Genomic DNA, 71306 nt, shown 5'->3' with positions numbered 1-71306 from the left:
TCCCAGAGGGCTGGTCAGTGTTCACAGCCTTGTCAGTGTTTTAAGATGCATTTGGACAACGACCTTAATAATATGCTTTTACTTTTGACCAGCCCTGAAGCTGTCAGGCAGTTGACTAGGTGACTGCTCTAAGGTCCCGTCCAACTGAACTAATCTATTCATATTTCTAGAATTAGATCGTACCCTGCTTTTTCCCCCTTTCCACATTCCCTCTCTGCATCTTTTTCTGGAAGTCAAGCACAGTTTGGAAAGGCATTACTTTAAGTACCAGTTAAATAGATAGATAAATAGGTAGATGATAGATAGATAGATAGATAGATAGATAGATAGATAGATAGATAGATAGATAAAGCTGTCTCTCCCTTGATGTTTCTCATGCATCATTTTAAACTGGTAAAGAGTTTGTACCAAACCACCCCTGTACATATTCACAGGTTGTGGATGCATGCATGCACTTACAGGCATATGCACATTGCTGTACTATACACCTAAAAGCAGTGCCTCAAGCTAAATGGAAGAACTTGCTTTTGTTTGCTTCCTCAGTCAAATAGCAAATTACACCTAGGAAAAAATAACAGGGTGTAGCAATAGGCAGCTGTGAAAATGCCTACATGGAAGTTTTAGCTCAGTTTCTCAAGCGCTGCTCTTTAAATGATCTTTGAAAGGCTTGGATAGGCTGAACAGCCTTTCTCTGATCACAAGGGATGAAGCTCAGTCTATTTTGCACAAAGCTTAAGTAGCAGAAATTCTTTGATGTACCAAAAGGAGGTATGGGACACTCGGGATAAAGGGGAGAAGACCTTCACAGAGCTAGTTGCTATCACGCTAAGATGCATACTATTGCCCTTTATATAGGTACTGTTTGTTCTCTAATAACCACAGGATAAATTGGTGCTCAAACTGAAAGTGGGCAACAGCAACTACAGAGTATCTATTCATTAGTGCAGTCATACCCCAAGATATGTGCTATATAGCTGATCTCATAGTGACAAAATAAAGTTGCCTTACACAAGCTTCAAGGTATAATCTTAACAGCTTGTCTGTGTGCCTACACTTACAAAACAGTGCTCCTTCTCTGTTTTCAGAGACACTCAGCCCTCCTGTGGCCTATTGCACTGCCTGTGCAGCCTTAATTAGGTACTCTTGGGAGCTTTTTACATCCATTAACTCAAATTGATCTACAAAAGTAAACAGTGGGCAAAATCCTGTTTGTACTACTCAAATACTTGCTACTGAATGAGTGGTGAGGCTGTATTTTACACATCCTTTTGCCCTGATGCACATCAGTCCCATCCAAAGATGAGTTGATATTGGCCCCAGTAGCAGCATTATAGCTTGGTGATCAAGATGCAGCAGCTCATGCATTTAGCTCTGAAAAGCCTTTTATCAATTCCTGTCTGTTGGCCCAGAGATGTTCAAACAAAGCAAGCAGGATTTGGCCCACAGTGTGCTCCATTTTGAAAGTACACACAGCTGGGACCACCAGCACAAGCAAATGTTGGCAATGTTTAACTCTGACAGGGATGCTCAGTTACATATGCTACGGGACTGTCCAAATCCCTGGCAGAAAATAAAGCGCCAGTGTTTATGCAAAGATTTAGAAATTCCATATTGTTTATTTTAGAATCTCCAACTGTATTCCCAAGGAGAGCTACAGCACTACAAGAAGATTATTCTGAGGATTATTCATTGTCAAAAGAGAAATTCTTATCAAATAGAAATCAACAAGACAGAATTTTCCAGATTCACTGCAAGAATTAGCTGTGAACTAAACCAGTTTTTAAAGGAAATCTCCTTCCACCCAGAGTCCTGGGTCAGTTTTATTAAAGACTGAACCTTCCTCACTTTATCACCTAAGTATCTGCTGGTACTAGCTGTAAATCAGGAACTTGGAAGAGAAGCTGAATCTATATCATGTTTACTGTGGCTTGCTTGTCTCCATTTGTTCAAGTCACCTCCTATAACGCATTTGCTGAAATTGGTCCAGGAACGCAGAAGTGTAGCAAATTTACGTATATTTGACAAAGTGGGCTGCAACTAGATAAAAGTTATGAACAAAACTCCCAACAAATAAAACATCTTCCTTTATACTTATCCTTGACAAGCTCACATGAACACCTGCCCTCTTTTCTGTACCTTATAACACTCTAGAACAGAAAAAAGTTAAGACTGAACTAGCAGACAAACAAAAGCCACCAACTCTAAAAAAAAGACAAAGTTCTAAAGTAAATCATAAAATTCTAAAGCAATATCCGCTCAATTTCATTTACAGTGCTTCTCAATGTAACTCATCCTATCCCTCTATACTAACTACACATAAGTATTTCAAAACCGTTTTTCATCCTTGTTGGTAAAGGACTTTGTGCAGTGTTGGCTTTCAACTATTAATAACAATAACCTGTAGCTAGTGCTTCCCTAAATGCAAGTTCCCATAAGACTGACTTGGAAATGGATGGTCTATTTACTTAACTTCTGATGAGTACAAACATTCACTCTTTAAAACTGATCTATTTCTAAACACGCATTCTTCCCCATTTAATTTTCTGACAGAAGTTACACACAGGTTAATAGAAAAGTAAAGCTGGAGTTGTCAGCTGCAGAATACTGAGCTGCAGGACTTTTACTGTAAATGCAATTTCAAAGACAAGTCTTCTGCACAAGCTCCCGTTCTGTTCTTGCATTTTCTTGAATTCATTTCTGCAATATTTCAATATAATGACTTTTTCTCAATTTATATTCAAGATTTAGTGTCCACAGAAGAACAGTAAATGCAAATAATGAATCTTGTCTAGTCCAGGACTCCTGCTCAGGAATCATAATGTAACATTATGTACAGCTGTAGCATACATCTGTGTCTGCAGTTCATCTTGCATGGGACCAAAGCACCAGATCTTTATAAATAGTACTCTGGTTTTACACTTCTTGGCTGCAGTAGCATAATTGTTCAAATCACATATTTTCTAGCTACATTTCTTTCACACTTTAATGTCCTGATCAATCTATTCATAACAGCAATCCTTATATTTAACTGTTCTTGTGTCTCCCTGTTTCTCTATAGGATGCATAGCATCCTATTTGTTATGAACTACTCTTAGTTATATCCAAAATCTCATTAATTTATCTTCTTACCTCCAAAACCAAAGGAGGCTCAAGCTTGTAATTTCCCACCTCACAAATATACTTCCCACCTGCCATTGTAATCTGAAGCCGAAGTCCCATCACTTCTCTATTAAGTTCCATAAGGTGCCTCCTAACACAAGAGAAACGTGACTTTCCAAAGAGGTTGAAATCTTTGCCAGTGACACTACAAGAACTACATTTTCTCTTCTTAAAACTGAAAACAACTATTCAGTTACTAGAGAAATGGCTTTACCATTCTCTCAATGTTTTGAAGATATGAGCTTTAGCATTGGTCCTGAATCGGAACGAACTTTTTTAAAAATGCAAAACTTTAACTGAAAATCTGAAAGATAATTGTTTCAGGTTGAATAAGATACAATGCTTTGATTAAAAACACTTTAAAAGCCTTCAGGTTTTGAATAAAGTTATTCAAATTCTAAATTTGAAGACCCTCAGTTTCCACACAAACGTCTTTTCTCTTGCTTCTACAGATGAGTCAGTACAGTGCCAAGCCCTTCCGCTGGAGTAACAAAACACTCCCTCTACTATATTGCTAAATAGCTGTGACATATCTCTGTTGGCAAGTCAACTGTAAAACCATATAGGTCAGTTGAGAATTGTCCAAGAACTCGCGAATATTCTTTTTATAGAACATACACTGAACTTTCAAAGCAATTGACCAAACAAATTAAGGTGGTTTTCTCTTGGCCTTATTACAATATCTGCTTTTCCTATATAACTGTTTAGTTCAGGTTTATTCCTAGCTTCACATTCTCCAGACTATAATGTCTGCTCTCATTCAATCTCCAGTGCACACATGAGACATATTTGCAAAGTTATCTTATTAAATAACAAGGCAATTCACACACATTTCTCTTCACAAATCAAATCAACATCTACATTTGGAGATCATAAAGCTGAAGAAGCTAAAATAACAGAGAACAAATTATAAATACATATAAATTAAGTTACACAGTATTTCACCTCTTTTTCTAATCTTCATCAGGTACAACAGCCCGGTAATGACAGCTACAGAAACACTTCTCAAAGGGAACTTGCACGTATGTCTGAGGACACCTAGAACATCTGATGGCAGTAGCATCATCAGCATAATTATCATTTTCCTGGTATGGTAGAAATTTGTGCATGTATGTGTGTGCACACATGCTTATGTATAACTTGGATTTAAAATTATAAAAAACCTATTACAAATGGTGAAATTTTCTTTTTAATCTTATCAGATTATAGTTGTTTCTATAACACATCTCACAACAAGTATTTCTACAACTTTTAGGCAAAGTTGCAAACCTGGCACAAAAAAAGGAGCAAATAAACATCAGGTTCCCTAGTAACTCATTATTCACACAGATCCATGCATTTGCTAACCCAAATGGCGACATGTGAACTCCACTTCTTGCACATTTTAGCTCCAAGAGTGATGTGCACTCTACAGTCATCAATGCAAGTCAATGCCTACTCTGTTCCCAGATGCTGTGAGATTCCCATACCAAAATTAGAGCTTAAAATCAGTATTTTTCAGATATTTCCAATTCCATTCAATCATTTTGGGGTATGTTTAAAAATGCAAGAAACAAGTGTATGCAGTAATTAGTACTTCACACACTTTCTATGATCTGTCAAAAACACTTTCTAATCTTTCCCACTGTGCTAAAATTGCACTGTTCTCATTATATTTTGCAATTACTTCATCTGGATGTTTTAATTCAGTAAAAAAAAAGTTTTCTCCTAAAAAAATCATCACTTTCAGCAAACATCTAAGTTGTGCCTCAGTGCAGCCTCAAAATTTGCAACTTCATTCTCAACATAAAAATATAGCAATATGTGTTGAGTTGATGACAAACTGATGATAAAGCCTCTATTAAACTGTATTCCTAAAAAAGTTATATTGGTAAAGAACTTCAGTGCAGCAATATTTGTCACTGCAATCCCTCCCCCAAACTCTGAATGGAGGAGTGCCTATCTTCCTTGATTTAACTGAGAGTTACTGTCCTGGTTTGAGCAGTAGCAGTCATTTTTCTCCTTCTTGGTAGCTGGTGCAGTGCTGTGTTTTGACTTTCAGGCTGAGAACGGTTGCTGATAGCAAGTATGTTTTGAGTTACTGCTCAATTGTTTGGTTTGTCCAAGGCCTTTTTCTGAGCCTCATGCTCTGCCAGGGGGGAGGGGAGGCCGAGAGGAAGGAGGGACAGGACACCTGACCCAGGCTAGCCAAAGAGGTATTCCATACCATAGCACGCCATACCCAGGATGTAACCGGAAGAAACCCGGAAGGGCTGGGGCTCTGGGGGGGATGGAGGAGGTATCAGTCAGTGCTCGGTCGGGCAGGGTGGGATGAGTTATGGGTCGGTGGCTGGTGAGGTGTTGTATTCTCTTCACTTGTTATTTGCTTTACTATTATTGTTTGTAGTAGTAGTAGCAGTAGTGATTAGTGTTATACCTTAGCTATTAAACTGTTCTTATCTCAACCCGTGGGGGCTACATTCTTTGGATTTTCCTTCCTAACTCTCTGGTAGTCGGGGGAGCAAGGGGGGGAGTGAGTGAACAAGCTGTGCGGACTTGGTTTAAACCATGACAGTTACCTACAGACATTTCTTCATTGGTTGTCTGCTATGTTGCCCATACAACACAAGCAAAATGTTAGATGTCTCAGAATATGATCTCAAATTAGCAGATTAGTAAATTATTTCAAGATAATAAAGAAATCAGAATTTTGGGGTCCTTTCCAGGAATCCCTTGCAGTGCTGCAGAACCCCTTCTTCTCTAGCGAGCTAGACCTTCAGACAAAGGACATGGCAAATACTCTACTTTTGAAAAGGTGTGAGCAAGCTATCAGACAGGACTGTGGCCCTCTGATAAGGTCAGCAGCAGTGTCAACACATGGAATTAACTTTACGTCGGGATCACATTGCATAAAAAACAGTTAGTTTGGAGTTATTTTGTTGTTGTTGTTGTTTGTTTTTTTAAAGCTAATATCCATTTTAATTTATAATTAAAGCTCAGATTTTAATGGAGATTTAGGAAAAATACCAGACATGACAAGAGTTAGAAATGCTGTGTCAGTCCCAAAAAAACCTTCTACCTCCCCTCTTCCCTCTGAGCACATGGGTGGCCTACGGCTGCCTGAAGAGATCAAGGGCTGACCTAGAGCATGTGCTGACACAACTAACCTATTAGGCACTGAAGATAAAAGTATAATCTAGGAATGGATGACAGAATTTGCTCTAATCACTTCCACCTACCTTGATAAAAGAGCAAAGGAAACACCTTTGTCTCGACCATTCCATTTAAGAAAAACTGACTTGTTAAGGGAAAAAAATCTGCAGAGAAGTGCTTTAAAACATCTGTTAAAAGCCTCTTAATGTATCTATGTATGTCTTCAGGTTTTCCACCTGAAGGTCAGAGAGAGAAGTAACCAGTGATTTTTGCTGGTTTGGTACCTAAGCATAAGAAAAGACTGAAAGATAAAAATGGTACTTGAACTCTGTAGTGCAGGTTCACAAATCATTCTGAAAAATAAACTGCTACCCAAACATTTCAGTTTATTCCCACAACTGAAAAAAACAGATGTGTCAGAAGATAGCAGAGTTTGAAGAGCTTTTGGGCGTAATCCTCCTGAGAATACCAACTATTCCCTTTAACTCAGAATTTGTATACTTAGTACTGCTGCATGCAAAGCAATTTTTAAACTAGAGTTTACTTAAAGCAGATAAGAGACCAAAGCCATGTGTTTCAAACTGTTAAGACTCAAAGTGTGATAACTGACTTACCAAACAGAGCTTATCCAAATGACAGTGTGAAATCCTCACTGTTTGCCTGTATTAGTTTTAAGTGCCTTCTAATACAAACTGTCTTCAAAACACGTATTACCAAAAGGATGAAAACAATTTTTTTTCAATATGCAATATGTTTGGGCAAATACATATTACACACTGTGTTTGTGTGCAAACTTGCAGTGGTCTCAGCTGTTTCCCGTCTACAAAACAAGTTACCAGGGGATAAACTGAACTTCATTTGCAAAGTAATAGCTTTCAACTGAAAAGAACTGAAGTCCTTCACCTTATTACTACTGCAATGTGCTTGAGTGCCACACTCTAACAGCACCAGAGAGGATCCCAGACTCAAAAAGACTACAAATTGTGAAGCCATTTCTGAGAGTGTTTCATAACATAGCTCATCACAACTACTCCTGTGTACAAACAAACAAGAACCACCTGCCAGGAAAGAATTGAGACTGATTAATGCCAACAATTCTTTGTATAAATAAGGACCAGGGAAAGTATTTAATTTCCTTACTGTTTAATAAAGTTCAGTAGTCCACTGTATTGCCTTTTTAGCACCTATTTCTAAAGCTACTCTAATGTGGCATGTTTCCTTTGATGTCAATGGGACTACTTCAATTTAAGCCGGATTCTTTTCTACCACAACACCGTTGTAGCTTCATTACCAGTACAGAAACCAGGAACAAGTGGCAAAGTTTAAGACAGAGGAATATATTATATACAGCCTAATTATTTAAATTCTTGGTTTTCATATTTGTAGCATCAAAAAAAGTCAGGGAGCTCAGAGGACATATACTTCAGTTGTCTTTTGTTTGGTTTGGTTTTTAGGCTATTATTCTGAGTTGCTTTCGGTTTATTTCAGGTGTCAGAGGCCTGAGAAGTTGTTTTGATTTTACATGGCAACAAGTGGCCTCTTTGAGGAGAAAACAGTGCTGCCACTGTTGTGGGCAGAGCCGGCTCCAAACCAGACCCATGTCAGTACACAGCTGAGGACATCAGCCAAGCTGTATCCCTCTGCATTGCTTGGGGCATGGAGGGGGTAGAAGGAGAATGAAGTAGCGAAGTTGAGCCTGGCAAGGAGAGAGAGGTGGAAGGCAGGTTTAATTTTGGCTTTGTTTCTCCCCATCCCACTCTACTTTTAGTTGTCATTAAAATAAATTCACTATAGAATCATAGAATAGTTACAGTTGGAAAAGACCTTAAGCTCATCAAGTTCCAACCACCCTGCCATGGGCAGGGACACCTCACACTAAACCATGTCTCCCAAGGCTCCATCCAGCCTGGCCTTGAACACCGCCAGGGATGAAGCATTCACACCTTCCTTGGGCAACCCATTCCAGTGGCTCACCACCCTCACAGTAAAGAACTTTTCTTGTATCTAACCTAAACTTCCTCTGTTTAAGTTTAAACCTCTTGTCATATCACTACCGTCACTAATGAAGAGTCTCTTTCCAGCATCCTTGTAGGCCCCCTTCACACTTTCTCCAAGTCAAGTTTCTTTTGGCTGTGATGGTAAATGGTAAGTGACCTCCCTTGTCTTGATCTCAACCCACAAGCTTTTCCATCTTATTTTCATTCCCTGTCCTGTCAAGATGGTGGAGTGAAAGAGCAGATGGGTGGGCATCTGGCAGTCACCCAAGGTCATCCTGCTGCAGGTCCTCAAGTACTTTTCCAGACCAGGTTTCTTGAGACACTCCACATGGATCCTTCTTTTCCTATTAGCAATAGAGATTAACTCAAAAAAAATGGCACTTTCTGCATATTCCTTAGGCACATTATATTATTCCATTCATCAGATACTTCTATTTGGAACATATCCCGTATTTACTGCATCTACATCATTTGACAAACATTTTCTCCCTGTAACTTTACCTATAACTATACACATGCTACACACAGCTGCATCATCATCGAACATGTTTGCTACATTTACTGCTTAATTTGAGGGACAAAATAGTGAACATCTGAAATTTCATCCAAATCTTTAAATAATTCCTGTAATTGGATACATATGATCTATGGATATATACTATTTTTCTCATCTACATCAAAAAATTTAGGTGTTTTATTTGTTCTAAATCCCCATTCCAAGTGTTTATGACTTGGTTATAACCAAGAAACAAGAAAATCTCATCTTGCATTGTCTATTCAGAACTTACTATATAATAAGATATGTCATTTTTAGTAGTAACTGCTAGAGCTGGAAAAAATTACATTTCTGCTATGCCTATTTTGCTTTCTGAAGAAATCAAATGTTATAGCATATTTAGAATCATACATGTAGATGTTACCAGATCAAAGTGATATTGCTGATTAAACCGTGAAAACAACAGAACAGACCTGTAGTGCCCAACAGCCTTCCTGTCTTCTGGCACTGATTTGTAAAACCAATCTGCCAAAATTCTCATCAGAATCATGTATGTGAACATGAATGAGGAAAGATTTACCTAGTGTCCCACTCAGGAGTGCCTTTTAGAAACCGGCCCAACTCCACCCTAAAAGCAGCTAGTTGCTCTTCTAATTTCCACTTACATTTATGACTGTTCAACTACATCACCACCTATTCTCATCATAACTTTATCTTACATAAATATTTATTTTCTGCTTACCATCGAATATATCCATAGAAAACTACAAAATCCCCCTTTTCAACATTCATTTTGCTAAACTAATCAAGCCAAGTCCTTTCAATGTCTTCTTTTATGTCGCCCATTTTCCTCATAATTCTAATAGCAATTCTTGGCACTTGTTCAATTTTCATTTTCTCTTTATTGAATACAAGTGACCAGTACCTGAAGCACACAGTATTTCAGGTAAGACCTCTTTAGGAACCCAACAGTGGTACCCATTCTTCCCCATCTTTCCTAAATATATCTTGATTGATAGACTGGGAATTCATCTTTTCCTCCCTCCCTTTCTCCCTCCCTCCCTTCCTTCCTCTCACAACACTTTTCAAGTTAACCACTTCCTTCACTAATTCAAGGCATCATTTATTAGGTGTTGCTATATCAAATTCTGTAATGAAATCCAAAGTAGAGATCTGAGATATCACTTTTGTTTAGAAAATCCAGTACCAAATCAAAGAAAGTAGTAATATTAATTTTCTGTAATGTATCTTTCAAAAACCATGGCAGCACTTTAACCCCATTTAAATCCATGTCTTTAAGCTGCATTTCTATCTGAAGGTTTGAAGGCAATTATGGACAGCCTTATTGACCTGCAGTTTTCATGTTGACTTTTGCCTGCTTCTCAAATACTTCATTTTCAACTCTGTTGGCCTCTAGAACACCTCTTTGCTTTGTCTAAAATATTTGCTAATGCAGCTGCAACAGTTCTGAGAATTCTGAGATGGAAATCAGCTCATCAACTCCACTTGAGTGTAATAACAACTTGAATTTCTGGCCTGTTTAACAGGCACTGCAATTTACATGCTTGCTTTCATTATCACTCTCACCCCAATGTCACTGTTTTTATTGAGAAAGCATGAAGTTAGTTCTAGGTTGCTAGACCTATAATACCCTTTACCTTCACCCATATGAGTCTTCATCTTCTTCCCCTTAAATTTCTAAATTCTGTCCAAGGTACTTATTAATCCAATTAAATGTCTACATTTGTTCCTCTTAGTTGGGATAAATTTTCCCAATATATTTAGCAATTTACAAGCAATCTCCATAATCAAGTTCCTGAGCTCCAGGGCTGTTTTAGCCTGGAAGAAAGGAGGCTGAGGGGGCATCTTATCACTCTCTACAACTACATGAAAGGAAGTTGCAACATATTGGGTGTAGATCTCTTCTCCAAGTAACAAGTGATAGGACAAGAGAAAACAGCCTGAAGTTGCACCAGGGGAGGTTTAGATTGGGTATTAGGAAAAATTTCATGGAAAGGTTTATCAGGCATCACAACACACTGCCCAGGGAAGTGGCTGAGTCACCATCCCTGGAGGTTTTTAAGTGTAAATGGGGCACTTACGGAAATAGTTTTGTGGTGGACTTTTCAAAGTTAGGCTTTAAGGTTGGACTCTTATGGATCTTTTACAACCTAAAAGATTCTATGATCCTAAGATTCTACAGCTGAATGTACTACGTATTTTCTGTTTTAATTGAAAAATCCACTATTACTCTTCCACCGAATTTAAACTAAATTGACTAATGCAATGATCATTTAATCCATCATTACTTTCTCTGACCTCCCATTTTATAGTCAGTTGCCCAGGACCACAAAGCCTTCTTACTCAGTGAAGGTAAGCTAAAATAACATAATGTTTTATTGTTTCAGTGCCATCAGGCAGCAAAAAACACCCTGGAATGCAAGTACTAATAAAAGATACTACAAAACTCACTTTTATTAATGTTGTTTACTAGTATTGATCATAGCTAATAATATTTCCAGACCCTGAAGTCTTTAGCCAAACAGCTACTCTACCAACAGCATAGTGAAAGGCATCTGTGCTGCATCTAAACCTCTACCCATATGTTCGGGGCTTTTAAAAGCACAGTCACTGCAAGTCATACCCAAACTAACTTAATTTACTGTCATGGTCAGCAACAGAGGATAGCAGAGTGAGGTGCAAAAGCTGGTAAATACTCAGGCAGTCAACCTGTTACAAGTTGTAGTCACAGCAATAAATCTGATACAGACAAATCCAGGATCAACACAGACAATATAAATTTGATAACCAGCCTCAATATGTATCTACCTGCTGGAGAGAGCAGAACTGACCAAATGGATGACTGCTTCTCAATCCAGTATCATATCTGAAGCAGTAGCTGCTCTTTAAATTCCCTCAAATATACAGGCTTCTTATTGTAAAGCAAGTCATGCAGTCAGAGTTATTTAAGACTGTGTCATATACTGGTTTTTTGACTGCTATAGTAGTCAGAAATCACATGAAAAACAACTTTTCTACATACAACTCCAAAACAACTTTTTTTTCCAAAACAACTTTTGTTTCCAAAGCAACTTTTTTTTTCATGTTGGTGTATTAGTTCTCTAAACCTGAACTTAAAACAAAGTTTTGATTTTTCTATTTGATAAAGATGGCTTGTACATTCACCTACATGTGTGTCTATGTTACACATGCACACACTCTTTCCCTTGCATCATACAGAATACAACAGAAACCAGAATGGAAGAAAAGCAAAACTCTCCTTCACTGCTGTGCTGGCTTTGACAGGGTTAAGTGTGAACTCCTCATATTCTACGTTTGTACTGCTGGCTCAGATAAATGGGTTTCATTTTATTGTTTACTTGTACTTGATAAGGCTCTTGGATTGATTCCGGTGGCTCACAATGCCTTCCAGGCACAGGATGTTATTCTTACTACTGCATGCAATGCCTTCCACAACACAGTGTTTTTTTCTCTAAGAAAGGTAGGCATTGTGAAACTAAAATGTCAGAAAAATCAGTTTCTCCATTTTTGGAAAATGAAGAAAAATCTGCGAAATAAAATCAATTCTATGCCAGAACAATAACCATAACAACCAGAAATATAAAGACAGATAGAAAAAAATTATTATTTTTCCTCTCTTCTATCAGTGTTGGACAATATGAAGGCACTGTGGAATCCATTATTCACCTTGTTAACCCACAGCTAAAAAAGAATCTAAACATGTTTCAAATCACAGGAGCTGCTCTTACAGAGCAGGCAAGTATTCTTTAAAACAATCAATTAGCAGCAGCAGCAGCTTAGGCACCTGTAATTGAAAGAGTGTATCTCTCTCTTCATTCACCTTCATCTCAGATACATTTGATATTAATGTCCAGTGAACTCCAACAGGATTTGCATGAATTTGCACTGGGAAATACAATGAATCTGATTATTTCAACAGAAGGCTAAAATCAAGATTTTTTGGATCATTTCCTTACCTTGTTACTGACTTGCATAGTCTAAAACAACCTGTGTATCTCTGTATACCTTCCTCTTTTGTAAGATGGATACTAATATCTATTTACCTAAGATTCCTCACTAATAATAAACTATTTAAAGAACTTCATTTTATAATTAATTCAAAGAAGCCAAAGAACTGATTTATTATCCTCCCAGTCTGGTGATTGTATTGAACAGCCAAGACTGGGCCTATCTTTCCAGAGCACATGGAAATTTTTACTAGAACAGCAATGCACAGGAGGTGATCCTGCCCCTGTACTCTACTCTTGTGAAACCCCACTTGGAGTTTTGTGTGCAGTTCTGGTGCCCTCAACATAAAAAGGACATGGAACTGTTGGAATAGGTCCAGAGGAGGGCCACGAGGATGATCAGGGGACTAAAGCACTTCCCCTATGAAGACAGGCTGAGAAAGTTGGGGTTGTTCAGCCTGGAGAAGGCTGCGTGGAGACCTCATAGCAGCCTTCCAGTAGCTGAAGGGGGCCTACAAGGATGCTGGAGAGGGACTTTTCATTAGGGACTGTAGTGAAAGGACAAGGCAGAATGGGTTTAAAATTAAATAGCAGAAGGTTAGGTTAGATAGAAGGAAGAAGTTCTTTACTGTGAGGATGGTGAGGAGACACTGGAATGGGTTGCCCAAGGATGTTGTGATTTCTCCATCCCTGTCAGTGTTCAAGGCCAGGCTGGCATGGTTTAGTGTGAGGTGTCCCTGCCCATGGCAGGGGGGTTGGAACTAGATGACCTTAAGGTTCTTTCCAACCAGAACCATTCTACGATTCTATTTCTGCCTATGATCTTACCAAGAAAATGCAGAGGTCATTAAAATATCAAAACCTTTAAATGGTATCTTCTGTGTGAATTTGGAGAATACTTTACCTACATGAGTTTGAAACTACGTTTCAGAACTTGAGAATCATTTCTGTTTTTTATACATATACTCTGGTCAAAATCTGCTAGAACTATTTTAAACTTCTCCTGACATATTCTTGAATCTCATCCAGCTGTTTCCTCCATGTTAGCCTGCTGTAAATTAGAGCTTTGGGACTGGCTGCACAAAAGAACTCCCACATTGCAACAGCAATGTGCTACACCACCTGTCTCACACATCCTGCCTTCCTAGGGAATCCTGCTCCACAGAAACCACCTGAGGCCTCGCTGCAGCAGTGGTCAACACAGACAGCAATATCTGTAAGCAGCAGCCTCTTCATCTGCCACAGCTACCTTTAACAGAGCTTTCCAACCTTCAGCAAATCACATAAGACCCCACCTGCAAGTACTGTGTTCATCTCTGGGGCCCCCAGCATAAGAGGGATGTGGACCTGCTCAAATGAGTCCAGAGGACCACAAAGATGCTCAGAGGGCTGGAGCATCTCTGATATGGATACAGGCTGAGAGAGTTGGGCTTGTTCAGACTGAAGAGGAGAAGGCTCCAGGGAGACCTCAGAGCAGCTTCCAGTCCCTAAAGGGCACCTACAGGAAATCTACAGAGGGACTTTTTACAAAGGCATGTAGTGACAGGAGAAGGGGGAATGGCTTTAAATTCAAAGAGAGGATATTTAGATAAGACGTTAGGAAGAAATTCTTTACTATGAGGGTGCTGAGGCACTGGCACAGGTTGCCAGAGAAGCTGTGGCTGCCCCATCCACAGCAGTGTTCAAGGCCAGGCTGGATGGGGCTTGGAGCAACCTGGTCTAGTGGAAAGTGTACCTTCCCATGGCAGGAGTGTTGGAACTAGGTGATCTTTAAGGTCCCTTCCCAAACCATTCTGTGATTTTATGATGATTCTACATTTAACTTCTTGACTTCCACAACTGAGTAGCCTGCATACTTGCATATGTTAAGGAGGCAGTTTTTAAAGTCACTATTCTCATCTGTGAGCTATGACATGCAGTAACTGCTAGAATAGCACTAGTGTAATCACAGAGATCACAAATCAGAACCTTTCCTAACCTAAAAGTAGTACTTACTATGATTAAACACACTGCCCATGGAGCTCATGACCTGTTGAGTAAGAAATGACAGAGAAGGTGTTTGCAATACTGCCTTTCTTCAGAAATTACATTCTGCCTCCCCCAAGGTCCCTGGAGGCAGCTAGCCATGGTGGATTCACACCTCTGCATACTCTGTATGCATATAGAATGGACAGAAGTAACTGGTGTCTCTCAAATCAATATTAGTTTTTCTAGGCAAACTGTAATAGCATCATATGAAAAAAAAGAAAGCCCTACTCACCACTGCTGTCACTAAGCCTCAAATCCTAGAACCAGGAGATAGAGATTCAAAACCAGACAGAGCAGGGTATTAAACCCTCACTTCTGACATACAGGATGATCACTTAAGTGGTACGATAAAAAGGATGTTTGTGTCAAGGGATTTATGTCACGTGTGCTAGTTTAGAAATACTTTATAAAACTCTTTAGCTTACTGCAGGGTAATATGTTCAGCACCATCTTCCTGCATTCAGGGCCAGGTCCCTTATACTCGTGAGAATTTTCACACCTGTGCCTGAGCTTTCCTTTTAAATTAGCTGCTCATCAACTCTATTACTAAACAAACATGAAGCAGCTGTAGCTCTCAGACTATGATTAAAATTAAACCCTTCAAATCCAGCCTAGCTTAGAGAACCTCTGTACAGTTGTTCTCAATTGATTAACTCCAACTGGCTTACTACTAAAGCTAATCTATAAATTTAACAGTCTGAAAAAAGCTTCAAATAAAGCATTTCACACAAAAGGGAGCCAAATGATATTTCAAGTAAAACACAAAGAGATAATGCCACTAAAATGCTTTAAGAAAAATAAATAATTTATAGTTTTGCCTTAGAGCAGTTAAACCATGGATTATTTTATTGATTCAGCATTCACTGTTGTTGTTTTGCGCAACATTGGAAAAACAGAATAATGCCCTTATTGGTCTTCTAAGGGAGGTAACGGAAAACGCTAGGAACCACAAACCAATCAACCCACTATCAGCTGTATGCACCACCTATGGCAAAATACTGAGTGCTTACCAGAGGGCTGCATTCCAACCAGGCTACAGAATAGGTTTTTGATCTGAACTTTCCAGAATATAAACCCCTGCTGTGCAGTCAATGAAATAAAGTAAAAGACAAATAGGGCTGATTCACAGGGCTGCATTATCCTGTTTAATCATGATGTAATGCATAAAAAATTATAGTGCTAGAAAGTTAGCTATGCAGTAGGTGAATGAGTCTTCTGCATGAACTTTCAAAACATTTCAGGAAACACTTCTTTGCCTTTCCTATTTCTCTTTAAGAGAAAAAACAAATCTACATGAGGACTTGCCTGCTGCTAGCTGAAACTTACAAATATGAGCAATACTAATCCTACACACTGTCATTTTCTTCTTTTCTGTTTTAAATGGAAAGGTTTTGCCTCAAGATCCACATAATTTTTACTGGTATGACTAAAGGGCTGAATCCTTTCTATTCAGTATTCTACTTAAATTACCAGTATTTCACTGGAACCTAAATAGACCCATAAATGAAACTTCATTAGTATTCTCATGGCTCCGTTCTCCACCTGCTCACTGAATTCAGCATTTAAAGCCTGCCAATACCTTCTCCACAAGATGGAGCTGACTGTGGATTCACTTTGACACTCTGGTTTCCATCCCCACCTGCCCATCAGATCCTATGGTACACGCAAAGTACACAACCTCTCCAAAAGAAACTCACAATACCCTTTAACAGTTATGAGGCAATAGCCTGAGGCACTGCATGATCCCAGCACTAGGGATCTGTCTCTAAGCCAGATGGACACGTCATAATCTCCATAAACTGGCACACAATTAAGGAAACTGCCTGATTCAGCTCTCAGGTTTGTAACAGATTTAGAAGCCGTGCCAAATTAATGGTAAAAAAATAAAAAAAGAGAGATGCCCATAGCTCTTTATGGCAGATGGGAAGAGATAAAAGGCAAAACTGGCTGACTGTTTTTTAGGGGTGAATGAAGGCACAATACAGCATGAAGCCTGTGTAGGGAAACTTACTACCCTTCAGCAGGAGGAAACAGAAGACCCCAAGGATCTGACTCTCCAGACATCACTCAAGAGCATCACATTGCTTTTCTCATGCCAAGAGCAGCCCACAACCCCAGCAGTAGCCAAAACTATGTCACCAGTCCAGCCAGGATTGTTCCCTAGATTCTCTGCAGGGAGACACTTTGTGGAGGCATAAGGTAGTCCTATGCATCCAGATAAATGAGCACTCTGTTACCAACATGAAAGGAGGCATTCGAATGAACAGCTGTCTCCAGCTGCTCTTCCTCTGCCCACTAGGAAGGGACACACAGGTAACCTTTAGGAAACCATGCCGCCTCCAGATGACTTTCATCCGAATCTCATTCCCACATTGACATGCTTCTCTATGAAGGCAGCACTGGTAATAAGGCTTAAACTTAATTTATTCTCAAGTTTAGAGAAAAGCAGATTAAGGTGCAGAAGCTGGTAAATAGGCAGTCAACCTGTTAAAAGTTGTAGTCACGGCAGTAATTCTGATACTGACAAACCCAGACCAACATAGACAGCATAAATTTGATATCCAGTCTTAATACATATCTACCTGCTGGAGAGAGCAGAACTGACTAAATGGATGACTGCATCTCAATCCACCATCACAACCAAAGCTACAGCTGCTCTTTATATGCTCTTTATATATTCCTTCAAAAATACACATCACTGGCACCAGGCCTGGGGAGTCCTGTCACATGCCTCCACATATAGGAGAGGAAACCAGAGGTGGCACCTGCACATATTCTTAGTATCCCTTACCAGCACCCACAGCTTGAGAAGTAGAGGGAGAGACATCTTCAGGTGAGTGTGGCAAGACAGTTGCTAAGTAAAGCAAGGAAGGGGGTTTCACACAGCATCCAGCAGCCTCTATTCGTCCCTTTTGAGAGTTGCCACTGTCATTTGGTGGAAAAATGCTCTATTTGCAGGCATGGGTAAAGGTAGCTGAGTTTTATATTCTTACAAACCCTTGGTTTTTACTAACAATTGCCTTGGACTCATGTTGATCCCACAGGGCGCTTTTGTTTCTCAGTGCTTTTAACGTTAACAGGTCACCGTGTGGTCAGTGTTTATGTTTGTTGTCTTCCTGTGAGTAATCTGTTTCACGCCATAACCCAAGTATGACACAGGAGTACAGTAAGTTTGAACTGATGCTGAAGCTTTCCAGACTGCTGCAGTAAACTGCCATGAATAGTGTTTAAAACAGTATTTGAAAATATTATGTGGTTGTGAACCTTGACTATTATACACTGCTACCAAGAAGGGCAGTTCCTTACATACTTTGTCAGCCTCTCAGAAGAAGCCTGACCTATGCATAAACATCCTCTTCTTCTTAATCTGTCCCAGCACAGCAGAAGAACACTGAAGGACCATTAAGAGTGGCCAGGCTTGCAGGGCTCACTTCTTGCCTCACTAAAAATCTGATCTGCTTAAATAGTGTGACTCTGTTCATGTCTTTTGGGGTAAAACGAAATTTACCCTTTCTCTTTTTTTTCCTCACTCCAACCTCAGCCAGCTGCAATTGCTATCTTCTCACATCCTATCCCTGTGTGAGGGGGCCTCTGCACTTGCTGCAACAGCCTGTTTGCCTTGTTCAGAACAGAGGGAATCTCCCTGTCTCCAATGGAAAATGAGGCGCACAGCTATGGTGTGTATAGCCTACATAGCTGACCGGAGATTCACAGGCTGTCCATTGATAGTGATGAAGCCCTGGGCAGCATGATATTTCTTTTAACTAGACTACCTGTGGCTTTCCACTGGGTACTGGAGAAAAAAAACATGTCCTATTCACAGATCTGACAGAGCTAGATGTTTCATACCTCTCAGATATGGCAGTTCTGGACACCTCAGGCAGTGATTGAGACCTGAACTAGATCTTGGTCATCTGCAACAAAGACAAGCACAAGAATGGACTTTACCAATGCTAAACTGATGCTCTGGAGCCCAGAGGAACCAGATCACAAACTGATTCCTACCCACCACAGGACTAAACACCTGAAGCAGGTCTGGAAGAATTCCAGATCTAGTGCTCTGGACTGGTTACAGCAGAACCTCACACACACCTTAGAGACTTCACCCCCCAAACAAGCCAAAGAACAGTATGTATATGGCTCAGTGCTCCATTAAGAAGTTAATTGTATAAATTACACCCCACCTATTGCACATGCCAGAAACTCTGCCTGGATTACTCCCTAGGACTCTGCACCAGACAGACAGTACTCTGGGATGCACTGACACACCTTTGCCAGCCTCACAGACTTCACCTTTTAAGATCTAAACCAGATCGTGTCTTGTCACAACATAGTTTCATGAAGCTGTGCCAGCAAAAAGACTATTTTTATTTTCAGCAAATTAGATTTGGGATTTTCAGGAGCAGGAGAGACCCCTTCAGCAAAATAAAGCTTAATTGAGAAAAAATATTTCATGCTGCACGCAGACCGTAAGAAAAGCACTGATGTACACTGAGGGTATGTTGTGGGGAAAACAGCCTGAAAGCAGGTGATGCATACTGAAACGTTCTCTCTCGTTTTCTCTCAGGATCAGAATACGGGAAGATCAGCAGTTTCAACTCCCACTCATTTACCTGCTGTGACAGGACACAAGCCAACAGATGCTGCCAGCTCAAAGCACTCAACAATCACTAGTGAGGCTAAAAAAAAATCACAGCAATGCCTTAAAAAGACATATGTTAAAAAACAATAGATGTGCTCTTCTTTTGTTCTGCCTTTCCAATTTTTAAACCCTCACAATCAGGTTTTATGTCTCTTCTTCATAACCACAAGGGATAGAAATTCTGGATTACATTGCATTTTTTTAGTGGAAGCTAAAAATTTGACATCATTCATCCATTCATTCAAGTTACTGAAGCTTTAAAAAAAAACACCAACCAAGCCAAGCTGCATTGGGAAGGTGAATGCTGCCACCTCTGGCTGCTGTATTTCAAAACAGTTTCCAGATACTGTTTCTGTGGGTTAGAAATGTTATTTCCTAATGTCAAGAAGGAAGGCATGATTGCAGACTCAGAACATGTTTTGTTCTGCTTGTGCTGCTTTTAGAAAGCGTAGCGCAAAATACTGGGCAAAGCAGACTTACTAGGCATGTATAGGCAAAATTAAACACAAAAGTACAAGAAGATATTGATGACAGTCCTGATAAAGCAAAGATCAGGAAGTCCCACATTTGCCATTCATCTCTAACTGCTGCAAAATTAAATGAACAATGTCAGCATTCGGAGGCACTCTGGATGAAAAAATAAGTAGGACATTCTGAGTCAGGCTCCACAAATGAAGAGAATTTAAGTGTATTTATTTGTCTTTCACATTTGACCCAGAAGGGGAAAAAACCCATAAGGAGAACTACTGCCACTTACATTTTACACATTTACAAGACAGTGAGTAGAAAGGGATAATGAACAGCTCAGAATTCCCTCCAGAGCTAAAAGCTTTTTCTATCTTTGCCTAGACTATACAGATACTGTATGTAATAGTCTACAGCTCTCCCTTCTACCTCCACAATTGCTAAGTCCATACAAAAGAAATTTTTATAAGACATTCACTGCCACTACATTAGTAAAAACTGCCTTTCTACTAATGGAAGAGCATCTTCATTCAGGACAAATTACACAGAATCAGAAGCTATAGAGGATAAGAGAGGAAAATCACATAGAATAGCTCTTCAAATTCAAATGGGCATGGAAAACAATCATAGCAAGTAAATGTTCCAGTCCTATCAGAGGAAAAAAAAATGCAGAAAGAAATTATATAGCAATCCTAGGGGAGAGGAAACACAACTTACAGAAGAAAAAGTGTGTGGTTTTATGGCCAGGACTAAAAATGAACATCCTGCCACAGATTCATTCTCCTTTTAAGTCCTGCCAATTCATATCTCTATCGAAATTGTAAAGGACACCCATGTAGTCTCAAAGGACATGAAGTAAGAAAAATATACAGCTCAAAGGGAAGTCACATACCCGGGGGGGGGGGGAGGGAAGGGGGGAGGAGGTTTATCCTCAGTAAGCTCCTTTACTGTGGAGGTGAGTATATCCTTCCCAGACCATGCAAACCCACCTGCTTACTTCTTACTAAGACATGATTTAGTCAGGGAAATACAAAAGGGAAGGAAACGTTTTTTGAAAAACTCAATTAAAAAAAAACAAAACAAAACAGTAGTTAGAAACTGTAACTCAAACTTGATCACACGCTAACAAAGAACAACCAGAATAGTGCTACATATACATGAAACAGCAAATCTTTCTCTATGGATCCTGTGGCTTTCCTAATGAGATAAACAAACTCAACCACATGTAACAAGGGAAACAAGGCTCACTGAAGACAAGAGAAAACTTGATGCCTGAACTGGAAAAGTTTGTGTATGAACACATAGCATAAAGTTGGTAGCTTGCCCCAGAAATCCCATCATGTTTAATTTATAGCTGAGTCCACATTTGCCATAAAGTCCCAGTGAAAAAGGGAAGGGTTTTCAACTGCATTTCAGTCAAACATGCCAGCTATTTGTCAGGAAACATCAAAAAAACATCAAATATGCTCAACTTACAGAATCAAATTTCCATCCCATAAAAACTGAAATTTCAGTATATAGCAATAGGTTGCTGCTTAAGTACTGGACGTAATGCAGTATATTTTTTCACTCATTAGTATCCTATGATTTACTAGGAGTTTTTCCTTACAGACCCTTTTCTGCATGAGGGTTCCCTCCCACCTCAAGTAAGATGGGAGTTCAGATTGCAACCCAGAAGTTACGGGTCTGTTTCCTAGTTACCTAACAGGTTTCAGAACTCATCAGGGTTCAATTATTGCTATGACCTTCACCGGTCTGTTAAATTGGAAGAAAACTGGCCAGTTAAAATAAAAATTGATAAAAACCCCAGACTAAGAGAGAGAAAAACGTGTTCATACACATAGGAAAAAATTCCTCAGTATGTCAGGATAAAAATCAGACCAATTAGTGGAAAAGAATAGCAGAATTTGAAGTACGCATGCTAAGCCATTTGGGATGACAAGAAGAAACCAGCAGGCCTGAGCCCCTGTAAAACACCATTCAGAGCTGGCACCTGCATGAGACTTCAGTACATTTCGGTTGCCCTTTCATTTGTCTTTTGCATCCCCTCAGTGTCCAGCAGAAAGTGATTTGGTGAGTGCTCTGTTCCCCACTGCCAAACTGCAGAGAGGGGTCTCAATGTTTGTATAAGCAGACATTGAGAAGGTCTGGCCAGCTGCAAGAGCTTAGCCACAAAACTTTACAGAGCAACAGCACAGGAAAGCGATACAGAAAGCAATCAGGCAATGCACAAGATGCTCAGGAGCCACAGTCAAAACAGGTCACTGTACCAGGGATGCTGAGGACTGGGGGATCTGAGCTAAGACTCCATCCCACTCCTGACAGGCTGAGAAACCCTTCCTATTTTCCAAATATTCTATCTGCTATACACCATAAACTGAGAAGTAGGAATGCCATTTTGAGATGATCTACTTACCTGTGCTAAAAACTTAACACTACATTTTAGGGTTTTGAAAAGGTAACTTCAGGATGCATTTAAAATGTAGAAGCTATAATAAAAGCATTTTCAGCATGCAGCATTGAAAATGGCAAGAATCAAATTAGCTTTTTATTTACATCTGTCATGTCACTGTGGTATGCACCATCATGTCCTGGGGATGCTTCAGTACCATCACACAACTGTTGCTGAACATTATGAGAAACCACTGCAACATTCCAGTGTATGTACTTTGTTCCACTGGGGAAGAATCAAAATATCGTTGCTCTGGTTCTAACTCACATCAGAGTGCACTCCTTCTTTAAATGAGTAAACAAAACTGTATCAGTCTTGGCCATTACACCAGTCAGCAGCTTAGATATTTCCCAATGGCTCCACACTTGGAAATGAAAGCACAAATAAAAGTACATAAACTATCTGTCAACTCTGCTATCAAGAAAGCTAATTCAAGCTTCTCTGGTTTGGGGACACATTTTTGTATTTCCTAACATAAATAAATAAGGTGGAAGGAAACTCCAAAGTGCTCAAGTTTTGGTCCAGGCTGTTATGACACTAGGCTATCGATACTCATGGACACTCAGTCTCAGCCCTCTACTTCTATCCATCCTGAATGTCTATGAGAAACATTGTAATGATCCCCTTCAAACGTGAATGATGAAAGTGCACATTTTGCAAATGACACCTCAGCCAATCTGCCCCATCTGCATGAGAGATAGCAAATTACTTCACTCTTCAGGCATTCAAAATAAAACGCACATGCAGCAAATTCCAAGCTGGCAGGAAAATCCAGTCATTAAAAAAGTGATTTGTTTTTTACATTTGCAACACAAAGGCTCCATTTGTTTCCACTGCCATAAAGAAAATGAACTGTTAGGGGTTTTTTAAACAATCACAGCCAGGACATTTTGAGAATGTTTTAATTTCAAAAATACTAACTAGCAAATTAGTGTTTAAATAGCTTTGCCAAAGCAGTACCATTTTAGATACAGCCTTCTAATAGACGGCATTTCTTCGCCCTGTGGGAAGACATTTTATTGTCTTCTTTTTATATTGGAGTGATGCCTACTTGTTGCTGGAGTCACTAAATTAAAGAAGAAACCTAAACTATGTGAATTTTAAATAAAATTATATTAATTAAGGAGATATAGTTTACATTATGGAAGCATAAAAAAACTACATTTCTAATAAAATCACAAGTTTATGATATCTGTTCTTCTGCCTTTCCCTCTTACGCTTCATAATGGGGAAAACAGAATAGCAAATACAGAAAACAGCAAATATAAGTGATATAGCCTCATCCTGAGAAAGCTTATAATCATGCTTAACTTCACACAGAGTGAGTTGCTTAATGGAACTCACTGGGATTATTCACAATGCAAAAATGTAAACATACACGTAATACTTTCCAGGAGTAGGATAAGTAAAGGTAATCTGTAATGAAAATACACCAGCTTTTTTTTTTTTTTTTTTAGATCTCTTAATCTGCATTTATTTTAGTGGCTATAGCAGCATCTGGTGGGCAAACAGAAAAATAGCTCACGCACTTCCATCGTATGATCGAATGTATTTTAAAACACAAACTGGTTTTACTCGCTTTTATTTTTTTAAAGCTAACACCTTAATGTACATAATTCTTAGTAACTTTACAGTTATTGCATCTCTTATAAAATGCTTTATATTCTTAACCAGAAGTGGTCAAGGCATCCTCTCCCATCTTACCTGGCAAGCAAATGCTTACGTAGATCGAAGAACTGGTCAGACTGTGTCAACGTACACTGGCCCACTTTGATAAGAGTATGTAAATACCCCAGAAATGCTAAGTGGTCAAAAAATAAAATCTACCACAAATAAAGCTGGAAAGTTAAAGTAGAGTTAAGAAAACACTAAATAACCCCTGCAGATTTCCCCTCGATAGAACTGAAGCCTTAAAAGAATTCAAAATAAAACCCCAAAATAACCAAAACATCAAAGGGCAAATAAGCATGCAAGGATGGCTGAGTGATCGGCATGCTGACAGGCATTCTTTTTTGCTTCACTAACTTCCTTTCTGCTTTCTCCTACTTCCTACATAATTGCTCTCACATTTTTCATATTCCCTTTACTAAAATTTCTGCCTTAAGGGCATATCTGTTTAGAACCAAGAAAAAAAGTATTTAATGATAAAATGAAATTCAAATACAATTATATTTGCTAAAATTGCTTGATGCTGAGGCTAGCTTGAATTAATTTTCAAAAGGCTGGAGACATGAGAATGTAGAAGACATACAAATATACTGACTAAAATGGTAACTTCCTTCCCCATTTGACAGAGGAGCCAACAAGGGACCTGGCAGATTAAGTGGCCAACCCATTATCACTGCTGTGGCAGTCCACTGAAGTTCTCACTCACTGGAAAAGGGGAAACATAACCCCTACCTCTCCTATGAAGACAGGCTGAGAGAGCTGGGCTTGTTCAGCCTGGAGAAGAGAAAGTTCTGAGGAGACCAATACCTAAAGAGGACCTCCAAGAAACCTGGAGAGAGGCTTTTACAAGGGCATGTAGTGATATGACAAGGGGGAATGGCTTTAAACTAAAAGAGAGGAGATTTAATTAGATCTTAGGAAGAGGCTCTTTACTGTGAAGGTGGTAAAGCACCATGACTGATTGTTCAAAGAAGCTGTGGCTGCCCCATCCCTGGCAGTGTTCAAGGTCAGGTTGGACAGGGCTTAGAGCAACCTGGTTTAACAGAAGGTGTCCCTGCCAGGGCAAGGGGATTGTAACTAGATGGTCTTTAAGGTCCCTTCCTACCCAAACCATCCTGTGATTCTAAACTGTTGTAACAGTGAAAAAGACATTGTATCTACCACCAAAACCAAGGAAGCAAACTAAGGATCAACTATTCTAATACTGGCTGTAAAATCCTAAGTACCACAAGATCCCTTGAAGTCAGGCAACAACCTATAGAAATGTGAGAACAGAAAACAGAATGTACCTGAGGATGAGACTGAAATCAACTAACAGATTGCTAGTAATCTAGCTAGGTATCTCAATCTTGTATTTGGAAATCTGGATCTTCTTTGGTCCTTCACATATAGTAAGATCTGCAGGACCTTCATAACCAGACTGTGTACAAGAGCTTGCTAACACAATACTTCCCTGACTATAGCTCTATGCAGAGACCAGAAGTGACCTGCAAGCTGTCCATCACTGCCTCCAGGTTCCTGTACTGCCTAGCTTTTTAGCTGTTACTGGAAAAACTAACAGTAAGATACAGGTTCAATAAACCAATAAAGTCATATACTGCCTAATACAGCAACACACTGCTTCAAGCTGTCCACTTCCTGAACACCGATCAAAGAGATGACTTCTTCCACTAACAAAAAACCTGCAACAGAACTAGACACTAACAGGAAAGTAGCACACCACAGACATCAAAAAAAGTATTCTGGATTTACACATCACAGCAAATTTCATTCAAGTATTGCTTTTGCTGACAAGCCCATGCCTCCTCCCAGCTGCCTCTTCCCCAAAGCTCCAAAATGGGGGACTTGCCAAAAATTCCTGGAAGTCCGTAACTGTTGCTTTCTTTTTACCCGGCAGGTGTAACGACTCCAGCTTCACAGGTAAAAACATGGGGTTAGTCAGGTTAGACATGGAGACAGAAATTGAAAGCATTTTGGTGAGAAGGGGCAGGGTCCTGGATGCAATCAAACTATCTGTGGAAGACACCTGCAGTCATCCACAAACTCCAGGGTCATTCACTGGGACACTACACATCCAAAGCTTTATCCCTTGGCCATGACTGTAGTGATTCTTAAAGGTCCTGACATAACAATGTATGAGACTCACGCTTCTTACTTGTAGAAGGCACCTCTGAGGTGCTGAGAACTTGCAAGCATAGACAGGTAATGAAATCAGAAACCAAAAGGAAGCACTCCAATGCAAGCATCTCTGTATGTGTACCTGTTAGACAAGATTTGACAAGGATGGTATATTTCACTTGACCAGCTAATATAATCAGCAGACAACCTTTGGGCACAAACCCCCTTCCATTAGTGTGAAATAGAAACAATGGATTAGGAAGACTAAACACAAATTACTGCTCTAACGGGAAGCCTAATCACATATGTGCTAGCAGTGTCATTCCCCAAAGATGCAGAGATACCTGTTGAGAAGGTAATAAGTTAACTGTGTGAGAAAAGGATGGTTATGTCTCTAGGGAAAAGCCTGAGGTAGATTTTACTCTGTGGAATTCCAAGCAGCTAATAAGATAGGAAAAAAATACCATAAACCTTGTTTATCCCCTAGTTTGGTGCAGTTGGTTGCCTTACAAGCTTTATTTTCTCAATCTCCATCAAATTTTCCCAATGCTCCATCCCTGGCAGTGTTCAAGGCCAAGTTGGACAGAGTCCTGGGTAACATAGTGTAGTGCAAGGTGTCCCTGACCATGCAGGGGTTGGAACTTTATGACCTTAAGGTCCTTTCCAACCCTAACTATTCTGTAATTCTGTTATCTGTCTTCACAGGCTTACCTTGAAGCTTCTGGTCCTGCACCAGCACAGCATCAAGTCACATCACCCTTGCCAGAGACACTCATGCACGGCCTGCTGCCAGTGGTAAAGAGCACAGGGCCAAGGGCTCTGTGGTGCGTCTGTCAGATAAGCTTTTGAATACACACGTGGAAATGTTGCTACCACACACCCAGGAAGCTGTAAACTCTTCACTCCTTCGCGCCAGAACAACCGGTGGCACCGAGCCACACTTATAAAAGGGGGAGGTGCCGGGGAACACGCTTTTAAAACTGAATTTAAACCTTTCTTTACTCTCCCCTTCAAAACGTGCGTCCGCTACGCACTACGACGCAGCGCTGAGCACGTGCCTCTGCTGGTCCCACAGGAGGCAGTATGCGCATGCGGGGGAGGCAGCAGGACGCGAGCGGGAGGAAGGTTTTGTCGCTCCGCGGCTTCCGTCGGAGCACACCCTGCTGTGTCCTTTGTGCTCGCCGTAGGCGGACATGGCGGAGTATTCCTGTGTTAAATCCACCAAACTCGTCCTCAAAGGGGCGAAAGAGAAGAGGTGAGCAGTGGGTTGTCCATCGGCACCTGCTGCCCCCGGCTCCCCGCTGCGGCAGGCGCTCGGACTGGGAAGCGCGGCCGGGCTCCCCGCTGCGCCGGGGGCAGTCGGAGACTGGTTAAGGGTGGGGGCCTGGCCGTGCTGTGCTGTGCCGTGCCGTCCCTCCGGCTGCGGGTGCGCCTGGGCCGGCCGGGCAGCGCTCTGCGACTGTGAGCCTTTTGCTTCCGCCTGGTACCAGTTACCAGTTTTGGTGGAGCTTGGGAGCGAGGCCGTGCGAGAGAGCGGGCTTGCTGGGGAAGGGACGGATTGGAGGCACGTTCTTACTTCTTTACATCTCTCGTGCAGCAAGAAAAAACACAAGGAGAAGAAAAGGAAAAGGGAAGAGGATGCGGCAGAGCAACTTGATATTGTTGGTGAGCTGCTTTCCAGAATTACGTGACAGTGTGGAAACTAGGGGATGGTGAAGCCACAGAGGTTGTTACAGGGCTTTGCAAAGGAAATGTAGCTTCTGTAGAGATTTGTGACTCTCTCAAAACATGCTATTTGTAGGTTGGGGTTTTCCTGGACTCCAGATGGAACTTCTAACACTAATGGGATGCATCTTCCACTTACCTTTTTAGCTGAAGCATGTTCTTATATAATCTTAAGCTATTTATCAGCTTGGATTTTTTTTTCCTGTTTTCTCTCTAATAGTATTTGCTTCAGGAGGAGAAACTTTTTAGGACTGTAATGCTGTTATCTAGTGAGCATTTCTATGTAAACGATTTACATCTTCTGTTGCTATCACTTTGAAAATTAATTATTGGATTTCCTGTGCTTTCTGTGCTTACTCTACCACTAGTGACTTTCTGACTGCATTCTTTAGTTCACTTAATCTTATATCCTTGCAAAAGGAAAAGAGTCTTGGGGGGCCTTGTTTCTTGAATGATGCATTGAATCTTAATTCTATATGCATGAGTGGAATGCTCAGGGTGTATAGGACAGGACAAATAACTATATGTTGTATCAAGATACAGGAAGATTATTTCAGCTCAAGGCAGAATAACCTGCCAAATTTACTATGTGTAAAAAAAGATATGTCCAGATTAATTAATTTAAATTAGTTATTATTTTACTGTTTAACAGCTACAAATGTCATAATTCTAAGTCATACATGTAGGTAGGGATACCTCCAGTGTTGGTAGAATTTTGTGGGGCTCAAAAATTCAAACACAGATTGGCTTGAATAACCTAAGCCTAAGGTTACAGCTCACCTGAAGTATTTTAACAGCAAGATGAGATAGTTTTTCTGTTTCTGCTGGAGAAGCTAGTAATCGGATATGGCCCCTAAAATGGTCCAGAGGAAAAAGAAAACACAAAATACCTTCCTCGCAAAGTGTATATTTGCTGCTGAATGGATCAGCTTGCTCTATGGACCAACACAAAGAAGGGTTGAAGTGCAGAAGCCTGTAACTAGGGATGACAGGGTGGCTGGAGAAGCAAGACATCCCAGTTCAGCAGCAATACTGTTAAGTTTGTTCTGTGCTATAAAATAATTCACAAAGATCTTGAGATGGCAATAGCAGTTGTATCTCTAGAATTCCAAATCTCAGAGAAGACACTTCTAGAAATACCATCTGTAACTGCTGTAATCAGAAGTTGTAACTACCCTATTAACTCTCTTTGTATTTTAGGAAACTGGTGGGCTGTCCGTAATTTTGGTGAAATTACGGGAACGATAGCTATAGAAATGGATAAAGGAGCTTACGTCCATGCCCTTGACAATGGCTTGTTTACACTTGGAGCACCACATAAAGGTTTGCTACAGGAAATTTGGAAATAAGTAGTTTTAGTAATGAAAGGCACAAGAGCATAAAGTGAGCTTGACTGAGAGGCAAGTAGTTTTACAGCTAAAAAGGCTTATTACAAATAATGCAGTAAACCTAAACATAGCATGCAGATGACTTCAATTTAATGACTGTCGGTTTCACTGATCTAGTTTCTTGCTGGTTTATGTGTACAATAAATTGAACTGCATTGGAGATGATCACCTGTTAAAGGCCATACTGCTTACTGGATAAAAAGCAGTATAACTTTTATTAAATCCTATAAAATCTTTATGGTGTCATTTCAGGAGTGGAGCTCGAGGCAGATGAGTTTCAAGGCTTATTGCTGCATCCTCATCTTAATATATTTGTTTTGTTGCTGCTGCACAAGTGGGCTACTAATGTGGTCAAATAATTGGCTTGTTCTTACTTTGAATTTAAGAGCCTTCAGTCAGGCAAGGAGTGCTCCAGAACACTGAGCTGTGTTTCACCTCCAGTGCGAGATCAAAGCAATGATGGCAGTATTCTCTCCTTTTGGTTTTGAGGGATGGAGAGGCTAGTAGCTTTTAGGATACCAAGTTGTGTTATCATATCTGAATCTGTACGTTGTGTTGTGGAAAGATATCATTACAAATAGATTAAGGTTTTCAAAGCAACCCAGAGAATTATGAACCATTCTCAACTGTAAATTACGTTATACAAGGACTGTCTTTATTTTGTCTTGCTGGAAGCACTCTAAATACATGGAATGAGCACCTGCATTACTTTCTTAAAATGAATATTCATAAAAGGAATTTTTAAAGAAATAAAATATTGCAGCTTTCCATAGTACTTAGCAATGGCCATGTTTAATTCTTTTTGAAGCTGCAGTATTAACAGGTTAAAATACTGTATGTTTCATATTTCATACTTAACTAATGGAAAATTCATTCCTCAGATGATGAAGGCCCTAGTCCTCCTGAACAGTTTACAGCAGTAAAGTTGTCTGATACAAGGTAATTACTGAAACAGTGTTGCCAGCTTTGATACTTATTATCTTTGTTTCTTCTGTGAATGTTTTGATATTCTCTTGAAACATATTGTCTAGTAAAAAATGTTTGATGTGTTAGATATTGTGAATTGCTTGAATTAAAAATTCTTTGCATTTTCTCTTTGAGGATTGCTCTGAAGTCTGGTTATGGCAAATACCTTGGTATAAATTCAGATGGACTTGTCATTGGACGTGCAGATGCAATAGGGTCAAGAGAGCAGTGGGAACCTGTCTTCCAAGATGTAAGCTGTTTGGAATAGTTCATTTGACTTTCGTAGCTTTTGACCGTATTTTAAATTAATCTATATTGTTGTTCTTTGCCTGTCAAGTAAAAGCCTTTTGCAGTCTCTTCTATACTGTAACATTTAAACTTCTGGTTTCCCAGCTGCAATACATTTCTGTAATTATAATCTCTTAGAATACTTCAAGTTAATGCATTTTTGGACAGCTATAAGCATCTTAAGAATAAAGGAGCCAGCAAGTCCACTGGCTAGCTATTGACATGTCCATACATAAAAGAATAAAATGCATTTGCAGAATTATTTGGTATATTGTAGAGAATAAATGTTGTGAATCATGGATTATATGCAAACTCTTTATACTAACAATATGTGATATTATATCTGCAGAAGAAAATGGCATTACTAGCAGCAAACAGCCGTTTTATTAGATGCAATGAAGAGGGAGACATAGAAGCCAAGAGCAAAACTGCAGGGGAAGAAGAAATGATCAAGGTAATCTGTAACTTCCACAATTAATTTGCAATTGGCACAGATATTCAAACAAGCAGGTGTCTGTGTGCTGCAAATTACTGTTAATATAGTTATAATAGCTTTCTATAAGCTGTCAAGTGCTTTGGTCACAAGAAGGGTAAATGAGCTGTGGGGCTACATAAACTGAGGTATTTCCAGTAGAGGTAGGAAGATACATTACCACTACGGAAGGGCAAGAAGAAGGGAGGGGGCAGGACAGGCTGTGTGATAGTCCAGATAGTTCTGAAATAACTTCTTGGTATGGAAGAGATAAATTATGACTGTAGCAGGGACAGAGGAGGTTTACCATGATATGCATAAGGGGAGATCTTTTAAGTAAGAGAATGTAAAAAGAAAGACTATATTGACTTTATCTCAACATGGAAAATATATGTGTACCTTCAGTTACAGGTAGGTGTCTGTGAGAGCAATAATACTTTTAAATCAGTCTCTGAAAAAGGAATTTTATCCCTGCTAAAACTAAAAACTGTAATAGTGCTTCTCCGAGACAAAGGCAATCATGTTTTACGGTAGCTTTGAGGATCACATTTAATATTACTCAAGAGGCAGCTTTTGATTTTATTGCGCTTCTTTCTTATTGTGAATTAACCAGTTTGAAAGCTGTGAACTTTCCTTCTGTTACTAAGGATATGTTGTTGCCTTTACCTGGAACTTCTGGTTTTAAAAATAAGAGGCATTTTCTGTTCTGTTTTTCTCCCAATGACTAGATTCGTACTTGTGCTGAAAGAGAAGCTGAGAAGAAAGATGATGTTCCACATGAAGACAAAGGAAACGTTAAACAGTGTGAAATCAATTATGTGTATGTAGTTCAGAGCAGGTTCAAGTACTTTTTTGCACTTCTCTTTGGGGCTGTCTTTGGAAGGGCCAAGCTCCCACACAGCTTTTCACTCTTTCCCCTCAGCAGGACAAGGGGAAAAAACAGGATGAGAAAGCTCATGGGTTGAGATAAAGATGAGGAGATTGCATACCAGATACTGTCACAGACAAAATAGACTCAACATGTAGAAAACTATTTAAATTTATTGCCCATTAAAGTAGATTTGGATAATGAGAAACAAAGACAAAAATTAAAACCACCACCTTCCCTTCACCTACCTCCCAAGCTCAGCTTCACTCCAGACTACTCTACCTGCTTCCCCGAGCAGGATGTGGGGGTATGGGTCAATATATGAGACCTTCTCTCTGGCACTTACTTTCCTGTCCCACGTGTCTCCTGTTCAGGCATGGTCCTTTTCTCCATGGGCTGAAAGGGAATATTCACTCCACTGCCTGAAGCACCTCCCTCACTCTCTTTCTCAGTTGTTGGTGTTCACACTGCCATCTTGAAAACTTCTGGTTTTACCTCTTCTCCTCTGTCTGTGTGGCCTTTTGCCTTTTCTTAAATACATTTTCACAGAGGTGCCACCAGCTTTGCTGATGGACTCATCTACATCCTATAGTGGCTCCAGCACAGGGCAGGCCCTGGCCCTTTCACACAGAGACCACCCCTGAAGCTCCCCACTACCAGCGCTTTGCCACCTACACCCAATACACTTTCCCTCCTTGACTTATCATGCTAGTAGTTGAAAAAGGAGCATTTTAGAACTTGTAACCACATCATGCTAATTGTGTAGGGCTTATTCCCATTTAGACTGAAAAAAAAAAGAACAAAAAAACCAAAACCCTGAATATCCTCATCTACAGAAGTCTTAGTATTTGGTACTGTAATGGTTTGCTTGGTTTTATTAAGCCAGTTGTCCACTGTGTAATAGAAGTTAAGATTCTCTTATCACAGCTGTTCCTTCAATGTTTTCAATAAAGCAGTTACACGCTTTTACTTTTTTTTTTCTTCTTCTTGCAGAAAGAAATTCCAGAGTTTTCAAGACAAAAAGCTTAAAGTAAGCAAAGAAGATACAAAAGCCCTTAGAAAAGCCAGGAAAGAAGGCACTTTTCATGAAATGCTGCTTGACAGGTACTTTGGAGTACAAGAAATAATGTAATGATTTAAAAACCACTCAGAGATGGAATTATAGTAAACCTGGGTTACAAAAGACAGCTATATTTCATGGAGTGGATGGTTAAAGCATTTTCTCTTGAGTCAGTGATCGGCCTGAACTCTTGGATTAGCTTCTTGTTTTCATTTCTTAAACTGAGGTTCATAGGTTTGTATTTACCCAGAAATTGTTTCAGAAAGCTTTAAGTAGGCTGTTCAGTCTGTTTAGTATAGGAGAGTTGAGAGATACATCTTTTTAACCACAAAATCAAGGTATTTTAACATTTTCAATATCTATGGCACCAAAGCATTTTGGAGAGTGTAAAACTGCATTTTAAAGAGACATAGCATTTATTAAGAACACTCTTCATGCAATTTAGTAGGAATAATCTTTTTCCCCACACGAGCTGAGAGTACAGAAACTGTCTTGGATTTTTAAAACATTTTGTATCAATATATAGCAGAAATACTTGCATTAATTCAGTTGGTGGAATGCGGAAGACTATTCTGATGATTGCAAGTGATGGGAGAAGAGGACAGAGGTTGAGTGTCGGTTTCAAATCACACTGAATCTGAATTCCATTCCTCAGGGTGGAGAAAATGCAATTTGAGATGATATGAAGGGAAAGACAAGGTTAACTTTAGACATTGCAGTTCTAGCTCCTTAAAAAAACAAAGTTAATTAACAAATCCAAAGTATTGTTAGGCTTTATATGTGCTTTACTGAAGTAAAGTTTAAGAAAAACTGCTTTTAATGCTTAATGCTTTGAGGCAGCTAAAACACCCTGGTGTAATCATATTTAGTCTTAATCTAAATCTTGTTTCATTACTTTTTCCACACAGGAGAGCAAAAGTGAAGTCAGACAGATACTGCAAGTGACAACCAGCTGGTCCATTTTCTTCTACAGCTTTAATGATAGTGTCATAATTGAAAACAAAAGTAAAATGTTTTGTAATTACTTTTTATTGAAGGAGTTTTGCTGATGTTTTTATTACCTTATTTTTAAAGGATTACCTGAGAGTTGTAATTAAGTGTCAAACTAATGTCGTCTGTCACTAGTGAATAATATATGTTTACTCTAAAACTACGTGCTATTGAAATAGTGAGATAATTATTTATTGGGAAAGAAATTGACCCACTGATTCTTCCAAAGCTGATGAAAGGAACCTGAATGAAGAGACAGAGCAGAAGACATTAACAGCTGAAGAGAGCAGTGATGAAGTTCAAAAGCAAAATATGTTTAACACATTGAACGTGTAAGAAGTATGTAACTATTGAACAAGAAGAAATAATTGGAAATGCTTGTCTTGGAACACATCCTCAGATGCTGAGTAGGATGTCTGTGGAGCCAGTGATTCAGGTTAGGACTGGGCCAGAATATTCAGATGTAGTCCCGAATATTGCATAGGGCACTGCATCAAGTGAGGACTGGGCCAGAATATTCAGCCTTCATAAAACAATGTTCTAAACAGGTAAGTGATATAATCCATATGTTGGAAAAAGTGTTGACAAATCACAGAACCCTATTACAAATGAAAATGCTAGTGGTTTCATAAGAAAAGGGAATGGCTGTTTTGTGTTAGCAGGCCACTTATTTTATGAGAGGGGAAAAAATGATTTTGCTGGTTTCTCTATGGCATGGACTTTATGTAATAAAACCAGGGACTTTTTTTATGGTCATGTATAATACACATTCCTAGTATCTCATAAAGTACAGCACCCCTGTCTGCTCTGATTACTAAGAAGCTTTACAGTAACAACATCTCCATAGGAACTATCTCAGAACAATGGCTTACTCTCTCCACAGCTTCTGTAATCTGTGTCATAAAGACTACTTGGTAAGAATGTTGAGCATTTTCATGGGAATAATTTGAATTATCTTTATGGAGCTCCTCCTGGCTGTTAGAACTGTACACATAGTACAAAACTGCGCTCATGCAAGATAGTGATGTGTCTGAAAAGCGCACAAGAACAGACCAATAGAGCCTAGCCAGTAGTGGCAGTTTATATTGATCTAATTTTGTAGGCAGTTGGCCTTGAGGAAAAGGCACAAAGAATTTAAATACATCATAACTGTTTAAACCTTTTATTGACTTTCAGCATGAAAACAAATTATAGCTGGTTAAGGAAGGCTAGCTGAGGTTAGCAATAGAAGTATGTAATTTTTCAAAGAACTTTAAAAATACGGGTATAGCCCACACACATTTTATGGAACCAAAAGGAAAAAATCTCCACAGGCTGGGCACATTCATGAAGTGACACTTTTAGAAGAGCAAACAAAAGTCTAAACCTTCCACATACGGCATTTTTAAGGTTATCGTGCTCTATCAGTGCTCTATCCCACTGAGTATAGAGACTTTTGCCACAGGGCTTTTTCTTCTAAGGCAGCATAATTTATGTATTTGTTTTATACCTGTTAAACCTATTCTTAATAGCTATTTTATAAGAATAGGCATACTCACTAGTTTGTATGCATATCTATTTTGGAATGAGTGCCTTTTCTTCCCACTTCAGCTTTCTCTGTTGAGACAACAAATGAGAAATCAAAATGCTCCCTCTGTGGAGGTGGTTTGTGCAGCGATATTGGGACTCTTGTGCTTGTAACTTTCTTGTACAGCCAAATCCTTTAGACCTTGTGTCATTCCAGCTGCTTCACAAGAGTTTCTGTTTTAATGCCAATAGAAGTTACAACAGAATGCTGAGAAATTAAGCAGGGTTTGTGTTGAATAAAAAAATAGTAAAACAATCAAATGAGAATTTTCTCCTCAGTTTTCAGAGGTACAAAGCCCCCTTAGTGGCTAGGGGTTTTTAATTTAAATCATCTCCTAGAGAACTGTCTTTTCCCTTATGTCTGTCACTTATCTGATTATTGTATTTCAGGAAATACTATTAACCAAAATGTAATAGTATCATGTGGTCATATAAACTGAGTGAACACTTGAGCTTTTTACTAGTTCAACAGCTACATTTTAAAGTTATCACAGATTTTATTTCTCGTTCTAGTACAAAACTTTGAGTCTAAGCTTAGTGCGTAGCAGGAATGAATAGAAGTTATCTTTATTTCCTATCAATTTCTATTAACTATGCATTCTTTCAAGAATTCAGGCAATTGCTGGGAATGTCAACATGTTTGTAGTAAGTTGCTGTATTAAAACATTTGCAGAAAGAAGTTGCAATTAGCAGAACTGATCCTTGATTCTGAGTTGTTTGGTTTTTTCAGGTGTTTCCAGAATTATGTTAAACTTCCCTCACGTACTGATAACCCAGTTATAAAATGTCATTGACTGTATCAGTTCTGGATATTTGGCTTGTATTAAGGGAATGGCTTCAAGGAAAATTAAAAATACGTAAATTACCAATGTTATTTGCAATATAACTTAAGCTCTGTACAATGATGTAGTCCAGAGAAAAAGCTCCCTGTCTTTTAGTGGTCTTGAGGGAGAATAGTTGGCTTTTCCAGGGAATTCTGTGTATAACCTGATTGCTCTCAAATAAGAATAGATACCCTGTCAATCAGCAAACCATGTAGGCAGAGTGTGAGGCTACATTTTTTACCAGTAGCAGAAATGGTCAAGCAGATGAAACTGGTTGTATGTGTAGCTTAGAGACTTTACAATCGCAGTTTATGTCCATATGCTCCATGACTCAATTTTTGTGAAGAAGAGGTCTGTGCTGGCTTTTTCACAGTTAATAAACTCCATATTTTGAGTTCTTACATTGTCAGAAAAGATGCATTGCACATGTTTAGGTGTGACAGAAGAGAGTGCTGAATTTTCAGGGAGAAGGCCAAAAGTTAGGGCTAAATAGACAATTGTTGGCAAATGTTGCTAGCTGGAGTCAGGAATTCTTGGAAGAAAATGCAGCATAGCTGTGGGTTGTGCTATCACAGAAAAAAAAATACATAATTGATTTTTCCCCAGAGCAAATCAGTTTGGTCCAGGACTGGGGATTAGGCCTCAGTTCTGGTTACAAGGTACCATGGCATATGTCCCTCCCCAGAAATGTAATTAACCTGGTATACAACTGTCATGGTTTAAACACCAGCATCATGGACCTGGAAGTGGCCATGATGCCAAAACTACTCCCGGAAATGCTGGGAAAGAGGTGGCACCACAAGGAGCAGGCTGCAGGCCTGGCAGTTCATTGCAGGTGTCACTGATGCACAATCACTGTGAATCTTAAATGCATCTGAAGTGAGTGCTGATGGTTGAAATGGACTGATGTGGCAGTATCTGGTTTTCCTTTCATGAATAGAAAGGAATTTTCCATTTCCTGTTTGTCTGTAAATAGGAGAATGCAAGATGTAGGTACTGTAAGTAGGTCCAAGTGATAGTAACGGAAGCATATTACAGACCTTGCAATAAGTGAAACAAAAACAAATGCAACAGCAAGTGAAATTACATTGTCCTAAGTAGAAGTAGTACTGGATTCAGCAAGGGACAAGCAGCATTGCAGGGAATAAGGATACTGTAGTAGCAATGGGTCACCCTCTGTGTTGAAACTAATGATACACCAGATTCTTGCTAAAAAAAGTGTTGGCTGACATAACACAGAAGCAGAGGTCTGGGGAATTCACAGGAATTTTAGTTCCAGAAAAGGAAAGGAAAAGTATGACAAAACAGTGAAGATCAGTATGTCTGTTGAACTGTTGCTATAAGGAGATTTTTGGGATATATTCCCACTGGAGGTATTAATGGAGTCTTGGTTATACTGTGTCTAGCAGTAGTGTTAGCACAAAGAACTTTGACTGGAGCAGAGAGAAAAGGGGAAGAATTTGTGCAATCTCTCCTCGGAGGAAGGAACAAATCTGGGGAGTGGTAATACAGTACTGGATAGATAAGTACAAGAAAGCAGAGGGTAGACATGAAGTACTAGGTGTCACTGACACCAGCTGTCAGTACAGTTAATGCATCAAGCTGCACATCTTACAAAGCTTTTTTCTTTTAACTCAACTTAGATTTTTGAAAATTGATGGAGAAAATCTAGACAACAAAATGGTACTGGAGTGGACTCTGGAGACAAGGCGTTCTGATAGGAAAGCAGCAAAACATCCATAGTCAGACAAATATGGGTGCTGGAGGATGTTAATGATTCCTTAAACCAAAAATTTCTTTATTGCTGAAAGAGCTAAACCAGAAGTATAAAGAGGCTTCAAAGAAGTAAGTTGTGAATGTTTAATGTGATGAGGGCATAATTTTGTCATCGGAGCGTTCAAAGCTTTCAGTTTTCCAATGTCATAATTTATTTTCTGTTGAAAATGTCCTAAAGATGGTAACACATCTAGATGAATATAAAGATAGTAAGTGTGAGAAATGATCTCTAGATATAAAACAGTGAAGCAGCTATTTATTCACATTTTTGCAAAAACAGGTATCCTGGCAAGTAGGCACGCACATCAAAGGCAGAACTTTGATTTGTATTTCCTACCCTGCTCCCTCCCTTGTTTCCTCATTGGTTGGGTACTCCAAGGTTTAGAGCCTATCCAGGACATATAATCTACATGCTAACTGTCCCATCTCTGTGTACATCTCCCCTTACAAGATTCTGTATGCCCCTTTTATTTATTTGTCTCCTTTTATAGTTCTGTTTCATAACTCTGGCAGGCATGTGGTACCCCAACTGACTGTTTAACTACAGAAGCAGTTTACACCATCTTAGTTTCATAGGTTGTACAGAGATAGCATTCTTTTTTAAGCACAGAGTGTGTCTGTCGCCCAAAGATGACATTGTCTTTAACTACAGAGTGTGCCTGTTTAAGTCATGGTATTTCAAGCAAGCCCTTTGTTTTGTTCTCTTAGTAACTTAGCCCCAGCCCCAGTATTGCAAAATGTTAATATTGCAAAGTCTTAATATTACAAAGCCTTAATACTGCAAAACCCCATCCCTGATACGTGAAAATGACAGTTTCTCTCACAGTAAGTCACCTAAAATCTGCTTGCTCCAGACGGGAAAGCTAAGCAAAAGAGACTACAGATGTTTAGAAAATAACAGGACCAGCTTAATCTGACTATTTCTCACATTAGACTGCAATAGTATGTTCAGTTACCTGTGTGTAAATGCAGAATTATTGCCTGGTATTTGTGTTCAACCAGAAAAATTTCCTGAGCCCTAAGGAAACAAAGCAGTTTCTTATGTGTAAAAGACATTCCCATGAAAATCTCAAGGTTTCTCTTGTTGCACTGTAATTTTCCTCATTTCGTGAATCCCCTAATTGGTTCTGTATGTTCTTCCATCAGTACTTAATGCTTTCTGCCCTGGTCTCTGAAGCGCTGTGCAATTCCATGCTGAGCTGATTCCTTCATACACACTGCTGCATGTCCTCCCTTTGCCCAAGGCTTTCACAACATACAACACGTTTCTTTTATCCTTTCCTGTTACTTAATTTCTGCAATGCAATGTAGCTTTTCAATCAACCAAGGACTTCCTTTTCTTACCACCCCTGGTTTGTTTTAATAAGAGTTAATTGCACAGCTAATTAAGCCATGATATGAAAGACTGCATTGCTTCTTTTATGTGTGCCTAAAAATGTGACACATCTGGGGCACTGCATGAAGCTTAAGACATCAGCTAAAACACAAGCATCCTAGAAGGTTTTCAGTATTTATTTATGGTGCTTCCAAAACCTGTTGCTAACATACATACTCATTACCTGCTCATTTGCTCACACTAAAATTATACTTTTTTATTGTAAGCTATTTGGAGGATGCACCTTACTCTGCTGCTGGCTTGTATGTGAGAATACAATAGATTTGCATATAGTAGTAAATAAATAATAGGCAACTGAATGCTGGGCTGCATCAAAAGGAGCATGGCCAGCAGCTCAAGGGAGGTGATTCTCCCTAACTATTCTTCTCTCATGAGACCCCACCTGCAATGCTGCATCCAATTCTGGGGCCTCCAGCATAAGAGGAGTATAGACTGATGGAGCATGTCCAGAGGAGGGCCATGAAGATGATCAGGGAGCTGGAACACCTCCTCTATGAAGACAGGCTGGGAAAGCTGGGGTTGTTCAGACCAGAGAAGAGAAGGCTTCAGGGAGACCTTAGAGCAGCTGCCAGTACCTAAAGGGGGCCTACTGGACAGCTGGAGAGGGACTTTTTACAAAGGCAGGTAGTGACAGGACAAGAAGGGGGAATGGCTTGAAACTGAAAGAGGGGAGATTTGGATTAGACATTAGGAAGAAATTCTTCACTGTGAGGGGGTGGGGCACTGGAACAGGTTGCCCAGAGAAGCTGTGGCTGCCCGATCCCTGGTGGTGTTTAAGGCCAGGTTGGATGGCGCTTGGGGCAACCTGGTCTAGTGGCAGGTGTCCCTGCCCATGGCAGGGGGCTGGAACTGGATGAGCTTTCAGGTCCCTTCCAACCCAAACCATTTGGTGTATGTGCTTTAGATGGGTATATTTACATACTGTGTCATTAGATTGCCTCTCCAGTTGCCCATTTCCTGCACTCTTGAGCAGGCAAGATGGAGAAAACTCCATCTTCCTAACAAAGGCACCTGCCCTACACCTCTCATCCCCACAAAAACCTGCCTAAGATCTCCGAAGGACTCAGAGTAATTACAGTATTTATGAACTGAAAACAAGTGCCACGGGTTTGCTTTTGGCGTTACCTAAGAGACTCCATTTTAGTTCAGATCTTCCCGTTCATACCTTCTCTCTTTCGGAAGTATGACTGGAAAACACCAAGGAGTGCCGGGGCGCGGGTGGTGAGGCCTGGCGCGGCCACGGGAGGGCCGCCTCCTCTGACAGGCGGGGCGGGGCCGTGTCATGCGGGCCGCCGTACCGGGAAGCTCGGAGCCGAGCCGGGAAGGAGGATGGCGGGCAGGGGCTGGGGCTGGGCGCTGCTGTGCCCCGCCGCGCTGCTTGTCGTGGCGGAGCTCGTCTGGGCGCCGGACCCGGTGAGCCTGGCGGCGGGAGGAGAGGGGCACGGCGCGGAGCCGAGGGAATCGGTCCCGGCTCTCTCCGGGGGAGGAGGCGGCCGGGCCGGGCGGTGTGAGGGCAGCCGGCCCCACGCAGGAGGCCTTTAACTTCACGCGTGTGGGTTCGAGGTAGCGCCTGGCTCCCCTCACGGACTGTGTAACTTCTAAATGGCTCCTCTGACAGCTTCGGTTGCGGTTACAAGTCTTGGCGTTTATAGGGTGTGTTTTACAAGTCCTTACTCATCCCCGCGTTCAATTTCATACACATTTGTAATGTGAATATTTTGTAATGTTACAGCAAAGCAGCGATATTCAGAAGGAAACTTAAGAAGGCCTTGCTAAAAGTACATACGCTTTTGAATCTGCTCGGTGTATTTGTTATAGCCGTACCCAAGGTTAGAAGTGTGGAGCAGGTGGGCTTGGGGTATCCTTGTTTGGTTTTGTTTTTAACTGAATAGGTGAAATATTTAACTTTTGGTGGAATTGAGAGTTCAGGGGAGTTGGGGAGGACTTACTTGGAACCTGCTGACTTCCATCTCCTGCCTATGTAAACTGCTGTTCTTGCTTCCTGATACGTTTCATTATTCCCAAAGCTTCAAAGCACTTTTTGATCTCTTCAGTTTCCCAATCTTCTCATCCTCTGGGAAGAGGACAGGTTTTTAAATATCTCTGGATCTCAAAATACTTGCAACCTGTTTTTAAATACAGTTTATATTAGATTTTTAAATATTTTGGGAACATACTATTTCCTGTATTCTTTTATGTTTGCTGTAAGACTTTTCCTAGCAAGGTACATTGATTTCAGTAAAATGAGTGTGGGTTTGGGGAAAAGGAGAACTGCAGGAAAGGCTCTGGAGGACTGTGGACATCTGGGTGACCCATCTTCCCTTAGTGCCCTGACTATGCAGGATTTTCGTTAACCAGGAACATGGAAGCTAAATGCCATGAATTACATCTCAGTGGTGCAGACAGTGAATCCTTTTAGTGCCTGGTGGCTTTTCTGTTGCCGTAAGAAAATATTTTAGGTGTCTCTTTTAATCTTTAACTTGCAAGAGAATTTTGCAGTCAGTCTTCAGCTGATTGCAAAAGGCAACTTTTCTTGTACAGAAGCAACCAAAACATTTCTAGTTTTCTGGTTGTCTTGACATCTTTTTTAATTAGTGCTTATGTGCCAGCATATAGTAGTTTACCTAAAGAAACTGTTAATAATATTGACTTCCTTCAGATATCACAATCAATGCTAGCAGTTTTGGAAGGTATATGGGTTGCTTTGGGGATTCTTGGTTTCTTTAGCTTGCTTTATAAATAGATAGGTGAGAAGTCTAAAATTGCTGACATGTAAAGAAGGAACATTTTCTCTGTATCTTTCCCATAACTCTTCCTTTAGCTGTAGTTTACCCACCTTTTTTGTGGCTTAGGCTGCAAAGGGCTCGGAAGATAAAAATAACTTCCGATACAAGATTAAAATCTCAGGAGTGACGTAACATTTGGCACCTGGAACATCGCTGAAAATCCTTTGAAATCAGTTTGCATGGTTGCCACTGTTTCCTCTGCGTACATGTGGGCTATACAGACAGATCAACTGAACTTTCATCCACTGCAGATAATTATTTGTTACAGGCATTATCTCTCAAGCATATTCTGACAGCAGGTATCTCACAAAGGTCCAGATCTGCGCCTCCATTGCACTAGTATATGTATGTAATGTCACTTTTTCTGATTGATTTTAGTATTGCAGGATGGAAAATTTCACCAGACAGTTGCATTAGTACTGTTAAGCTTTTGCTTGGCTTTGCATGAAGGCTCTGACTTTTGTTGCCTAATTAGTCATCTGATATCCACCCCCATCCTCCTTGTTTTGAAACTTCCTCATTTTGAAAATTGAATGGCCTCTTCTGTTTGACCTTTTGTTCCAGCTATGCAAAGGCTATAACTGCACCACAGTGAGATCTAGGAAACACACATAGCTGCTGGTCCTATACCTTCACCTTGCATGCAGGAGAATCAAAATTCATCCCATGTTTTGTCTCAGCAGCTGGAAACAATACAAAAAGAGAACACATGATAGCACACAGAAACCTGTCCCACTTTCAAATTCCTGCTTCCAGTTCTAACAAATTATGCCAGTGTTTAAAGCTCGTGGCGTTGTGTTTTCAAGATTAATGCATTAAAAAAAGATTAACGTGATGAGCCCAAAGAGAACATGGACCTTAGTTAGCTTTTTTGTCCAGATAGATACATAGCTACTAGACATCTTGCATCAGTTTTTAATGGAGCCAGAATACATTATAAGGACACATTAGTAATATAATTAGTAAAACCAAATAAATATTGGAAATCAAGGTGTGTGTGGGGAGTGGTGGAATGATTGCTAAATATTCTTATTTCTATTCTGTCTCCCAAACACTTGTGTCTTGGGAGTTTTTGTATGGAGTCCTGGAACAGCATGTGTACCTTTCCTTTTTCCTAGTGGGACATACTGTGCTCTTAGTTGCTTACTGATCTGTTCTGATAGCTTGGGGACCAAGTCTGGTCTGTTCTGGACTGGCTTGAAGCACAAGTGTGACTAGTAGGCATTCACTTGTATTTCACTGGGTAAAACATGTAGCTATAATTGTGGCTTGTATATGCATGTGTTTACATATGTATGTGCATGCTTTATGTGATTGATGGAAAAACACCCTTGCATTCACTTTGAGAATACCTAAATCCAGTCCTCAAACTTTCATTTGTAAGTAGCTGTGCCTACAGGAATTAAGGTAACTAGTTTTTAGTTATATTCTTGAAATGGCCTCTCATAATATTTAGCAGCAGTTCAGCAGCACTTTCCCACACTAAATAAGAAGTCATGCCATGTAGCTCATTGCACCAACTGAATAATTTACCCAGAGTTCATTGTGCTTTCTCTGCTGCAGCTGCACAATGCAGCTTAATGCTAAGCATAGTTATGAATGATGCTATAAAATGTGATTAAGAACAAACTGGTCAATGATGAGATTTAAGGTTTCTGAACTTGTCTATAGAATATGCTTATGCTTATTCAACTCTTCGTTGAATCACACGGAGTAAAAATGCGCCTGTATTTTTATGGCAAACTTGTGCTTGCCTTGGACTAAGCTGTTGTTTGTCCCCTACCTCTTGTGTTTTCTGCAACCTTTCCAGAGTCCCAAGACTCTCTTTATTATCAACTCATCAGGAACTGAATTAGTTGATTAGTCCTAGAAGTTTAATTCAAATCTAAAGCTGATAGAATAATAGTGTTTTAACTAAGAAGCTAAATTGTAATGGTTTGCTGTCTTTACAGTATGGAGAAGAGTGCAGGACTAAAACATACCCTCCTTCAGGGCCAACGTAAGTAATGTGATTCAACTTGTCTAACAAATGACAGAAAAGTAGTGATTTGCAAGTCTGAACAGTTTTGGGGGTTTTTAGTAACTTGCTTCTTGGCATCTCTAAAAAATGCTAGTTAAGGTGCGAAGCACCTATTTTGTCAAATGTTTTTTCAAAGCCTTCTTCAAATTTAAACTCTGGTCCTTATCTTTCAGATTCAAAGGGAGCATACCCACGTATGTCATAAATCTTGATTTACCTCCCAGCAAAAGATGGGATAACTTGATGCATGACAAAAAGACAGAGGTATGAAATGCAGAACTTGCTTTGAAGCTTAGAAGGTATAAAACTAGCTCATGGCCTTTACTTTGAAAAAAGGTTTGGAAGAGAATACCTGTGCTAAAGTTCTCTGAAAGCGATAACATTTCTACTTGACTTTTTAAATATGATTCTAGACTAAAATAATCGCTTGAGTAAAGCTTCTTTCTATTCAGCACTTGAGCTTACAGCATCCAGTGTAGGAGCACTGATGTTTGGGATGTAGAGAAATAGAAACTGGTGCAGGATAAAGCAGGCTTTCATTTATTGAAGTTCTTTACTCATGAAGCAGTATGGAACAAAGAGAGGAGGAGTACACGAAAGGGACAGCCACAGCAAAATGAAATTAAACAGAGGCAGCATCCCTTCTCCTCTGCACATCCCTGCTTCTCTCAAAATACTGCAGGAGATGCTGAAGTGAATTTCCTGCGCTTTTCAGGGGTGCTGCTTCCATCACTGGTGCGTACAGAGCAGAAATAATTTTTAAAATACTCAAGACTATTTCAGACTATTTAGAGCAGCTTCTGAAGGTTGCTGGAAATTCAAACCACTAATGTTTAATTTCTCAAAGGCCAGGGATTTTTGCTGTATCCCTGCTAAATTTGACCTTTCAGCTCTGAAGGCCAGAGAAATTCTACTTACACTGTAGTATTTATTTAAAGTGTTGGAAGCTTCAGGTTCACCTTGAATTCTAACAGCCTCTCATGTACTTTGGAGTTAGATCACATGGAGTGGAACTCTTATTTGTGGCCCTTCACATGTCGCAGATGGAAAGCATGTACTTCTGTAAGAAATTTATTGAGTCTTTGATTTCAGGCACATCAGTGCTTAAGTGAAGAGCTTTTAATTAACATTTTTAAAGACAGAAGAGTGCAGCGTATTAAAACGTGATCAAAGGAGCAGAAGACAAGGATGGCTTTTTCTTGTAATTCTTTTTCTCTGGTAGTAGGACATGTCAGAGCTAATCAAGAAAGCTATATGAATAAAGGTTGAAGAGTGACTCTTTAATGAGGAGTTGGGGGTGGTTTTCGCAGCAGGAACAAAACATTTAGCACTTCCCTTAAATACATATTTTTCACCAAAATGATTTTTTGAAGGAGTTCTGTTAATATTGTAGCAATCCTAGTGCTCCAGATGTACTCAGTAAAAGCTTTTGTTCTTTTTAGCTGAAGACTGTGGTCCAGAATATTAAAGATATAGCAAATACCTTCTTCCCCAGTGGCAAAGTTGTTGACATAGTGGATAAGAAAATAGTAAGTATTTTCAGCTTAAGAATTTTATTACCATATGCTTGACTACCAGAATTGGAGTGCTGCTAAATCTGGCAGTTAAGAACTATATGGGTGATAATTCTTCCAGAGCAAAAATGCTGTTTCAGAGAGTTACTCTAAAATTTTGACTTCTTGCCTACTCTGAAACCATCAAACCTAAAATGCACACATCTCTTCCTCCTCTAATTTTTTCTAAGATCTTTTCAAGTTTGGATAAGTCATGCCAGACACACGCTGCTTAGGAAACCAGGACATTGTTGTAGCAAAACACTTCACTGGAATTCTTTGCCATGTTCAACTCCTTTTAAACAGTAGAATAAAACCAGGTTTTGAAAACTGTCATAAATATCTGAGTAGAGGGACAACTGACCAGGTCTCACCTTACAAAATAATTTGGTTCTGATTAAAATAGGCCTGGGCATAGAATCAGAACAGGGGAACACAGTGTAGCACTAGAGACAGTATAAGGTCAGATCAGTCCCCCATCTTTATTTACAGTAGCTTAGGTCATACTGGCCATGCTTCATTTGTATCCCTGTGTGCCTGAGTAGGGCTGACATAAAGGTAGCATCTACACTAGTAATGCCAATGTGTGAAAGGTAGGGATTCCCATAAAGTCAGGCTGAGTTCTGGTTGAGCTTCTAGCATGTAGGAGTCTTGCACTCTGTCTGGCTGCTGCTGCTAACAATAATTAAGATACTGTGCTAATCTCTGTTGTTCACACATCAGTATTTTGATAAGTAGTAGTTTTTGCTTTCCCCAAGTATGTACATGTCATCCTCAAGTTCTACAGGCTGCAGAGGAATTCAGTACTTGGTATTTGTGAGAAGGGTGTACTGCTGGGGAGAGATTTGTTTTAAGTAACAGAATAGTATTGGTTTACAAAAACAATGTACAAAACTTTTTCTTTCAGGTTCACCTGACAGCCACACTTCCTTATCCTTTCAATGAAGAACTTAAAGGGATTGCAAATTCTTCCGGGATTCCTTTGGGTAATAGTTTCCAGCACTCTGTTAACATTGTGAAAAACCAGACTCATTTAAAATTAGTATGTGTACAATCTGCCATATAGTTGTAGTCATCTGTGACTCTGACAAATTATTAGAAAGTAGATAAAGCGATAAATTGCATGTCAAATGAAACCAGAAACAGTATTTTGAAGGAGAACAGCAATAAATCCCATAAGCCTTTCATCAGGCTGGAAATTCTCTGTAGAGCTGTAGCTTCTTGCTCCTGAGTTTTGGGAACTGGAGCAAGTATCAGTTCCTGTGTGCCAGAATTTGGGGGAAATGCTTCATTCTCATTGGCTTCCCATTCAACTGTGTGGCTGCTGTTGACATACTAAGAAGGCAAGGCTTAGTTTCATGCTGTGCTTTCTTTCACTCTTCATCCTTTGCCACATCCTCCTGCCTTCCTTCTGCACCTTGTGAAAAAGAATGCAATTCCAGTGAGAAGTAGACATTGAATTCTTCCAGAATTGTGACACAGAAGGTCCCTAGACATGCTTCTACTCCTTCACCCGTACAGGAGCAGTAATACCTGATGCTAATCAGCAGCTCTTCTATGGAAGAGTGGTACATAGAGTACATTTCTTCTTTAAAGTGAATTTTATAGCTTGTTTTGAAGTTTCTAGAGGAGGAAATAGCAATGACTGTCAATTTTCTGTATAGTAAAGCAGAAGGCCAAAGGATTCTGATCCTTCTGTTTGCCTTTCAGGAAGCTCTTGGTTTTGGGGAAACAGTCATTTCAATGCTCACATGAGATTTAAACAGAAATTCTTAAGAGAAATATCATAGAATGCTGAACTTTGCAGTATATTTTTTCTAACCGTTTTTTTTTTCTCTGTTCATGGCAAAAGTTTCAGACTATTGAACTTTGTTTCTTTTTGTTCTAGGGGAAATTGTTATTTTTAACATCTTTTATGAAATTTTTACTGTATGTACATCAATAGTGGCGGAAGATAAAACAGGTAATGCAACCCAGAATTTACCTAAGAATCTCTTATGTAGGAGAGGGTCTAGGTTAATTACACAGACATAGTCCTTCTCAACTGCAGGCAAGAATGTCTGGTAAAAGAGGCTAAAAGCAATGATAATAAAAAGGTATTCTTGAGAAGAGAGCAAGAGATCACAGTTGTCTAAGGTTAAAAAAAAAAGGAAAAAAATACTTTCAAAGTTTACAGTAGGTGGCATTTGTTTTCTAGGGAAAAGAAACACCAGCGAGACACCTGATACTTTCGCAGTGGCATGCGGGATTCTAGTGCAGTCTGTTTGGCATCTAGTTCCTAGTTATTGCTTATGAAAGTGGATAGCCTGTTCTAAGAAAAAAAAAAAGACTTGTTCTGTTACTCAGTTCTGCAGCCCTTGTCTGTACCTGTTCCAACTCAGGAAATGTCTATGGGGTTCTCAGAGGGCTTACGAACATCTCACTTTGAGAGGAAGCTCAAGGTAATAGCATTGCATTAAGATAATGTGGAAAGCATCTCAGGCTGAGATGGACAGCAGTTTACAAGATTACTGGATTTCAATTATGGCAAAACACGTTGTTAATCCAACACCCCAACCCCCCACCCCCCTCATTTACTGGGCTTATGAAAAGGGCAATTAGACAATGGTATTTTCCTTGCTTACTTTCCCAGGTATTTTTCCTGCTTATTTATTTCCTGATTTTTCTAAGCTGAAATTTATGTCTCTTTCTTTAGAAAACTGTATTTAATGTTTTTATTGCTATACAGGGAAGTTGTACCATGCCAGAAACTTGGATTTTGGCCTTTTTCTTGGGTAAGTAACTACACTTTTAATTATTTGTGTTTGTTTTTAAACCCAAAGAGAAAGCTGAGCTTGAAATTTCTACATGCATTCTATGAGTCAAAATGATGAATTGGATGTTGTTCGAACTGTGACAAGTAATTCTGGATTGCAGGTTGTGAAAAAAGGGCTAAAAAAACCCACAAAAGGGTAGTTCTACTGATCTTATGTCAAACTATTGCAAGTATGTCAAGAATGACTTTGTAAAACAGTTGAGTTCTGTGTTACTTAGTGTTTTCTCAGCTCCAGTTAAAACCGTCACTAACCAAAGAAAGGTCCATGTAACCGTATCTCTGAGGTATGGTTTGTTCTTTAAATGGTGGGACAGAAGCACCAGCGGTAGTGTATGCAGAGAAATGTGGATTGAATTGAGAACTAGTTTAGTGGTTGCCTTTTCACCCAAATTCTTCCCCTAGTTACTGTAGTGTGCTCTACTGGCACTTCCCATCATTCATCACTTTGACTCAGAAGCCAGTGCTTTGTACTCCACCGATCTAACATTATCATGCATTTAGATATAAATTCTAGTTTGGTGCCCAGCACTGGATTCTGTTCTAGTTTTCATTTCATACCTTGTAATCATGTAGTTCTGTTATCCCAGTATATTGTGTAATGTCACACATCCAGATGGCTCTCAATGCCCAGATGGAATTTAAGTGTCCATCTTCATTAAGATTCTTACCTGCCTATCAAAAACTCTTAATGTTGTCAACTGTGACTCCACCTATCCCTTGGTTTGGCTTGTGTTGAAATTCTCCCACTGGTCAGAAATACTGGGAACATGCTCCCTGAAAATTAAAGCAACTTCCAAAGCTGCTCCCAGAACCTGATTGTTTCCACAGAATTTAATGGTCAGCTAAGTGAACTTTAGCACCCTGTTGCATACAAACTGTTCTGGCTTAATTTACAAACTAGACAGGGGCTTCCCTTAGGGTAGAGCAAATCCAGTAGTATGTGGTTTGTTTTCTCCCTTTGAAAAGTCAGGATTTAGGGGAACTGGATCATTCTGCTGCAGAACAAGCTACACATGCTTTCAGAATACAGTAGGTTTGGTGTCGCAGGTAATACCTGTAGCAGCCTCCTTTTGCCACTAGGAAATAACAAAGTTATGTGTCAAAGCAAACCAGCTGTATTGGTTGTGCTGTTTAATACCAAGTAGCGCATATGCTCTTGGTTCAAACAAAACTTGGTTCTTTTCACTGACTGCTTTTGTATTTAGACTTCCTAGTTGTCTGTTGCTGGTGCTGCTCCCATAACTGCTGAGCAGTGGTGTTGGCTGACATGAATAAGATCAGAGGACAGGCATCACACACAGGAAATCTGTGTGCTGTGAAGGGAAGTTTTAAAAGCTGCTGAGGGAGGGAAGTTTCAAATGCTGTACTGTCTTCTGCAGGTGGGATGTTAAAAATAACTCCTGGACTTTAACTCGGGAACTGAAGCCCATAGTGGTGAATTTGGACTTCCAGAGAAACAACAAAACAGTATTCAAATCTACAAACTTTGCAGGATACATAGGCATGGTGTCTGGAGTCAAACCAGTAAGTAAGGGGAGGGGGGGTTGTCAGTTTGTTAATAATACTTCAGACTTCCTTTTAAGATGTAAATTTGCCTGCTTTCACTCTCTGCCTTGGGGTGGTTTTTAATAAATGGTATCTTAATTGTTCTGGTACACTGTAGAGCTGTTTGAAGAAAGGTAAAAAACCCCAATGCCAAACCTTGAATTCTGAATACAAATAGGAGTAACTCAAAAGAGCTCAAGCTGTTGGAGTTTCTTGCTAGCAAAGGGATACTGCTGTGATCCCAGAGGTGAAATGGCATAGCTGTGCTATTTTAATTCCTTCTCTAGTCCTTGGAAAAGGAGTCCTACATTGCAAGGGTTTATTATTATTTTTTTTTAATAGGCACCTGAAATTTGGTGGTTATCTTAAGTCTTTAAAAAACAACAGTGAAGAATACGCCAAGGTCTCCAGCTTACCACAACTCCTTCTTTCCTACATGTTCTGGCTTTTATCCTCTATAGTAGGTGCTCCTTTTTGCAGTAGAGCATTTCTGGCATAAGTCCCTGCCTGTATCCATTTATTTTTTCTTCTGATCAAATAAATTGAGAGCAGTCCATTCTGAAAATGATCCAATGTAGCTGAATTCCACTTTCCTTCAAAAGAAACTAGTTGGACTGGGCTTTGAGTTTGAATTGCGTGTTGAATTACATATAGCTGCATGCCCATGTGAACAGCAATAACGTATCAGGGTGTACTTAGCACTGGGACTGAAAAATCTGCCTTCAAACTGAAGCAGTATTCAGAGGTTTGGGAAGAAGGTAATACATAGCAGGGGAAGGAAAACTGGTAATTCCGTGATGCAGCAAGGACCAAGAGAAAAATGCCCACAGGCTTGACCTGCTTAGCATAAAAGCATGGTTTGCTGAGTTGCTGTGCCAGGCTGGGAGACTATGGATTACCATTTCACTTCCTTAAGCAGTGGTAAATTAGGTTCTTCTCTGCATGGGCTGAATCTTGCAGCCCAAAGGGAAAAGTCTAGCAAACAAGAAGCTCAATTGGTATGTGAATTGCAGTGCTGCCCCTTGTTTATTACTGACATCAGTGGGCTGGTGATGAATGAATGTTGACTTGTTTAATGCTTTTCAGGACTTGTTCACTCTGACAATGAATGAGCGTTTCAGTCTTGACGGTGGTTATGTTGGTGAGTAATGCTTATTTCTTTCACTATTTCTGTACAAGTTCTCCAGACCTTGGGCATACTGGTTAGCTTAATAAACAGGCAACAAATGGTGAAAAGATTCCAGATGAATAAGATAAAACACAGTTCACTTTAGAGGCTGTGAGAGCTAGAATAGCATGTGTGAACCCTCTGAAAGCAAATTATTGTAACCAGTGCTGTTTTGCAGGAATCTTCGAATGGTTTCTTGGTAGAAGAGATGGTATGTGGATGGGCTTTCTTACAAGAACAGTACTAGAGAATGCTACAAGGTATTTCCCCCAACCACTCACCCTCAAGATTCTGCTGCTTTAGTCTACTTTGCTTTCAACTGGCGTGAACACTGTAGATGTATCTAATGATCTTATCACTTGGTAGCTAATGATACAGATACCTTAACATTAAGCCTTAACATTAAATAGTTCTGGTTTTGCTGGTAGCCTGCAGGAGGGAGAAGCATCACACATGATCCCTTAGAACTCCTCAAATTGTTTTCTTGGATATTTTTGTTCCAATGAACCTATTGGTATCTGAATGTGTAACGGCAGCATTTTGCATCAAAACGCATCTGAAAGGTTTTTTATAGGAAGTAAACAGCAACAAAAGCTCTCACACAGTAAATTAATTAGATGGAGTATGACACAGCATGTGCATTTAAACCAGGATTAAGATGACAAAAAACGTAGAGTACCTCCTAACAACCAAACTTTAAATACAAAAGTGAGTAGAGGAGCTTTGCTTTAATGCATTTCTTCATTGTGATACAACCTCCTCATATGTGCATGAAAGGGGAAGAAAGGTGCAACTATGGAACTGTTCCTGGGTCTGTGAAACTCATTTTTCTGTACTTCAACCATTTATAATATTTAATAGTCCAACACTATTTTGTTATCTGCAGTTACCAGGATGCAAAAGACAAACTGGCTAAAACAAGACTGCTGGCTCCAGCTTACTTTATACTGGGTGGAAAAAATTCAGGAGAAGGGTGTGTGATAACTCGTTCCAGGACAGCCACTCTGGATATCTGGGAGTGAGTATGTTTGACCTGACACCTGACTTGGCTTTCCAGAAGAGGATAGGTTCCAACAATAATTGAATCCCATGTTTCTCATGACTGCTATTGTCCAAGAACTCACTTTAGCGTTATTGAAAAATTCCACAGAAACCCTAAAAAAAAATCTGCCTGTATGTAGTATATACTATATATGTACTTACTGTATACTTAGAGAAGCAAAACATAAACATACACCTCTTTTCCAGCCTTGATATCCAGAAAGGTACGTGGTACGTCTTAGAAACAAACTACGATCGCTGGAAGCCTCCCCTGATCTTGGATAATCGTAGAACACCTGCAATGAAATGCCTGAACCAGACAACACAAGAGGTAAACATCTTCCCAATACCTCTTCTTGCTGCTTTGAAGCTGCCAGGCTCCAGTACTGATCTGACACTGCCAAGAGCAATAGGGACATTTGCAAGCACAGCTTTAATGATAAAAGTAGCTAATGGTTTTGTGGCAATTTGTCTGTGCTCCTGGGTAATGAGCTACCAGCTGCTCTTCACACAAATGGGTTTTAGTTTTAGAGTTTCTCTTCATGTAGGTGGGTTTCCTGCATGCATGTTCTGCAGCTGCATATGCAAGAGGTTAAACAGGAGATACTTTGAGAGAGATTTTCAGTGTTTCCTGGGCTGTTTTATCACCGGTGAAATTCAAACACATGCTGTCAGGCAGCAAACATTGACACTCAAGTGTCCTATGTTGTACTGAGATCTGGGCTGCTCGGGTTTTTGCAACCCATATTCTTCTGATCTCAGGATGTACAAGTACCATGTACTCTTAAAGCTGTATCTTACTATCTAATTGAGCAATAAAAAAGTTACACTTCTGAGCATTTACACTTACAGGTTAATATCCATTACCATCAATGTATTATTTTCTTTTTAGAACCTCTCGCTACCAGCGATTTATGATGTTCTCTCTACAAAGCCTGTCCTCAACAAGGTAATGCTTCTATTTCTGCAGAAGGTTTAGAGTGGGGAACAGCCTATTAACTACTGTATGTCTAAGGAGGTCACAGTGGTACATTCAGAGTTTTTTTAGGTGAAAATATGTGCATAAAAATGAAACAATGTTTACTTCATAAAAGCAAAAGGTAATTGCTGTTTTCCGGAGGCCCTACACCTTTAAAACTCTGAGAAGCCTGAGCCCTTTTCTCCTAGCAGGCTCTGGTTTGAGGCAGCATTTACACTATAAAAATCTTAAGGACCCTTCTAACCTGAATTAACCTGTGATACATGCCTTTATAAGTTGCATGGAACAAGTTAATATACCTCATGTTTTAGGCATACTACATGCACATTCGTCTTGCAACAGAAGATGTTTTAGTCTGAACTTGAGGTTTTGGTGTTTAGGAGGAGGTGGGGTGGGGAAAGGACTAGAAGGATGGAAAGAGTTTTTGAATGATAAAGTTTAGTTACTCTGTTAAGTGGAAGCAGCATTCTTGGCTGAGGATACATACTTGTATGTTGTTGACTGAATAAGATAAATGCTTATTTTAGTTGAACTGTTCATCTAATATCAGAGTTTTTCACTAACTGCTGTAATGAGGCTTTGCCTTTTTCTTTCCCTTTTCCCTGCTTTATCCCACCTGCCTGATAGCTGACTGTGTGCACAACACTGATGGAGGTGGATAATGGCCATACAGAGACTTACCTGCGGGAGTGCCCAGATCCCTGTAGCCCTTGGTAGTTCTCTACCTTTCCTATGTTGAAAGCTGCTTGTCAGAGTTGGAGGTCATCCAAGAAAAAATAATTTGGGAAGAAGATTCCTCAGTCTAACTCCTCTCTTCAGAAATCTAATGGCTACATAGAAATGTCAATGAGCTTCTAACAGTGGGGGTCCCACTGTCACAGTGGACTTTCTTGCTTTCTGACCAGCAGTTGTGCTGACAAGAAATGTATACTAATGAATGTCTGGTTTGATTTCAGCCATTTCTGACAAATGAGTTCAGCAGTTGGCTCTAGATCTCTTCAGACTTGGCAGTATTCTTGGTTTGGTTTGGTTTGTTGTTGGCTTGTGGGTTTGTTATTTTTTCTTATTTGGTTGGGCTTTTTAGACTTCTAAAGCACACAGGAGTTAAAATTGCACTTATTAAGCATGAAAAATACTGGGTATAAGAAGGCCATCTGGGAGGAACAAATAACAGAGCTGTACCCTAAGCACATTAAGGTGAATTGCTAATGTTCTCCTGTGTAAGGATATGTCAAAGATAACCTGTTATAAAATAACCTACCAGGTGTCATACCTACTCACAGAAACAAGGTCTTAGGGCAATACCTAAAATGAGATCTGAGCCAAAAAAAATGTATTTTCACTAATGTAAAAATATTCTGCTGAAGCTCTTTCTTGGCCCAATAACAATTTTTTAATACAGATTATTCTGTTGTCTCAAAAAAATAAATACTAATACAGTAAATATTGTTAAGAACTACTTTATTTCACCAAAGAACATGTGCACTGATTTTGTACCTCAGTGGCAGTCAGTGTGCATGTTACATAGCACATGGCAAAAAGTCTCTGCCATCTAACAGCATGATTTAGGTCAGGGGGAAATGCCTGTATAGTGCTTTATGCAGCTTCTGGGACATTTGATTCATATAAAGCAGTTAAACCAAGTCAGATAATACAGTCTGTGCCACTAAGAGCATATTGTGTACTTCTGAGGTCGAACCTTAATCTGGTAGGGTTCAGGTTTATTTGGAATTAGTTGTGTAACAGCCATAATCAAATTACTTTGTCATTTAAAAATAAGTAAGTTTACTTTCTTAATGAGTCCTGTCCCACTTTAGCATATGTGGAGCAAGGCAGTGTAGACTATTTACAGTCATTAACTAATGAGCTTTTGGTATGTCTCTTGTGCAAGACAATCCACATTTCCACACTGGAAATTGCTTTACAATTGCAAAAGCACAGCTAAATCCCGTGGATGTCTGTCCAGAGCCTGAATGCCTGTGCATGCTGTTGGCTAAAATAAACAAAGCTGTTTGTAAACAAAAAACGCCCAACAACTATGTCTTACTGTGTCTGCTTTATAGGGAAAAAGTGTTGAATGTGATTGTTTATTGTTTTAACCTTCACCTGTCAACTCTGAAAGCACCTGATCTGAAGGTTTTCTCAATCCAGACAAAAAGTTTAATTTACTTTTGTTACAGATAGAGACATCTGTTTTTAACAGCAGTTTACTGCCCCCTCCTGCTCCTGCTGCCCTAGGCACTGTAATGGAAGCTCAGACCATTTCACTAGGGAAATGTATACAACAACTTGAAGCTTTGAGATTTCATTTAGCTTCTTTGTTGTTTTTTCTCTAACAGACGCAAAGAACAAAAATGGGCATGCTTCATAGAATCACACCATGTTTTGGGTTGGAAGGGACCTGAAAGCTCATCCAGTTCCAACCCCCCTGCCACGGGCAGGGACACCTTCCACTAGAGCAGGTTGCTCCAAGCCCAGTCCAACCTGGCCTTGAGCACTGCAAGGCGTGGGGCAGCCACAGCTTCACTGGGCACACTGTACCGGTGTCTCAGCACCCTCACAGTAAAGAGTTTCTTCCTAATGTCTACTAGTTGTGGTGCCTCACGAACACTGAAGGGGTGGCCTGAGTTTTTGTTTTAAGGTTTGTTTTTCCCTATGTCAAGGAAGCAAGGGTACGTATTTTCTTTCTGGAGTTTAGACAAGGGTTTTACACAGCTTTCCTAGTTGTGTTGTGAAAAATCAGCAAGTGATAGCAAAAAAAAGAGATATATATACATGTAAGCAACAAGACAAACATACTTTTGTATTATCACTGCATAATCAAGTTCTGTAAAGAACAGCCTCAGTATTTTAGCTTCCAAGGGATTTTTACAGGTAATGTAAATCAAAGAATCCAGTTGTTCGGACCTTGCTCAAATAAGGCGTTACAGGAAAGACAAAATATTAGGGTGCTGGCATTTAAATGCAAAACCTATCTGCTACTAAAATTTCACACCTCTACAATACAGGAAAGCCCCGTACTTTTTCAGAGGAAGAAAGGATGGCATCTCCCATGTTAAAAAGCAAAACACTAGCAACTAGTGAGGATAGGAGAATCCAGGAAAAGAACTGGATTCCGTTACAGTCAAGCACTACGTATGGCACACACATGCAAGTGACTTTGCATTAGAGTCAGCTATGAGTTAAGACTTCGCTTAGAAGCCAGGCTCCAGAGCAGATGTGCTGAAAGTACCTGCAGGAAAAGCAGCAGGAGTAAATAGAAGACTTGAGCTGGAGCATACATGGAGGCATGATGGAAAGCGGAACGAGAGGGAGTAGCTGAGAGCTTTAGGCCAATGCCACAGATAACAAAATACTCCCAGCACAAACACCCGTCCAACCTTCCGGCAGCCACCTCTTCGGGTTACAGGTGTAAGGAGAAAGAAGGAAAGCAATCCAAACAGAAAACTCAAAAACCTGGATTTCACCTTGGTGGCATCAATAGGGAAATGTCCTGCTTATGTTACAGATCATTAGAGAGACTCTTCTCCTTTGGGAGGACCAGAAGCATTGGTGAGAAAGGCACACCCAAGCTGTCCAGCAGCAAAACCTTTCATCCTTTGCACCAGAAGAACAAGATGAGCCACAAAGAGTAATGTTAAGTCAAAGCAGTAGCAGAAACCACAATTTGCCTTGGGAAGAAAACTCCAGTTATTTATGCATTTTATAAGCACCTGCCTTTGTTAAAGCAGTCTGGAAACACAGCATACCAATTGGCTAAATACTGTGATCAAGAAGCAAGCACACCACACAGCTGTTCTCTCTTGGTCTGCCTACCAGGTTTGCAGAGCATCATAACTTGCAGCATCAAAGATTTTAAAGCCCTCTTGTAGCTAAGTCTGCTCTCATACTGTTACTTAGAGGAGAGGACAGTAATTATAAAGGAGTTATTTTGTTTACATACTGAGAAGCACTGTACTTAGGACATTTTCTGATCCACAGTGAATCAGCTCTGAATTATATTAATTGTATATGGGACAATCCTTTTCAGTGTAATTTGTTTTGCAAAGTTTGTTCTCCTAGCTCAAGGGTGATGGATGAGCGATAGAAGAATCCCAGTAGTGAGGCAGCCTCTGTTGGGCATTCTGTGTTTAAGGTAACTCCAGACATAGGGCTTGCTTAGGGTTTTCCACTAATAGTCTTGTGTTTCTTTCAATCTGGCTAAGGCTTCTCTATTAGGAAGACACCTGATGTAGAAAAAAAAAAGTTAATCCTTAGGCTTTTCCCTTCTTATAAAATTTCAATGAAAGTAGTGCATCTCATTAACAAAAAAGTACTTGTTTTGTCTGTAGTAATAAAGATAGATCACAAGCACTGAGTTGTAGCAAAGGGCTGAACTGCCATGTTGTTTTTAAAGTAGAACTTTAATTCAGGTACCTGCAGGTGTTTCTATCAGACACAGCCTTTTCTCAGGCTACACCAACCATTTGAATCACATCACTGTTTAAACTTTGAGCAGTTACATCTGATTGCACCAACTTAGTTCCCAAAATGCTACATCTGCATTCCTGCAAGTGGTGTACATGCCCCTCTACTCTGCTCTCGCGAGACCTCACTTGGAGTATTGTGTGCAGTTCTGGTGTCCTCAACATAAAAAGGACATGGTACTGTTGGAACAAGTCCAGAGGAGGGCCACGAGGATGATCAGGGGACTGGAGCACCTCCTGTATGAAGACAGGCTGAGAAAGTTGGGGCTGTTCAGCCTGGAGAAGAGAAGGCTGCATGGAGACCTCATAGCAGCCTTCCAGTATCTGAAGGGGGCCTGCAGGGATGCTGGGGAGGGACTCTTCATTAGGGACTGTAGTGATAGGACAAGGGGTAATGGGTTGAAACTTAAACAGCAGAGGTTTAGACTGGATATAAGGAAGAAGTTCTTTCCTGTTAGGGTGGTGAGGCACTGGAATGGGTTGCCCAGGGAGGCTACGAATGCTCCATCCCTGGCAGTGTTCAAGACCAGGTTGGATGAAGCCTTGGGTGATATGGTTTAGTGTGAGGTGTCCTTGCCCATGGCAGGGGGGTTGGAACTAGGTGATCTTAAGGTCCTTTCCAACCCTATTCTATGATTCTATGCACCATCCCCTGAGAGCTGGAAACTGTTCTGTCAAGATATCCCCATTCAGCTGCAGAAGGTATGCTTTCTGCATGAACCACGTGGGGAAAGGAAATAGAAGTGATTGGATGGAGAAGGAAAAACAAGAGAAAGAGTACACTCTTCTACTGACCCCACTGCTCCCAAAACTATGCATTCATTTGCTGTCATATGAAAGCCCAACCAAAATGTGCCTCCCCACCTGCAGCAACTGCTGTTACTATAGTTTGTCAAATCATGCTGAGAGATAGTAGATCTAAACAGATCCTCTGAGGAAAGTATACTGAAGTTAAAATATATATGTTACCCCAGTCAACCAATCTTCAGATTTAAAAGCAAGATATACAGCTGGAGTCTGTAAAGCATCCGGAAGCCAGCAAACACAGCAGCTACTTATTCCCCTTCCTTTTTGAATGGGACACAGTCTCTTTGTATGATCCCAAAATTCCTTTTACACAGATGTCGTGTTTCACTCACACACAGGACAGGCTGTGTTCCTGTGATTAATGAGGATGGCATAATAAAGGAGAAAGGCTTCTGCTTTGTTCCAGCTCTCAAGATAGTAAATAGGATAAGGCCTTGCAAGAGCAAGGGAGGTGCTGCAGACCAGGCAGGCCTAAGTACCCACTGGGACAACCAAATCCTCACCCATCTCTGCCAGGTGCTACACAGGCAACCCAGTCAGTTGTGGTGTTTGGCCAGTACCAGTCTGTGGTATCCGTGGTTGCACTTGGAAGTACTGATCACGACAACCATCAAGACAGAGGGAGTTATGCTGCAATCAGATGAAGTGCTGTACAATGTGTCCTAATTCTTGACATCTCAGTTCAGGCTCTCAAAAATCCTCCAGGCATGTTGGTTTCAAACGCTGTACCTCTGAGGCCCATATATAATACAGGCATGATATCCCCTATCTTTCTAGATATCAGAAAGATTGTGACATAAACTAACCCATAGAGAGGCCTAAAGCCCTCGAAATTGATGTAGTCCAACAGCAGCAAGCCTTCAGGAATCATGGAATTAATAACACAGGGAGAGCACCATAGGAAAATGCGAAGAAACTGAACCATCTCAATGCAAGGTTTGGATGGTTCATAAAATCAACAGATCTCAGGGCAGCACACGGAGACAGAGACTTTGAGAAGGGGCCAGCACAGGGAAAAAGAGGGGAGATGCCTGTATGATGAAGAGTACAGTGTGGACAGGGTTAGCAGGCTATCTACAGGTGCTCACTGTACTCCTGGTGGTTATTTGGCAGTACTTCAATGTATGAGCTAGACAGAGGTTTTATTTTTTCAGCTGCAGACAGGGTATCAATTGGTATGGAGAATATAAGATACACCAGAACACAGCTTCCACATACCTGTCTGGTGAGAGGGACAGCAGCAGCCATTTGGCCTGGAGTGGACAATAAAGCAACTTACAACAGCTCCTATTTACACAAGGTGCAGGTCACAGCCTCCCACCAGGCCATCTATAGCAGCCTCTGCTCTGCCAGCAGGTGAAATGAACCACATTTGCTCTGTGAGGATCCTTTGTCACCCAAAGCAGCAACTCACTAGTTTTCCCCTCTGATCAGACTCCATTTGTTTCTCCCACTGAGACTGCTCAGTTGATTATGGGCCTCCTTTTCCCCAAGCAGCCTGCCAGTGCAGTGTGTGCACACAGCATCAGAGATAAACACCCCAGCGCCAAATGGGTTTGAAGTGAAGCCAGGTGACTGCCTATCCCCACCTCAACCTCCCGCTTTCCATGGTGTCTCTGTTGCACAACACCACAATAACACACCGGCACAAACCCTGCTTCCCACGGCCCTCAGTGCCACAGCCACAGATACCTGCCCAAACCACTCTGTATCTTTATTGGGGTTGGTTTTGGCTTGCCATTTTCACTGCTGCTCGGAGCGCTGCATGAGCACAGCATGAGCCCATGTGGGGTTCCCTCCCAGTCACCAAACAGGCAGACACTTGGCTGAACAGCACCTTTGCTACATGGAGGCTTACCTCTGCTGTGTGGAGGTTACCAGTCCTCGGTGAGGAGCCCTCCTGGTGTCAGGCACAGCTGGCACAGGCAGCCGGGATTTCCTGTTTCTGAAGCAGTGTTATCAGCCAGACTATTGCACTCCTTAATTTAGAAAGCTGTTTTGTTGTGATCGGCTCCACACCTCCATGCGCAGGCTGAGGACTGTCACGAGTGGCAGCACTGAGGTTACACGGCATTTGCCCTGTTAAAACACTCGGGGGGAAAAACCACGGGTATTGCTCATTGTAAACGCTTTCCACAGACTGAATTGTACAGGTACCAGTCTTGCTCCTTTGCGTGGTGTAGTGTAACGTGACAACAAAGTGGCACACTCAATAACCACTACATGGAATGAGGCGCATCTGCTTCATTTTACCTCTGTGGGCATTTTCGATTTGCAGTTGAAGGTTTATGCCAATTACATTCCTCAGCTGTGGGCATCCATCAGATAATTTCTTATTGATGGAACAGAAAAAGATCAGTAAAGGGTCTTTCCCAGCATAAGGCACGAAACCGACCTCTGCTGCTATGAATCACAAGCAGAGCTCATCTCAGGGATCTTTCTCATAGTCACCTGTTCCTGCAGTTTCTGAGCTGTGGTATCCAACCTTTGCTACTGAACTACGAGGCTCTTTCTCCGGTATTGACTATTTCTCAGTGGCGCCACCTTCTGTAGTGATGTTCACAGGTGCCAGTCCCACAGCCTGTCCTATGCAGAGCAGCACCCACACCTTGAGGGCTCCCCATGGACCCAGGTAAATTGGAGAGTTGCAGTTTCAGAAGCAAACAGCAGTAACAAAAGCACATTGCACAGTGCGACTCGTATCATGAAGACCTAAGCCACATCACTACAAAATATTAGCCTTTACTGTGCATACATAAAAGATACAGATTTGAGATGGAATAGGATGATGGTAATCCCAATAGAATTCAGCATTTTAACCCTGGACAATACAGTGTCTGGCAACTGTATTTCAACATCTTTTTAAACACAGATGTCTAACCCACAGAAGGAAATAATAGTATCCATAACTTAATCTTCTAGAGAAATGCAGTGGAAATTTGCTTTTTGTTTCCTTTTGAAAACATAAAACACTTGAAAAGATTAATAAGTAAAAATATAAATCCAATAAACATATAAATCCCAGCTTTTTTCTTTGTAAGATATTCGAGTTTCCAGGTTTGCTTATGAAAGCTTCTGAACACAGATTATGTAAAATACCTGTACTAAATACTTGGTTTGCAACAACAAAAGAAGAGCTAATGGTTATGTTACTTTTAGTCTTCTAAAGTCATGCTAATGGAAACACTAATCAAAGATTGCAGTTACTTACTATTGCAGTCCTTCCCTGTTGTAGGCGGATTTCATTGAGTAATAGATTTATGACTTTATCATGACACAATGTATGCAAGGCTGAATTCATTCAGTTGCTAATGAAATGTGATCTGGGGACTCTCTTGCTCCAGCTGGGTGATGATTAGGGCTTATCACAGATAGGTCTAGGAAAAGGCTGGGAAGTACTTAAGCTTGTTTTGCAGTTCCTTTGACCTCTTAATAAAGGAGCAATTCTGCAGTGTCAGTCTGAAGTCTCCTGCCTATTCAAGACAGGTAATGTTGAGGTTTTTAACTTGCCTGCAAACAATATGGTTATATGATGTGTGATGGGAGATTGCTTTACTAAATCTTTATGGTTTAGTGCCTTCTGAAGTGTGAGATGAGTACTTTCCTTTCTCAGACAGCTTGAGTGAAATGTTAATGAAGCAACTGGCTCTGGAGAAACCTTGCAGAACTTGCTCTATATGATACCCTCTTAACTTGAAATTCAGCTTTTGGTTGTTGCCTGCCAATCTCTGTGTAGGTTTCCCAAAGCAAAAAGAGGACGCAAAAGGTAGATCCTTTATGTGGGAAAGACAAAACATTGCATTAATCTCTCCTTGATGACACTGGCACAGGTTACCCAGAGAAGCTGTGGCTGCCCTGTCCCTGCCAGTGTTCAAGGCCAGGTTGGGTGGGACTTTGAACAACCTGGTCTAATGTGAGGTGTTCCTGCCTGTGGCTGGGGGGCTGGAACTGGATGAGCTTTCAGGTCCCTCCTATTCTGCAATTCTATTCAGATTATGATGGCTCTGTATTAACTACAAGCAGAAGGGCCTCTCAAGCATCTAAGTAACTGAATAATCTTACAACTAATCAATGTAGTAAGAAGGTAGCCCCTCAGAGACTCATGTAAGTAAATACTTTAAAAGTATCTAAAGGCAGAAGCTAGACTGTGACTTCTGAGGTATCTTATCCAGACATGCTATCAGCTGGAAATACTCTAGTCTACATGACCAGCAAAGTACCTGTCTCCATAATGCAGACTGTGGCTCACCTACAGAGCAGATTCCAGTTTAAAGCCCTTCTCTCTCTGTAGGGACCTACTCCTCTTCCTCCTCCCTTCCTTGGTAAGAGTCATCTCTAGTGGCTTTTAAAGGAGAACTGCTACCTGTGTGCTAAAACTACACAACAGATCTTAAAAATCAGCAGTTTTCCTGAATTGGAAGACTTCAGTTTTGGTGATTAGAAGATGAGGTTTTTTTAAAACAGGCTGGAGAAATAAAACTTGAAATAACCAAAGCACTGCAGAGAAAGCTTCCCCCACTTTGATTTTATGTGTTTTTTTGCTGGAGTACTGCAAAGTTTGCCTGGGGGGTTGTGGAGTCTCCTACGTTGGAGATATTCAAGGCCTGCCTGGACAAGTTCCTGTGTGATGTACTCTAGGTTACCCTGCTCTTGCAGGGGGGTTGGACTAGATGATCTTTTGAGTTCCCTTCCAGCCCTTGGGATTCTGTGATTCTGTTGTGGTTTTGTGTAGCTTAAAGGAACACTTCTGCAGGGGTTTGCATTTTCCATGAATGCTCTTTACTCAGGGCAAAATCAGCTATTTTTGTAAAAGAAAGTGATTTCCTTTTACATTGAACCAAAGGCATATCTAGATTCCCACTGCAAATGGACAGTGGGTTCTATAGATTTGTTCTTGGAAAAGGCTTTTCACTCATTTCCCAGGATATACTCATGATATTTACACTATCTATCTATGTATGGGGAGTTCTGCTGTGTGGGTGAGCTGTTTTTTTCCCTTCCTTGAATAGTTTACTTGGTTATAGGACCCTGAACCTGAAGAGCTTTTAACCTCAAGGCGCTCAGAAGCACTTAAGTGCAGTCCAGACTTCCCAGCACTTCAGAGCACTGCTTGCCTTAGAGATGCAAGTATGCAATGCAAGTCTGGGATAAGGAGTCATCCAGAGAACTGATAGGTCAGCAAACCTCAAACTTACAGTTCAGGTCCTACTTCTTCCTTAATGATGTTATCTACTTATCACACTCCCTTTGAAATTATTTCATTCTCTATTTGGCTTGGGGTAAGAAAAACAGTCATGAGACCTGCTTGTAATACAAGTATTTCAGTGCTAGGGCTCTGCCCCCATTAGCCGAGGGATAGATGCAGAAGTGGATTTGCTTTTTTAATGGTTCCCACACTCACATTGGTGCTCATATAAAATGAATCCAGGCAGGAGGCATGTTGGCCCTTTCTGAGATCTTAGCCCAGACAAATGCATGTGACTAGTACTGTATCTGACTTGGGTGCTGGGACTGCAGTTTAGTGCTCCTCAGTGATCAAGGCTCAGGGCATTCCAGAGCCTGAGGAGAATCACAGCCATGCTCCTGATCTCTGGAACAGAGGCTGGCTGAGGACACTGACCGCCTGTCCTTCCTGCTGAGTATAAGCTGTGGCACAGAAACATTCCAAAGCTGTGAGGCCAGAAAGAGGAAGGAGGTGTCTTTACAGCAAGTTAGCCCACTTTTCTGTGGAAGAAGGCTGATGTTTGTCTGTGCTCCAGAAATCTTGTAGTTTGTGCTCAAGTGCCCCTGAGGTTAAAGTACTGGATAAATGTGGGAAACCAGACCATAGCCCTGGGTCAAGAGCAGTAAACCTAAGCTATCCCACACACGGATAGCTTCTCTGCAGTCCGAAGCTTCTTGGCTATTCTCAATATCGTATATCTGTGTGTGTATATATATATATATATATATATATATATGTATATATACATATACACACATATATATATGCATACCCTTATCCTGACTGCAGTGGAAAGCCTACTGAACCCCAAGAGCAAAGAGTCCTTGCTGTGGATGGGGAAAGGAAAATTGCCTGCCAAGTGCAGCTGAGGGATGAACATGGTTGAGAGGCTCAGAAGTAGCTGCTGTGCTCACTGACCTGTTATCCAACAGGTGTGCTTATGGTTTTATCCAGCAGAAAATGCCCTGGCAACCTGAGGTAGCTCATCCATCAGGGAAAGAGGTGGAGGTGGGATTGCAGTTGAAATGATTTTATTAAGCATCTAGCCTCTGCTCAGCAGATGAAGCTCCTGACTCTGGGCTACAGTATGTCCCTGTCCCACCAGACACATCCACATGTGTGTCAAACCTTCACGAGGACTTGACTGGCAGCAAGAACAGGCTTTAGCTTCTGGGAGGCTTGGTTGAATGCAAGCTGCAGATTCCAACCCTTCCTGCCTGTGGAAGGGAATATTGTTTGTCTTGTGATGAGCTATCCTGCCCATCTCAATGTGACAGTCAGGTGCACTGTAGTTGAGCCTATTTTGAGGATGAGGGCAAAGGAGAAGTGAAAGAGTAGAAATGTGAAAGCAACAATAAAAAAAAAAAGCTTCTTTCTCCAGGCTCATGTGGAAAAAGCACAAAAATGCTCTTTTTGCAGTCTGAGGAGGAGTGTCAAGGAACTGACTGACATTCCCAAAGCTTCTCTTCTTACTGTGCTGAAATTAACCACACTTGGAACAGAAGAATTTAGGTTAGACAGGACCTGGAAGTTATCTGGTCTAAACCTTGCTCATGGCACAACCAATCTCAAAGCGAGGTCAGACTGCTCAGGCTCTTGTCCAGTCTCAGCAGCCTATTCCAGTTTCCCCACTCTTCCTGTGAGAAGAAATTTAGGTCAGTGTGGTGCTATTGCTTTCAGTGTTTCCAGCCTCAGACCAGCAGGTTTATGTTTGGCTTTGATTAACCAAGATGCTGCTCCTGTGAGATGTAAATTCAATTATGGCTTGACTGCCAGGCTACTGTGAACATGTTTGGGTTTTTATCTAGGATTTCTGATGGAGGGCACCTGGAAGCTCTGTGTGGCATTACCTGTGCTTGAGCAAGCTGCCCCTCAGCAGCAGGTGCCAGTACTGGCAATGCAGTGTGCTGTAACACATCCGCTGCCTGCTCACTGCCTGGTCCTGTAGCTACACCAGCACTGCCTGGCTGCACATGGCACAGTTCTCTGCACAGCAGCCTGCCTGTGGCTGTGCTACCAAACACCACTGCAGGATTTTTAACATGCCTCAAAGAAGGAAACTGAGACGTGGCTTTATTGAAACCTATGCCAATTCTTTTGTTTTCCCTCCACTTCTCACAAGTAAGGCACAGTTGGGACAGCTGGACTGATTAAGTACTAAGGAGTAAAATGTTCTGCTACAGATGTTCCCTGGTGATCTGGTGTGGTAGAAAAAGCAGGCACAGCTCCAGGCACCTGGAAGGAGTGAAGGCAATGCCAGACAAGATGGAGCACTCTGTGCCCCAGATTTAACATGCTGCACCCAGCAGAACAATCACAAAGTGCAAGCTAAAAGGTGTTGAAAAACCTCTTGTGGCTTTGCTGCAAAGGGAGATGCAGGCTCATCTATTTCACATGTTGTTATGAACTAAGCCAAAGATTTCTTACCTAGCTTGTGTCCTGAGCTGTACTTTTGAAGGTGCATGGTGTTAACTTCAGCTCTTACCGGCTGGCTATGAATGAAAACAGATACTTTGGGCAGACCTGAACATGCAAGGTAACTGTGCTGTCCTCTGTAAAGAGAATTATTATGAACTTTCTGTAACTTGTTTTCCTGGGTATCTTCTGTGATTTTTTACACAAGAGGACATGAATAATTTACATCAAAATTAAGTAATCTTTGATATCTTCCCCATCCCTAGTTGTAGGCTAAGGATTTGACATCAATCTGTTCCATGAAGACTCTTGTAGAAGCACAGCACAGCAAATGACCAGGTCAGTGCTAAGAAAGGCTCACTATAGCCCACCTCCTTTCTGTTTGTTGTGCAGCACTTCTTTTTCTGACAGTGGTTCAGCTCCTGATGGAAGAGCAAAACGTTATCACAGAGGTCCCGGCAGCCCTAAAACAATTGGCCAAATACATAGTGCGTGGCTTCTATGGAGCAGAGCACTCCCTGGCCCTTGATCTGCTGATCCGCTACCCCTGCATCAAAGAGGATGACCTGTTACAGCTGCTCAAGTACGAACGTAAGCAACTGCGTGTTATCCTCAATACGCTCAAGGCAGACAAGTTTGTGAAGCTGCGTATGCGAGTTGAAACAGGGCCTAATGGGAAGAGCACAAGACACAATTACTATTACATCAACTACAAGGTGCTGGTGGATGTGATAAAATACAAAATGGATCATATACGCCGCAAAATAGAAGCGAATGAGCGGAATTCAACTACCAGGTTCTCTTTTAAATGTCCGTCTTGCTCCAGCACTTACACGGACCTTGAGGTCAATCAGCTCTTTGATGTATTTACAGGTATGTTGCTTATTTGCTCTCATCTTGAAAAGTAACTTTGATAGCACAAAGTTGGCTTCTATGCAAGCTTTGCAATAAAAGCATGGGTTTAGAATATATTTCTTGTTTGCTGGTAGAAAAGGTCCTAGGACAGGAGAAGCTGGAAGGTGAGGATAAGAAGAAAGCTGTCCCTGTAGAACAGGCCAAGCAAGAGGAAGAATATATATGTGCTGGGGTTTGGAGTCAGATTTCAGGCCTCAGCTTTGTTATGAACAAGACTTTTAACTTGTTTTATGACTACACACCAAAGTCTTGTGATCCCTATATCCTCATACAGAAGAATACAGTACTCACTTGATTCTGTTCTGAATGAATCAGTTAATCCATTTGTGTGTTCAGTTCTTCTGCTGAAAGAGTTGGACAAGATGGAAAAAATTGTTTGCAGCCAGCTACTGTGATAAAGAGTATTGCAGCTCAGAAGTAGAGGCATTCCATTGCTCCCTGTGCTGGAAGGGGGGAAGTCTGGGCTTCTCCTGTGGCACCACAACACATCCACAGCAGAAGTGCACTAGGGCTTGAGGATTTCTTTTCTCTAAAATCAAAATAACTCAACAGAAAGTACTCTTTCAAAATGAGTTAATATGGCATCACACAATAATGCATTACTCTAAGCGCAGCTGCTGTGTTGTTAACATCTGGGCTGTAGAATTGGCAAAGGATGCCAGAGCCAGAGAGAGTGAACTTTACATGCCTAGCTTGGAATGTCAAAAGGTGAAAGGAGTGTGTTTTCAGTTAGCAAAATCGTCTCTTGTTCTAAATGGAGGGACTTTGTCAACATTGCAAACACTGAGGCTTGCAATACGTTTTTAATAGAATATGCTTTATTTTTTCTCTTACTTAAGATATAAATACAGGGGTTTAGCATTAAATGAGTCTTTCTGAACTTCAAACCTCTGAACAACAAATGCTATTTATGCTAGCAGATGTGTTTTCCTACATGAACTAAAAAAAAAGATAGAAGAAAAATATTAGATCTTACTATCTGCTGACATTCCATGCCTAGCCAATTTAACTTTTCCTCTCCCAATACAGCCATTTCTCCCTTGCATAGTAAGTGTGTGAATATCAGTCCCTCTCCAAAAGGCAAAAAAGACTTGCATTTATAACTTGAGTTCCCTAGTTAATGTGAACATTTTGCTAATAGTCCAGGTTATGGCTTTCTTAACAAGATACTGCTGGTCTTTTGTGTCCTATAAACTCAAGAATTCCCCATGTGGATCATGTTGCAGAGACTTTCCATTGCACTTACTGCAACACTGAAGTAGAGGAAGATGCCTCAGCACTTCTGAAGCGCGACACTCAAACCTTGCTAGCGAAATTCAATGAGCAGATGGAACCTGTCTTTGTGCTGTTGCGTGAAACTGAAGACATTGCTCTGCCATATGAGTTGCTGGAACCGCAGCCAACAGAAATACCAGAATTGTCAGGAAGGTATAATCGTAACCCTTGAACTTCTGATCAGCATCTCCCCCCCTCCCCGAAAGCTGCTCAGTTATAAAACCTTTGAAATACTGAATTGTAGCCCACTTTCTACTCAGTTCTGCTTTATCAGCTGCTTAATGAAGAAGCCTGCAATATCTAAGGCATTCTAAATTATTGTTACGTATTTAATTCTAAAAGCAGCAAAAATAAAACTATAATTTTCCAGACTTCTTTAGATAATATTCATAACCTTTTCTGTGAGAAAATGTTTCTCTAGCAGCATGCTCCATCCAGAGACACACAACTGAGGAGACCATGCAAAAATCAGTTCAAAGGCACTTGCCTCTGAGATGAAGTACAAGGAATGAGAATTGCTTTAAGATAGAGCACTGGTTAAAGCTTTTCTGCTGACAAAACATGCTTTTTATTGGTCTTGTTTTGTTTGCTTGTATGGGAACTGTGGGGTTCTTGTGTGAATTTAACCTGCCCCAAATGGGTGATGTTTCATTCAGCTTTGATCAGAAGGTGGGTTCAAGTGCGCTGAAATCCTGCAGCCAACCTGAGAAACGGGCCAGCAGGCGTTCCTCTTACAGCAATATGTACACTCAAAACTTCGTTATTGATGTCCAAGACTCTGAGCACAAGAAGAAAATGAGAGAAAAACCAACTAAGAAGCAACCTATCTGGATGTCACAGAGCACTGTGGAAGGAGCAACAAGAACCGCCAACAACAGTGTTGGTAAGTTGTTTTTTTCTTTTTTTAGCAAATACTTTAAATTTGGCAGCCTTACTGCATTTAAATGTAGCTTCCCTATTGAAAATGTAGTCAGCTTGGTTTAGAATATAGTTGCACTTTAATTCTGCACTAGTGGTTATCACAGCTTATAAATACCAGTCTTTAGCCTGACTGAGGCAGCATTTGTAAAGTCAGAGGTCAGATACCAGCTCCTGGAATTTTTAGCTGTTAGCCATGCAGTAATATTAGTGACAATCTTTAAAGCTGAAAAGTCTTGAGTTCCTGCAGTTTGAAGAAAACCCTATAGCGTGGGTAAAGATGACCCAGAGTAAAAGAAATGAATTTATGCGGAATGCCTGTGGTAACTGTAAACTATTGATAACTCTGATACTTAGTGTTGTGTATTAGCAGTAAATGCCTCTGAAGAAACTGAAGAAAGTGGTAAAGAAACTGTCATTGATAATGAAATCCTCAAGACTCTTCTGTTCCATGAACCCAAGCTGTCATCTAGCACAGACAAGGCTCCTGTTGACAAAAGCAAACCACCATCAGGCAGTGATGTTAGTGAGTCTGAAGGTGATGCCAAGCACTCAAGAGCAGCAGGAATGGAAGTAGCAGGCAGCAACTTTGAACAAGAGCAGGAAGAACAGGAAACACAAGGTCCTATTTTAATGGTAGCTGGTCAGCCTCATTCATATGGTGAAGTTAATGAAAATCCAGAACTTGTGTCTCTAATGACAAATGAAGAGAGGGAAAAGTATATTAAAGTAGGGCAAGAAATGTTCCAGTCTGTCTTTGAATAAATACGGCAGTGTGAACACGCGAATTTGTGTAGGAGGGGTAAAGACTTCTTTTGAAATAAGACAGTCTATTAGTTTAACTTATGTTCTTCAAAATTTACCACCAAAGGGTGGTTGTGTTTGAATTCCTTGCTCTTATGTAAGATTCTAAACCTATAGTAGGTGACCACAGCTCAAAATGCTAGCATTGGAGCAAAAGCCACCCAAAGTTATTAGGGGTTTTCTGTTGTCTTAATGCTTAGACTTTGTGAGTGCTGCAATTAGTTTTGGAGCATGAATAATTTTGCAGTACAGTGGATTGATTAAAATAAAGTTTCAAAAGCATTGGTGAACTCTATTTGTAAGAAATCTATTATTGTACCTTCCATACACAACTTAGCAGATACTTCTAGCAGTGAAAACAAGTTGAAGCCAAATCTTGTTTTCACTCCACACCAGTGAATTCTATTTGTTTTATTAGGTCATTCACTATACAGCAATAACAACTGTTACTAAGTTGCATTGGCTGCAGGAGAGAACCACCTCTGATCTCTTTAAATTTAATCTTAAAAATAGTTACTTGAATTCTTTGTGATGAACTGTGCAATGGATACTAGACAGTAAAATGTAACATTCATTTTGGTCTGGATGGGTAAGACAGCAAGCAATGCTTGCTGCTTCTCACAGTTCATCTATTCTCCCATAACCTTTTTAAAACATGATCATCCCTGCTACCACTGGAAAAAACACATTCCACTTGAACTGAAGGACACAAGTAGAAGGAGTGACATCAAAATATAAGGGAGATCTTAACTTCCTCAGCACTCCTACTTCAATGAAAGTAAATGATGGGCACAAACTGAAACACAGGCTCTTCCCTCAATGTTAGGAAATACTTTTTTTAGGAGGAACCAAGCACTGGCATGGGTTGCCCAGGGAGACTGTGTAGGCTCCCACACTGGAGATACTCAAATACAACTGGGTGCAGTCCTAACCATCTCTGAGTAACCCTGCTTGAGCAGGTGGTTGGACAAGATGGGCTTCACAGGTCCCTGCCAACCTCAGCCAGCCTGTAGTGAAAGGGTAGAGAGAAAGCACGACCAAAGAAATACCATGTCAGTTCATTGTTCATACATACCATTCCAGAACAAGAATTCAGGAATGGTGTGTGCT

The 71306-nt window shown here is 40.5% G+C and overlaps 3 protein-coding genes across 4 annotated transcripts; all 3 read left to right on the top strand.

Moving 5' to 3' along the window:
* Positions 1–27253: 27253 nt before the first annotated feature.
* Positions 27254–36334, top strand: FRG1 (FSHD region gene 1). Its single transcript, XM_005149058.4, has 9 exons — positions 27254–27401; positions 27744–27811; positions 29072–29194; positions 30141–30198; positions 30361–30475; positions 30863–30967; positions 31714–31805; positions 32847–32957; positions 33822–36334. The coding sequence occupies exons 1-9, from the start codon at positions 27340–27342 to the stop codon at positions 33856–33858; spliced, it is 771 nt and encodes a 256-aa protein (XP_005149115.1). The 5' UTR covers positions 27254–27339; the 3' UTR covers positions 33859–36334.
* A 4393-nt stretch (positions 36335–40727) lies between these two features.
* On the top strand, positions 40728–55408 carry ASAH1 (N-acylsphingosine amidohydrolase 1). The gene is made up of 14 exons (XM_005149059.3): positions 40728–40878; positions 44204–44250; positions 44445–44535; positions 45714–45800; positions 46732–46810; positions 47713–47787; positions 48553–48598; positions 50019–50163; positions 51271–51325; positions 51531–51612; positions 52239–52370; positions 52601–52724; positions 53286–53342; positions 54000–55408. The coding sequence occupies exons 1-14, from the start codon at positions 40795–40797 to the stop codon at positions 54087–54089; spliced, it is 1194 nt and encodes a 397-aa protein (XP_005149116.1). The 5' UTR covers positions 40728–40794; the 3' UTR covers positions 54090–55408.
* An 11279-nt stretch (positions 55409–66687) lies between these two features.
* On the top strand, positions 66688–70445 carry LOC101872406 (general transcription factor IIE subunit 1-like). Of its 2 annotated transcripts, none has more exons than XM_031048989.2 (4): positions 66688–67157; positions 68426–68627; positions 69131–69357; positions 69766–70445. In XM_031048989.2, exons 1-4 carry the CDS (start codon positions 66710–66712, stop codon positions 70155–70157), a joined length of 1269 nt encoding a protein of 422 aa, XP_030904849.1. In that variant the 5' UTR covers positions 66688–66709; the 3' UTR covers positions 70158–70445. The 2 variants fall into 2 exon arrangements, with proteins under 2 accessions (XP_030904849.1, XP_005149117.1); XM_005149060.4 differs by having other exon boundaries at positions 69763–70445.
* The last annotated feature ends 861 nt before the right edge of the window (positions 70446–71306 follow it).

The sequence above is a fragment of the Melopsittacus undulatus genome, chromosome 7 (assembly GCF_012275295.1).
Source record: "Melopsittacus undulatus isolate bMelUnd1 chromosome 7, bMelUnd1.mat.Z, whole genome shotgun sequence".
Classification (NCBI taxonomy): domain Eukaryota; kingdom Metazoa; phylum Chordata; class Aves; order Psittaciformes; family Psittaculidae; genus Melopsittacus; species Melopsittacus undulatus.
This window is presented reverse-complemented; position numbering and strand designations above follow the sequence as displayed.

What these genes read in the sequence shown, in the direction of transcription:
- FRG1 (XM_005149058.4), top strand. Translation starts at nt 27,340, where the DNA reads ATGGCGGAGTATTCCTGTGTTAAATCCACCAAACTCGTCCTCAAAGGG. An exon ending in GGGAAGAAGAAATGATCAAG is followed by an intron (nt 30,968 to 31,713) that starts GTAATCTGTAAC and finishes CCCAATGACTAG; the next exon opens with ATTCGTACTTGTGCTGAAAG. An exon ending in CAGTGTGAAATCAATTATGT is followed by an intron (nt 31,806 to 32,846) that starts GTATGTAGTTCA and finishes TTCTTCTTGCAG; the next exon opens with AAAGAAATTCCAGAGTTTTC.
- ASAH1 (XM_005149059.3), top strand. Translation starts at nt 40,795, where the DNA reads ATGGCGGGCAGGGGCTGGGGCTGGGCGCTGCTGTGCCCCGCCGCGCTG. An exon ending in TTCTTCCGGGATTCCTTTGG is followed by an intron (nt 46,811 to 47,712) that starts GTAATAGTTTCC and finishes TTTTTGTTCTAG; the next exon opens with GGGAAATTGTTATTTTTAAC. An exon ending in TCTTGACGGTGGTTATGTTG is followed by an intron (nt 51,326 to 51,530) that starts GTGAGTAATGCT and finishes GCTGTTTTGCAG; the next exon opens with GAATCTTCGAATGGTTTCTT.
- LOC101872406 (XM_005149060.4), top strand. Translation starts at nt 66,710, where the DNA reads ATGGAAGAGCAAAACGTTATCACAGAGGTCCCGGCAGCCCTAAAACAA. An exon ending in GCTCTTTGATGTATTTACAG is followed by an intron (nt 67,158 to 68,425) that starts GTATGTTGCTTA and finishes ATCATGTTGCAG; the next exon opens with AGACTTTCCATTGCACTTAC. An exon ending in ATACCAGAATTGTCAGGAAG is followed by an intron (nt 68,628 to 69,130) that starts GTATAATCGTAA and finishes TGTTTCATTCAG; the next exon opens with CTTTGATCAGAAGGTGGGTT.